The sequence below is a fragment of the Salvia hispanica genome, chromosome 5, assembly GCF_023119035.1.
Source record: "Salvia hispanica cultivar TCC Black 2014 chromosome 5, UniMelb_Shisp_WGS_1.0, whole genome shotgun sequence".
Taxonomy (NCBI): domain Eukaryota; kingdom Viridiplantae; phylum Streptophyta; class Magnoliopsida; order Lamiales; family Lamiaceae; genus Salvia; species Salvia hispanica.
This window is the reverse complement of record NC_062969.1, coordinates 17,452,999-17,524,887: the sequence shown is the minus strand read 5'-3', so window position 1 is coordinate 17,524,887 and position 71,889 is coordinate 17,452,999. Positions and strand designations below refer to the sequence as shown.

Here is a 71,889-nt window from a genome sequence, read left to right as displayed (position 1 = left end):
AATGGTCCTTTTTCACTGTTTTCGATCGAAAATACCCTTTTGAGGGGTCTGGGCAATTTTATCTTTTTACACTTTTAACATTTTAAATCTGATATTATTTTAGTGATGTACTAAATCTGATATTATTTAAAAATTATCATTCTTCTTCCTTTTGTCATCCTTCACTTTGTTTCTTTTAGATTTAATTTTATAAAATTAAATTTTAAATTTTAGATTTTTGAATATCAATAAATTTTTCTAATTAAAACTAAATTCATGGGCACTATAAATATTGATTAAAACTATTAAATTTTGTTATTTAATATAATATTCAACTGAATTGAAGAAGTACAGAAAAATAATATTAATCATGATGGAAAAATAAGAGTTATTCTATTTAGCCATCGTTTGGTTATTATAATTGCTTGTGATTAAATATTACTCCCTCCATCCCTTAAATTTTGGCACCATTTGACCGGCACGAGTTTTAAGAAATGTAATAAAAGTGGTTTAAAAAAGTTAGTGGCATGTGATTCCTTTTTTATATATTACTATTAAAATAAAATGTGAGTGTGAATGTGTTAGTGGAATGTGGGGTCTACTACCATATATGGTAAAAGTGAAAGGTTACAAATTTTTAGGGACGGACGAAAAAGTGAAATAAGTGACAAATTTTTAGGGACGGAGGGAGTATGAAGCTGACTAAAAATTTGATACTACTACAAATTTTATATAGGAGTATTTTTGTTGAAATTTCTAGTTAATTTTGATTGTTTTCAGATAAATAAACGAAAATTATATTAGTTTTACATTAGATATATATTTATTTCAGAATAATCGTGTTATATGATTTATTTATTATTAAAACTATTAAATATTGATTAAAACTAAATTGGCGTTGACATATCTTACTCATTAAATATTAGACACTATCAAATATCGATTAAAACTAATAGTTTTTGTTATTTAATCATTTTAATAATTAATAAAAATTTATTGATATTTAAAAATTAAAATTTAAAATATAAAAATCTAATATTGAAATAGAAAAACAAAGTGAAGGATGACAAAAGGGAAGAAGAATGATAATTTTGAAATAATATCAGATTTAGTACATCACTAAAATAATATCGGATTTAAAATGTTAAAAGTGTAAAAAGATCAAATTGCCCAAACTCCCCAACCCCCCCCAAAAAAAGGGTATTTTCGACCGAAAATAATGAAAAATGACCATTTTCGAGATAAACGCTTAGTCCAGGGTTGTCTGGAGATATTTTAAAAGTCGAGGGACTAAAGGCGAGATAAACGTATAGTCTTGGGACTGTTTTTGTAGTTCACTCATATAATAATGTAATGGAGTTAGAGATGCCAAGGCTTACTGTTCGAGCAGTTAACCGTGAAACCATAACTGCGGTTAAGGTTCCGAATCAGAACCGTGAGATTTAAATGGAACTGAAACCGTCACTTTTGCAAGGCCAATTCAGGTTCCAAAATTCTAGAACCAAAACCGTGTCAAAACTGCCGGATCCAGGTAGTTCCTGGAATTGCAAAAAACCGCAGGAAAACCATGAAATGAACCATAACCGCAAAAAAACACAAGAAAGCAGGGATTCGGAACCAACCCACCGGAAAAACGCCAATTTGGAACCAAAATCGGAACCAGAGGTTTTCAAACCGGAACCGTAACCATAACCATAGCTGCGAAATACGCTCAAGGTTCGGTTCCGGTTAGAGATTTTCCGGAATCGGAACCGAAACCGCGGTGCCGGAACTTTGGTGTGTTTGTGAGTAATTTGGTACCGTAATACAAAATTAAGAAAGTAATAGTACCTCTACATCCATCGTTTAGATAAGGGTTTCCTTCAAATCCAGTATTGCAGCGACAACGATATCCGTTGTTGCTTATCGGTTTGTAGCATTGAGAATTTGCACTGACGCAAGCATAGCCGGTGGCGTTTCTCGCAGCCTCTTCGCACGTGTCATTCCCGATGACCCAATCAACCACCACAGGAAGGCTTTTAACACTTGACAAGTTAGTGAGATTATCCTTTGAAAACTTGAAGGCGGAGTCCTCAGCAACAAAGGCATAACTGCAGTTGCTGAAGTCCCAAGTAGTGGTATAATTGGTATAACTTTGAATTCCAATAGTATAACCCGACACGCTATTGGGGATGTCGGTCTGGAAACAGCCCGCGCCGTTACACGTCCCTTCACTTAAATCAGCCTCCAAACTGCACAGGGCGGCGCCGCCTGTGACAACAGTATGGTTGACGATAGTATACCCGCCAAACATGGCGATGGCGGAACAGCCAACGATAGTGAATTTATTCACGGTATTATTCACCGTGAAGTAGTTACCAAGCTGCATCCAGTCGCTGAATGTGGAAGATCTTACGCCACTGCTATAAAAACATTCACGCGCTATTGAATGCAGCAACGTGAACTGCCCGTCAGGGATATGTCTGTGATTTCGATATCGGATTCCCCCAAGAAAACCTTGGGGGGATCGAAAGATGGGCGGTTGCAAGTGAGCAGGAATTCTTGTGAGATGTAGCATTCTGGTGTGATGCCGAAAGGGAAGGGGATGCTTACGTCTCCACAAGTATCGTTGCAGTTGGGCTTGGCTATGGAGAAGCTATTATATGATGAAAATACTAGTGTTGTTGGAGAACAATATGAAGATGATCATCACAATCACATTCATATTGTTGAGTTTCTCAAACACCAAGATTATGTTTGTCAACAAACTATGGAAATAGTGATTTGTTTCCAACACAATATATAGCAACTAATGTGTGCTAAGTCAATTAGTTTAGACTTCACATATATTAATACGGCGTCTTGTACAAACCCAAGTTCAATTTTACCACCTTTATAATCAATAAATGTGTTTTCATTCATTTATGGGTACATATCCTTATCATAGTACTGATACAAAGTCACTTTTTCTCACCAATTTCATATTCCATTTCTGGTATGTATTAGTTAAAACCGTTGATGATAGTAGCTTTCAAGAAAATTCCAATATTTTGGTAGGTCCAGTGATTAATAGTGTTACGGAGCTAAAATAATTGTCATGTGTGATTAAACTGGTGTTATGCAAAAAAATTTAATTCAATAATTATAATTTATTCAAGTATTTTAGTTAATTTTCTGTAAGTGTACTGAATAATAGTGTTACTGGGCTTATATTGTGACACAATGCAACGCCGCACCAAAGCACCAATATTTTCAATTTTTCATGGGGTAATTATATTATTAGTAGTACAAATGCCCTGTTTCATATTACTATAAATTTTGAAGTTTGTACAAATGATACAAAAAAATTTATACACTCTTAATTTAATACATTCTGTTATCTTTGTTTAGACGTAGTAGTGAATTCTTTAATTATATGGAGTACAAAATATACAACAAAGATAAAAAAATTTACATCGATATGAAACGAAGATAAAACTTTTTGTAAAAACATTAAACGGTGTTGAAATCTTTTTGTAAAAACATGAAACGATTATGAAATTTTGTGTACTCCGTGTATATAAAGAGTTGATGTCGTTTTAAATATAGATAACAGAATCCATTAAAATGAAATGCAAATAAAAGAAATTTAATCCATGAAACAATAGGTAATCATTTTGCATGTTTAATGTAATTCTCCCCATATTTTCACACTATTTCAAATCCATCTCAACACCTAATCGTATGAATAGTCCCATCGCCGTATTAAATTTTGGAATGTAAACGATTCTTTTTCAAAATTGTTGAATATTGTTGACCATATAAATAGAGAATTAATCTTTCAAAATAAAAGTGTCTTATGAAGTGATTACTTTTTTAAATAGATGATATGAAAATTCGCGTAATTATTTGTAGCAGATCGTGTGACAAATAAAAACGTAGATTATCCTTTTCAAAAGAGAATGTGTTCAATATTACGAAGTCAATAACATAATTAATTTATAACTGGCGGATAAAAAAAATAAAGCTAAAATTATACCTAAGAAAATGAAAAAATAACAACAAAACCAAGGTTAACCTGTCAGTGTGATAATAGATTAATCAATAATATAATTTAGCTAATCTTCTTGCTAATATAAGAATAGTACTGAATCATCGGCACAAATTTTAACCACAAAATTAATCAGAGATTTAAAGCAAAAACGAAGCAGTAAATAATATCAACCGTGTCTTAGACGCTTTAAGCCTTAAACTGATGTTTTATGCAGCGGAGGATATCTCTCGAAGCCTGTTGTTTTATATTCGTAAGACTTCAAATTTTATATTCGTACTACCTCCGTCTCATAAAATTTGTCCTAATTTGATTTGGCATGAGTTTGTAAAAATTGTTTTTGACTTTGTATCAAATGGAGGTATGTAGTGGAATAAGGGTCTCACATTGAAGAAATTGAAGTTATATTTAATGTCTATTTTCGGAAAGATTTTAACTAGAGCAAACTTTATGGGACAAATAAAAAATAGTAAAATGAAACAAATTTTGTAGAAGGAGTATAAAATATTTTCTTCTTCCACAAATTTTTTTTTTTTTCATTACCATAAAAAACTTTAGCAGTTTCATTTTAAAAATAGAAAATTTTCCATATACATCATATACCTACCATCTATCCACCTTTTTTCATAGCTTTCATACTCTATCCATTTTTTCTCTATCTCTCCTACTTATTCACTCTTTCTCTTACTTTTCCAATTTATCATTAAAATTTGTATCATCCACAAATAAAACTAATTTTCATAGACTAAGAGCATCCCCATCCGTGCTCTTAGCTAAGAGCACAGAAGTGGGCTCGGACCCACTTTTACTCCTTGTCCTTAGGCAAGAGCACAACACTCACATCCGTGCTCTTCCGCAAGGAGAAATTCAAGGGTCTCACCATTCTATTATTAAATTTAAATACTTCAATTACTAAAAACATTTCTACATTATAAAAATACATTAAAAAATAAAAATTACATAATTAAAATCCTAAAAAATAAAAATACATAATTAAAATCCTAGAAAATAAAAAAATACATAATTAAAATCCTACAAATTAAAAATTACATAATTAAAGACTAAAAATTACCCCCTGGAAGACTAGTCCTCTATCCTCAATGTTCTCTTGAGACCCCGTATCATTCCCACATGTGTTGCAAGTTGGTCGGGACTCATGTTAGACGTATCGGTCGTATTGAGTTCACCCAAGAGGGCCCACAACGAGTTGATCGGGGGTTGAGGTGGCACAAAGGGAGCGGGAGCGGGGGCGGATGGAGTCGGGGCGCGAAGGCGGTTGGTCGGCGCCTTCTTCCTTCCTTGCGGCCAGCGGGAACTGCTCGGGCCAGCGTCGGAGCTACCCAAGTTAGTTCCGGCAAGCTAGGTAGCCACATCATCGCAGGCGCCGTCGGATAGGGTACCGACCTCGACCGTTTGCTAGAAGAGCTGGAGGAGGATGTTACTACGCCGCCCCTATACTTCGGATAAAGGCTCCCCTCCTGCCAACAAGCGAGGTACTTGAACGCTTTGAACTCCAAGCTTTGGTAGGTCACTAAGGCGGCACTGATGATGTCGAGCTCGCTCTTGCCGCTCCCCACCGCCCGCTCTTCCTGTTGGTAATACCCCTGGAACTTACCGATTGCCTCGCTGGCTCTGTAGATGCAATTGCACACCATACTATCATAGCGATGGATGGTTCCCCCCGACCGGATTTCATTGTAAAGACGAGTGATGCGCCACCAATACGTTTCCCCGGTTTGCTTCGTGCCAACATCCGGGTCTTCGGAGACTGCCAAGTAGGCTTTGAACATCTGCATCATCTCATCCAAAGTGTACGGCGTGCGGGTACCACGAGTAGGAGGAGTAGGAGTAGGAGTACGAGTACGAGCAGAGCTGCCGCTCCCTCCCGATCCGGGTTCGGGTGCCCACCCGAACCCGGGGGCATCTTGGTCGTCCACCGGGTAAAGCCGGTAGCCACCCGGTACTTGAGAACCTTGGGTTTGAGGAGGGGCCAAAAATTGCGTTTCCGGAATAGAGAATGGCTTGGAGCCGAACCATTCGTAGTTCCAACCGCGGGAGCCGGAGGGGTGATCCCCGGAGTCGGACGTTGTGTAGTGTGGTGGGAATTCAGATGAGAGAATATGAGAAAAAAGATAAGTGAATAGATGAGAATTGATGAGAGAATTTAGATGATAGAAGATGAGAATTGTGTAGTGTTATGAGAATTTTTTTGTGTTGAAGTGAGGGTATTTATAGATGAAAATGTGAATTTTGGGGAAAAAAATTGAAAAATAAATTAAAATTGTGTATAAAACAGTTATAATTTATTGGGAAGTGAAAAAATATTTTTTTTATTTTAATTTTTTTTTAATTAATTTGGAATTTTTTTTTAAAAAAAATAAAATAAATCAAATTTGGCAACGGCTATGCCATTGGCCAACCAGGAGCTGCCACGTATGGCTGCTCAGCGGCACGAACGAACGACAGGCATCGGCGGGGACTCCGCTGGTACAGACGGACGGGGCACCGCTGCGGATGCTCTAAGGAAGTAATTAGCTAATAGCAGTAAATTTTAAGTTAAAATTACCTTAATTTAATGTACTTTTATAAAAGTTAATTAAAAAATTCATATGATATTAAAAATTTTGAATTATGTAGGAGAGCTAAATTAATTTGTACTCCCCCCGTCCTATTAAGATGACATGTTTTCCTTTTTAGTTTGTCCCATTAAGATGACACATTTCCTTTTTTGGTAACTTTCTCTCTCCAATTAATACACTCTCACCACTTTTTCTCACTCCTATTAAAATATTCATCTTTCTTTCTCTCTCTACTTTAATACTTACACCCACATTCTCTGTCTCCAAACACTTTAACCAATAACTCCTAAAATCTTGTGCCGGCTAAGCAATGTGTCATCTTAGCCGGGACGGAGGGAGTATATATCCGTCCCTGAAATTTTTTATTTTCATTCGTCCCAAAAAATTTGTCACATTTCACTTTTTATCAATTTTGGTTGTAGACCCCATATTCCATTAACTTATTCTCACTTAAAACTAGTACTTTAAAAGTAGGACCCACATCCTACTAATTTTTTCAACTCACTTTTTATTATATTTCTTTCTATTACAAAAGTTGAGGGATGGTTCAATCCACTTTTCATTATATTTCTTTCTATTACAAAATTTGAGGTACGGAAGGAGTATTTATGAAAAATACTTATAACCGTACGAAATCTAATGTTAAAATAATACTAGTAAAATTATCGTTCTTTAAGAAAAACCCGGGAAAGTTGAATGTAAAATCAAAAAGTTATGGCGCCACTTTTGTTGCTAATGCCAATGCATAAACTCATGGTGATGCAATTGAGTTCATCTCTGGAAAGGAAAAACGATGTCAAAATCTTCGCGTTTAGACCTCCATGACACCGATTCTGAGGTAAATTCAAGCAATGTATAATTTCTTGCATTAGATCCTAAATATTCTCACATACCGAATCTCTTCTTCTTTGGCAGGCTCTGGGTCTACTTGATTCAGATTCATTTCCTTCAGGTTCCTAAAATTTACACTTCTAGGCTCTAGCCCTCAATATGTTTGATGAAATTACTCATTGACGGTTTCTACCTTGTATTTAATTTATTTGATATGTTGTTCTGGGTCTTAATTATGTTAATTTCTTTGTTTATAGAACCACCTAATATCAGAAACTGGTTCTCGAGCTACGTGTATGAGTCCCCGGAGTTGGACAGCATGAGTTGTTTTCAAGATTGTGACGGGGCTGGAGACACTTGTGGCAAGGAAGAAATCACTGGGAAATTTGGGGATAATCACCCTACAGTTAGTTCCAAACAGGTGAAACCTTGTGATGGGATTGAGTCGAATGGATTTGATGATTCGGGATGTTGTGAATCCGGTGCCGTGGTGAGTGAAAGTTTGTTTTGCCACAAAGATGAAAACTTTGTCTACTGTTCTTATTCTTGCCAGGTTTAAGTTGCCATTTTTTGTTTATACACATCAAAATGGGGTAAACAGAATTGGAATGGTTTAGCAGCTGCTGCTTCTTTTCTTGTGTCTTACGTATTGTAATGAACTCTTTATATAGGTTTCAGGATCGTCAGAGTCTCTTTCATTTCCTTCAGGTATGAAAGGCTTTAGGCATTTATGCAAGACTCAATCTTGACAAAGAAGGGATCATTAAGGATATTCCTATTTCCTCAAACAATGAATTACGAAAAATATTACCAACTTCACTAAATCCATGTTTGTGTTGTCTTTGGTTCCATCAGAGCCTCCTTGCATCGGGAATTGGTTCTCAAGTTATGTCTACGAGTCACCTCCTCTGGATACTGCTCTTGATTTTGCAATTTCAGATTGTGAAGAGAGGGAATATGATAAGTTAGATGTGGTAGAAAAGAGCGCCAGTCGAAATATAAAGGATTCAATGGCCTCTACAGATGTTAAAAAACCAGAGTTGTGTGCACTAAACAATACCTCGGATGCAGTGGTGAAAGGCCCCAACATAGGTAAAGGTACCGAACTGGACTATAAATCTATGTGCAAGGTATGTTCCTTCTTCCCTATATCCTTACTATGTCTATTGGTGGTTTATATGTATTCTTCCAGCAAAATCAAATTATGTTTTCTTTTGCAAGGCACTGGCCAATATTATGGTTTTATGACCCTCTAGGTAGAATTGATTCTTAAGATCTAACTTTAAGGGATAGACCCAAGTGGTTTTCAAAGCCCATATATGGAGCCATGTTTAGAAATCCTGAGACTCCCACCCCTTATAATCACATGTCATTTTGATGTAGGCCATCAACATTATTCTATTTTCCATGCCTCTGAAAATCAAGCAGTTATGGTTACTGCATTCATACTAGGATTCCACAGGATGTAGTGTTCTTGTGTGCTGAGATCCGGATGTAACGCCAAGTTCTATAATTGATAATATTTCCCACCCAAATTCTACAAACTTGATTGATTAATCTTTTGTATACTAGATATGCATTTTTGCGGGTGTGTTTTCACACATTTTCCTTGCTACCAACATATACTGATCAGTATTTCTTATTTCTGACTTATGTTCGGATCATAATATTAGATTTGAATGGACTCTTTCTGCACCATTCTCTTCTAGATAAGGACATGCGCAATTGAAAGGGTTAGGCTTCACAATTTCATGAGGACTGTGAGCTTTTTGAGGCCATAAAGCTTCTTTTCTTCTGTTCCAATATGATTTCCATAGCATCTCTGTCATCCATGAGTATTGCTGACTAATTAGTTTCCCAATGGTAATCAGTCTATACAGTGGTTTCAGTTCACTCTATGACAAGGGAAAACTAGAAACTCAGACATTAGAAAATAGAAACAAGATACTAGAGAATAGAGAATAGAGATTAGACACTAGAAGCTAGAAACTTGAAAGTGATTTTGACTAGCTACTTTACTCTTTGGCATGGAAATAGTACATCAACTGCGCAACAACCTTGACAATCTAGAAATTGGGTAACCAATAAGCAGAGTGACATTTTGTTGCACTTCTGTGATTGTTTTTCTTTTCAATTTGCATTTAGGTTTCAATTTTATCATATGTCGTCATGTTATTCACTATGTATCTGAGTATTTACTTGGGTTGAAATGCGAGCTGAACATTGCTTCCATGTACATCTCAATATGTTTTTAGTTCAATAAGTTGTACTGTGAAATACAAAATAAAATTGAGAAAGCATAACTGTTGCTACTAGGCATAAGCTATTGCCAGGAAATTATATGTGCTTTAATATATTTAATGGCGTAATATGTCTCGGTGGATTTCATGACTGTTGATACTGAGTTTCTCAAGCCCAACTTCGTGTTATTTGTGATTTGTTTGTAGGCAGACGATGATGATGTTATGCTTCAGGCATTGCCATCTATACCAAGTATATCTAGATCGGATAAGGTTTCCAAACCAATGCCGTTTGGACAAAACGTAGGATATAGTTACTACCAGTCTCTTGAAAAGATAGGAAGTACAAATGCACATGATAACGATTATGATGCAGAGTTGCATTGCAAATTTTCTAGCAGAAATCCAAAATCATTCAGTATGGAGAAAAATATGGGCAGTCAGGAAGAAATCACTGGGAAATTTGGGAATAATCACCCTACAGCTAATTCCAAACAAGTGAAACCTTCTCTTGGGATTGAGTCAAATGGATCTGATGATTCTGGATGTTGTAACTCTGCTGCCATGGTGAGTGAATGTTTGTCCTGCCACAAAGATGCGAACTTTGTCTTAAGTTGTCATTTTTTATTCATCCACATATAAAATGAGGATAAACTGAATTAGAATGTTTGAACAGCTGCTGCTTCTTGTCTTGTGTCTTACATATTGTAATGAACTCTTTTTATAGGTTTCAGGATCGTCAGAGTCCCTCTCATTTCCTTCAGGTATAAAAGGCTTTAGGCATTTATGTAAGACTCGATCTTGACAAAGAAGGGATTGTTATGGACATTCCCATTTCCTCATACAATGAATTACGAAAAATATTATCTTCACTAAATCCATGTTTATATTGTCTTTGGTGCCATCAGAGCCTCCTTGCATCGGGAATTGGTTCTCAAGTTATGCCTACGAGTCACCACCCCTGGATACTGCTCTTGATTTTGCAATTTCAGATTGTGAAGAGAGGGAATATGACAAGATAGATGTGGTAGAAAAGAGCGCCAGTCAGAATATAAAGGATCCAATGGCCTCTACAGATGTTAAAAAACAAGAGTTGTGTGCACTAAAGAATACCTCAAATGCAGTGATGAAAGGCCCCAACATAGGAAAAGGAACCGAACTGGACTATCAATCTATGTGCAAGGTATGTTTCTCCCTCTATATATCCTTACTATGTCTGTTGGTGGTTTGTGTATTCTTCCAGCGAAATCAAATTATGTTTTCTTCTGCAAGGAATCTGCCAATAATATGATTTTATGACCCTCTAGGTAGAATTTATTCTTAAGATCTAACTTGTACAGACACAAGTGCTTTTAAAAGCCCACATACTGTGCCATGCTTTAGAAATCCACACAAGTGGTAACAAGTCTGTAGAGTGGTTTCAGTTCACTCTTTGACAAGAGAAAACTGGAAACTAGACATTACAAACTAGAAACACAAAACTAGAAAGTGATTTTAGCTTAGCTACTTGACCTACAAAGTGGTTATTACGCTTTGACATGGAAAACTACATTAACTGCGCAACAACCTTGACAAACTAGAAATTGGGTAAGCAATAAGCACAATGGCATTATGTTGCAATTCTGTAATCATTTTTATTTTCAATTAGCATTTAGGTTTCAATTTTATCATATGCCATCGTATCGATCACTAAGTATGTGCTTTAATATATATATTCCGGCATAATATGTCTCTTGGGTTTCATGGCTGTTGATACTGAGTTTCTCAACCCCAACGTTGTGTTATTTGTGATTTGTTTGTAGGAAGACGACGATGATGTTATGCTTCAGGCATTTCCTTCTATACCAAGTCTATCTAGATCAGATAACGTTTCCAAACCAATGCTGTTTGGACAAAAAGTAGGATATAGTAACCACCAGTCTTTTGAAAAGATAGGAAGCACAAATGCGCATGATAACAATTATGATGCAGAGTTGCATTGCAAATTTTCTAGCGGAAATCCAATATCATTCAGTATGGAGAAAAATATCGGCAGTCAGGATGAAAGATCTGTTCGTTGGCAAAGTAAAGGAACTGTTCACGTTAACGATAGCCAGGGAAACAAAGATATCAATAAAATTGTATCACCTCGAACAATTGATAGGATTGTACCAGGAGATTGTAGGGGAAGTCAAGCTGGCAGAAGAAGCACCGGGAAAGAAAATAAGGTGACTGAACTGCAGGAACGTGGCTTCATTTCTGTAAGGAAAAGGAATCGTCAAGAAAATGCGGAGAATGTGGCAAGGCTCAGAGTTAAAGTGGAACCTTCGATAAATGTCGAGAAGGATGACAGCATAGTGAGGAAGGTGTTATCTGAGATTTCTAACTTCCATTCTGGGAATGCAGTTGCAACTACAGGAAAATGGTGTTGCCCGAAGAGGAATAAACCGGACCTCGGTCCTCCTTTGAAGCAGCTTCGGCTAAATCAATGGTTTCGTCGCGTATAAGTTAATGTTTTCGAGTGGTACATCTGTTCGTTTCCGATAGTTCATCTCATAATTATGTGTATGACAGTTTTTCTTCAATTAAGCCATGTGTTTAAGACAATCTTGCAAAATGCATAACATGATGAAAACCTTAAATTGTGTTCTGTATATGTCGTGTGGAAACTCATTTGTGCAGATTGCCTGAACTAAAAACTATGCGAATTGAGAAAAAATGTTAAGGTCGAAACTGTTGCTATTTTTATGTTAACGAATTTCGCGATATTCAAAACGTTTAAAAATTAAAATAAATATTAGTAGTAGTGAATTATCAGAAATTTTTTCGATCAAAATTTGGTAACTTTCGAACTTTACGATGTTAGTTCTTTCCAAACTTGGGAGTGTTTGGTAGTTTAGATGGAATGAGTTAGCGGAATGTGAGTGGAATGTGAGTGGAATGGGTTAGTGGAATGTGGAACTTTATTGCCATTTATAGTAAAAGTGAACCAGGACTTCTATTCGCGGACGGACTAAAATAGAAAAACGGGACTCCTATTCGTGGACGGAGGGAGTATATTTTTAGACTCTATACTTGCAAAATACCCCCTTTGTCCTCAAAAAATTGAAAAACTTGTAAATGACATGAGTTCTAATATACAATTGGTAAAATAAGAGAGAGATGAAAGTGAGAGAGAGAGGAAATACGTAGTGAAATGCGTGTTAGTGGATTGTGAGGTCCACGTTATAAATGATGTCTAGAATTATTATTATTTTTTGAAAAAATTTTCATATATAGACTTTGTCTAATTTTGGGGGTTATCTCGAAATAGTAAAACGAGTCTATTTTTTGGGAACAGATGGAGTATCATTCGCGGTCCCAAATTATACCACTTGCTTGTTCAGGTGCTTTTTCACTTTATGACCAAAGATTGGGATAAAAACCCCCCCAAAAGCATAAGGGGTATTTTTATATACCTACTCTCTTTTTACATTATCTCTACTTTAACTATTTTACATTATCTTTTTGAAACGAGTGCAAAAATGAAGCGTCTCGCTTATAGTGGAACGGAAGGTGTACATTTTTATAAAAAAAATACAGTTAACAAAATTATAATTTTAAAAAAACAGGTCGAAATTTCCCGCCACCCTGACAATGAGGTTTCATGAAAAAAAAGTCAAATGTTTCTCACGGAAAAAAAAAAAGTCCAATGTTCCCACCATCCCTATAATGAGGTTTCAAGAAATGATGACAATATTGACCATTAATTTGAATGTGATTGTTGAAATTTTATTAATTTAAATATTAGTAAAAAAAAATATTGAACTACGAATTTTATTGTTTTGAACATTATTTAAATAGTTGTGCTGTTTTAAATATCTTAGATGTAAAAGAGATTTTTTTTGATATAATCAGATATAATGATAGAGTTAGGATATAGTACCATACTATATTTTAGTACAGTAAAAGTACGATACATACACCGGAATATTAGTACAATATATACCGAAATGACTATGTCAAAAAAATTATCATACCAAATCTTTTACTTATTTTCATTTTTACCCGTCTCTAATAATTTAACAGCTTTCAATTTTATCATTTTTAGTGGTGGACCTGACATTCCACTAACTCATTCCTACTCACATTTTATTATAAAATCAAATTCATATTTTATTATAAAACTAATATATAAAAATATAACTCACATGGCACCAACTTTTTCAACCCATTTTCTATTACATTTCCTAAAATTCATACCGGGTCAAATGATGACTAGTTATGATGACTAAATTTACATTTTATTGTAAAACTAATATATAAAAATAAGACTCACATGCCACCAAGTTTCAACTCATTTTCTATTCAATTCTTAAAATTCGTGCCGGAATCAAATGAGAACTAATTATGGGGACGAAGGTAAAATGATGACTAATTATGAAGACGAGGGAGTAAAATCAAACTCACGTTTTATTATAAAACTAATATATAAAAATATTACTCACATGGCACCAACTTTTTCAACCCATTTTCTATTACATTTCTTAAAACTCATGCCGGATCAAATGGTGACTAATTATGATGACTAAATTTACATTTTATTGTAAAACTAATATATAAAAATAAGACTCACATGCCACCAAGTTTCAACTCATTTTCTATTCAATTCTTAAAATTCGTGCCGAAATCAAATGGGGACTAATGGGGACTAATTATGGGGACAAAGGTAAAATGATGACTAATTATGGAGACGAGGGAGTAACATAGTACTATTGGGCTCTCGGTATATACATATACCGTACCGACACGCCACTGCTTCTACCTCATAATTGGAGTCCTTAGCATTCATAGTACTCCTGTTTCTTCATAGTTGAGGCAGAATTTTACGATACACAGTTTTAGAAATGAATGTTGGATGTGTTAATAAATAGATAAAAAAGTAAGAGAGGGGAAAAGGATAGTACTCCTTCTGTTTCTTCATAGTTGAGGCAGAATTTTACGATACACAGTTTTAGAAATGAATGTTGGATGTGTTAATAAATAGATAAAAAAGTAAGAGAAGGGAAAAGGAAGAGAGAATAAAGTATAAAGTGAATAAAGTAAGAGAGAGAAAAAAATTACAATATATGAAAATGGCTCAACTATGAAGAAACTTTCCAAAATAGAAAAATGATTCAACTATGAGGAAACAGATTCATAGTTGAGGCAGAATTTTACGATACACAGTTTTAGAAATGAATGTTGGATGTGTTAATAAATAGATAAAAAAGTAAGAGATAGGAAAAGGAAGAGAGAATAAAGTATAAAGTGAATAAAGTAAGAGAGAGAAAAAAATTACAATATATGAAAATGACTCAACTATGAAGAAACTTTCCAAAATAGAAAAATGATTCAACTATGAGGAAACGGAAGAAGTAAACTCAACTAGAAGAAGTTACTTATCATGTATCCTCATCCAAAATTTTGCTCAATGGGTGTCAACTGATGGAAATACTAATAATTAGGATAGTGTGGACTGATTACTTAGGTTACTAAAGTGCACCGATTGAAGTAAAAAAGTTAAATTAAATATTGAAATATGAACAATTATGAAAAAAGGATGCCTCGCTTATACTCGTGTCACTAACAGAAGTAAAATTAAATTGGATGGTGTGAAAAAAATGATAACTTGTCACTTCGGCGGTGAAAGGAGAAAACCATAGGAATCATAGGAACAGAAAATTATTAATGATATGATCACAAATTGTGAATTATGAGGAAGGGTACGCAAACACACAAAAACATCAAGACGTTACACGTAATTAACAGCAAATTAAAACATCACAAAACTAATAACAACGAAAATTAGGTTATAATTAAAGGCTTTTAAGTGCCCTTAACGTGCTGCTGCTGCTGCTGCCCGTAGTGCTCGGCCTTCTCCTTGACATCGTACGCAGCGTGGGCAATCTTGTCCCTGGCGCGGTCGATCTGATCGGCCCCGACAGGGTGTTTTCCCGTGGCGTATCGATACATCCAGTAGAAGACGAAGCTGGCGACGGCCCCGAAGCCGCCGGAAGTGACGAAGCCGGCGAGGATGAGGAAGGCGGCGATGGCTGCGGGGACGAGGACGGGGCTGAAAATGACGAGCAGCGGGGTGGCGAGGACGAGGCCGATGACAGTGGCGGCGAGGGTGAGGCCGGAGAGGACGACGAGGGAGCCGCCGAGGGTGACGGCGGTGGTGGTCTTGGCCACCTGGTGAGAGAGCTGCGGCTGCTGCTGCTGCTTCCGGTAGGGGAGATCGTAGCGGGGCTGGATTTGAGCCATTTTGAGGATTGCGATTGAGTTGGTGTGTGTGTGTTTGTAATTATAATGGAAAGGGAAATTGCATGGCGGTGGCACGTGAGGGAATGGGATTGTCACGTGTTCACCGCTCTACATTTGTGTGACACGAATCGCGTTTGGAGAAGACACGTATTCGCTTTGATAGGGATTGTGTTTTCCTTCGATATGGGTTTTTTTCTTTTTCCGGAAGCGGCAGATGGACCTCGTGTTCACTTCACATGTTCTTTTCTGACCGTGTTCGCCGCAAAATATACTCCCTCCATTCCATAAAAATAAATCTTTAGAGTTAATACGGATTTTAATTCGTCATTGATAAAGTAAGATTGAAATTGTACAGTAAATAGTGTTTAGTTAATTTGTTACGCGATGAAATATTGTGTTAGAAGATATCACAACTAATTAAATAGCTATAAAGCTTATACTAAATTCGTTATAATATGTAGACATTGCTAAGAAAGCGGAAACAATCATAATTTTTATTTAAAAGATATTGAATGCCTCCATATAACGTACTTAAAGTATTATTAATCATTCCATTTAATTTATTTTTCGCCAAGTTAATAATGTGCGTAAATGTTGATATTCCTTCTACACATAGTAAGAAAACGAGTGTTTGAAAAAGAACCCATTATTAACAAATAGATTCTTCATTGAGTCATTCTTGAATCTAATTAAAAAGTGCAAATTAATGCATATAAATGGTAACTGTGGCTAAATATATCGACTTTGACTTATATTGGGGTTCTGACCATTTTTCGATAGTTTTTTGTCAAAGAGCAGGAATTCCGCACTACTTTAATCTGGTTAAGTTGAATATTTGCGGTTTATTTTGTGACACTTTATCTTCATATATATTTATGCTTCCTTAGTCCAGAATCGATCGAAATATTAATTTGTCAACGAAATGCCCTAAATTTCAAACATAAGTGGGTTCGGAATAAATAATTAATTAAGCTAATGTTGTAAACATCATTTGACTATTTCTCGTCATATATACAAGAAATGACAAGTTTTTATTCTTTCATTTATTTTGGAATCAATTTAATGAGAGATTATATATAGTCTATAGGCCATCCTCTTGTTGGGTGCAAAGTGCAAACCTTTACCATATCAGATAAAGGGGGAAGTTGGAAACAGTGTAAATAAGGTCCGTTCAATTTTAATTAATTTGAGGTCTTTTGGGAGTGACTCAAAAATAAATTCGTATAGATTTAACTCAAAAAACGTACAATATAAAACTAATATGCAGTCGATGATCCTAACAAGTTCTATTAGAGTCCAGGTGGCTTTGGGTCAGGTCTAGATGAGCCTTGAAAAGGGTCGGGCCCTAAATGACTCAGGTTAGAGTCGGACCCAGGATAACCCCAAGGGTCAGGGCTGGAACGACCCATGTTCGAGTTAGGCTCAAGATGACTTAGGGTTTGAGTCGTGCTTGGAAAGATTCAATGTGTCAGTTGTGTTCTCGATCTGGTCTCGATTTGAAGGGAGGTTTGTTGGACGCAACCCGTCACATATCGGAAATAGTGGAAAATTGGAAGTTGTATATAATAATTGCTGTCCAATCGCAATTAGTTTTAGGCTTGTTAAGAATTACTCAAAAACTAATTCGCGTAGAACTTGATTTAAAATGGACAATATCAGTATAATATAATGCCATGGTCTGAGATAAGGAAGTTTCGGCGAAACTGATTTCATTATTTATAAAACAATTTTTAGCTTTATTTTAATATAATTTTACTAAATGGAACGGCATGATCGTGATAAGAGTTGACATATAAACCGCAAATGCGTCAGCGGGTCAACAAAATCATTTTAATTATCTCCAAAAGACTAGCTCAATTTTTTCGCAAAGAATTGACCAAAGACCATCTCCAAATATCACAAGAAACTTCATCTATAAATACCAAACACACACTCTCCTCAAGAATCAACCAAAGCTTCCTCTCTAAATTAAATAAAGTCGCTATTTAATTACCTAAGTAAACTTTGTTTGACACATAATTTGGTTTCCATGGCGCTCCCCGACGAAGTTTCCGCCATCGAAAGAATTCGAATGCATCTCTTGGGAGAATCCGAGATTGATGGCAATGGTGCCATCAATTCGGGATCGCGAATCAGTCCAAAGATGGAGTGGATCGAGTTCGGGATCGGGAGTGCTCCTGATGATCATCATCATCATCAGGAGCACTACAGGGGGGTGAGGCGTCGGCCGTGGGGGAAGTACGCGGCAGAGATTCGCGACCCTAAGAGGCGCGGGTCGAGGGTGTGGCTGGGGACGTACGACACGGCAGCGGAGGCAGCTAGGGCTTATGATAGGGCGGCGTTCAGGATGAGGGGCAGAAAGGCGATCCTCAACTTCCCACTCGAGATTGAGGAGGCGATGCGGAGGACTGAGCCTTTGTATTGCCACCCACATCTCCTAGTGTAGGCTACACTCATCATTTACTACTACTTCGTTTATCTTAATCTCTTTTTGTTAAGAAATATACAAACTTCATATTCAGACTACGATCAATACTAAACCAGTGTTAAACTTTAAATGGCAAACAAAATCATAATCTAAAGTTCATTATAATGAACTAATAACACATTTATAATGAACTTTAAATTTTTAAATCAAGTTATTATTTTAAAATCTATGAATTCACTATAAAGAATTATAAATAAAATTATAGTGAATTCCGTATTATTTTATAATGATTTGTTTGGTGTTTAGCATCTAAAACTAGTTTGGTATATATAATACTACCCCTTTATATTCAACGTATGTTCACGGATATCTTTACGCGGATTAAATAGGAACATCCGAACATGGTTTAATTTCTTATTATTGAAGAAATATTACAAAAGTTTGGGATATCATTAGGCTTTTTATAATTTCAACTAATTTTCTTAATGAATATGAATAGGTTTTAGTTTGAAATCAACAATTTAGCCAGGTCAAAAATAATAAAAATTGAAAAAAGTCAAAATCTTGTGAGCGACAAATTCATATGCTATTGTAACACGTCGTGTCATGACTTCGAATAGGGAGGGAAAGGTCTTGCAACTAAAAAGCTGTTTAAAAAGGAAATACTACTAGCTAGTTATTATTTTAGTATTAATGAATTACTCGTTACGTTCCTAGTTAATTGACAACGGTTGATTTGACACGAATTTTAAGAATTGTAGTTGAAAATGTGTGGAAAAAGTTAGTGGAATATGAGAAAATATCAACTTTATACTTCCTTCGTCCTAATCGATGTCACATTCTATTTTTTAGAAAAAATTCTCTCTTACAATAATATAAATATACTACTACTATTTTCTCTTTCCACTCAACAAACAAATCAACATTTCTTAAATTAATGCGTTGAGATGGACAAAAAGAAAACAGGTAGCAATTTATTGGGAATATGGTTGATAAGTGGAAGGTTGCAGGTAAGAAGTTATGATGGAAATTATTTTGGGAAATACTTAGTCACACTGGGTTTGATGTTATTATTGGTTTTCTAGAAATAAAAGTGCATTTGACTTTAATTATGAACTACGGTATATTTACTTGATAACTTACGCGTTCATCTGTTCAATTTGGTTTCATACAGTTTTTGTATTAATATCTGGAAGCGAATATTTTATGTTTTACACTGATCTATATTTGTTAATTGTGTTTGAATTTTGATCATGCAGCCTCTTATTACTCTGAGTCCTAAGCGAAATAAAAAAAATACTGCTCCTGCTATTCTACAATAGGAGTCATATTTGGTGTGGACAAAAGTTTTAAGAAATGTAAAAAATAGTGAGTTGAAAAAGTTAGTGGAATATGAGGTCCATTTTTTATATTAATTTTATAATAGAATGAGAGTAAAGTGAGTTAGTGGAATGTAAGACTTACTTATCATTTATAGTAAAAGTGAAATGTGACTTATTGTGGGACAGACCAAAATGGAAAAATGTGACTCTTATTATGTGACCGGGGCGTACATTTTTTATGGTCCGTGAACTTTGTCAAACTATTATTTTAGATCCGTAAATTTTGAAAAATATTATTTGAGGTCCATCAACTACCACTTATTATCAATTGAAGTACTTTTTTTACTATTTTCAAATTTTTCAGGACAAAAATACCCTGATATAAAAGACAATTTGGAAACTTATACATTCAATCCAATTGTATTATACACTTTATTTAAAAAAAGACAAATCTATATAGTGATACCTCAAATTATACATTCACTATAAATGTACTAAACTTATCATATATTCATATCTTTTATAAATATCTTTACTATATATTTTTGACAAATTTCTAAATATATTATAACCTTCAATTATGAGTAATACTTAATTTTGTGATATGCAAAAAAAAGTTCCATCTTCAACTTTTTATAATAAAAAAAATTTCAAATATCTTGACATATGGATACTCGTAGTCATACTCATAGTCAATAGTCACTATTGATATTTGAACATGACATAATGAGAGATATTAGATGAGAATATTCAATAGTTTAAATTGGTGTTATATTTTACATATATTTATGTTATGAATATGAATACATCCCTATAGCATAAAAAAATGTAAACTACTATAATTATCAATCACTGCGTAAAATGATTTCTTTGTTGGTTTTGATAGGTTTCACGCTAGTACTTAGGGCATCCACAGTAGTGGACTAGCGCCAGCCCTAGCCGCCGGCTAGCGGCTAGGAATCTAGGACGGGCAGCTAGTCCACTATTTTGACCGGCTAGCGGCGTGAACGAGCGGGAGGTGGACTAGAGGTCGGGCGCGGACGATAGCCGTTAGCTGCGGTGAGCGATCGGCTAATGCCTATATTTGATTTTTCTTTTATAATTCAACTCTATATATACGGCTCGTTGCACTTCATTTCATTCGCACGACTTGTTTTAACAATTATCTTTTCCTCCTCTCTCATTATCTGTAGATAAAAATGACTCATGATGGTGATGATGATCCAATGCAGCGAATCGATGACTAGTTGTGGGACCAGACATCCGCGGAGATAGATCGGTTGGTGCAACAGCACGTGCAGCAACAGGTGCAGCCAGTGGTCCCTCACCCCATCCAACATCGACGTACAGCAAGAAGCCTATATTCGACTCTAGTATGATATAATTGAAGAATTATGGGCACATAGAGTTGCACGTTAATATCGTTTGTATTTTGTTTAAATGGTTGTTTAATCTTTGTATTTTTTTCCAAATTTTAATATAACGAAAGTTTTTGAATTAGTTAGTTCCATATTTTTTTTCTCCAATTTATTTTTTTGTTGTTTTTGGTGTTTTTTTATCAAATGAATTTGGCTAGGATATTGTTAGGCTGTTGCTTGGCTAGGGCAGTGGCTAGATTGTGGGAAAGACATGATGATGTGGCAAAAGGAGGTTTTTGGCTAGACTATTGCTAGGCTATTACTAGGGCGTTCCTACTGTGGATGCTCTTAGTATAACTTACGTTAAGTGACTATTTAATTACTAGTTAATTATGCTTTTTACTACTCCCTTCGTCCACGATTAATTGGCACTAATTTTTTTTACCTGTTCACAATTAATTGACGTCCTTACTTTTTATAGCTACTTTTGGTAATTGACCCACATTTCACTAGGAGTATCTCCAATGAGAGAGGTAAATGGAAAATAAAGTCTTATAACTACCATATTTATCTTTTTTACATGAAATGTCATTATTCAAGGGGAATGTATTTGAGAATGTAGTATACATTTTTTTCTATTTTAAAAAGGTATCTTTACATCTCCATCAATGCGCAGATAAAATCTTATAACTACCACATTTGTCTTTTTTTTATGAAAAAACAATCTCGTATTTGAGAAGGTATTATACATTTGTGTTTTAAAATGCATCTTGTATAATTTTTTTATTTTAGAAAATAAAATTTACCTTTCTATATACCTTTTTGAAATTGGTTTTTCGGGAAGGTTATATTTCCCTTTTTGAGAAGGTTTTCTTTATATCTTACTCCCTTAGAGATGCTCTAACTCACACACATTTTATTATAAAACTAATATATATCGAATTAGTACCCATATTCTAATCACTTTTTTAACTCACTTTCCACAATATTTCTTAAAATCATAGACGAATCAAATAGACTCAATTAATCATAGACTAAGAAACCACTAGTAGTATTAATTTAGGGAGATTATTATAAGTATAAAATGGAGTACTACTCAATTAACGGCATCTTTGAAATTTGGATATGAAAACACAAAGTTGGACAGATAATCGATAAAATTCACGTTTTGTTCGTATGTCGTATATTAAATAAGTTAGATCAGAAATGCCAATCTTGAGTGTTGTCGTACATAGTGTTCAGTATATTCGAGGAGCCGTTCTTGATATATTTGAAGAAAACAAAAATATATAAGTATCTAACACTGCAGCATTGTATACATAAAACTGATCACAGTATCACAACTTGGTATGATTCTTGTTGATAAAATAAAATAAAATAAAATAGGCATTTATGCATGCTTTGTTGGCGGAAGTTCAGAGGGGAGGCGCCGCTCCTCTCCTCGTCCACTCCTCCTTTGGCTCTTACTGTTTGCTGCCAACCCCGACTCTTCTGTCTTCGCATTCACTCTCTTGTTTACACCAACTATGCTATATATATATATACATTCTTTCATTCTTTCTCTTCTCCAACTACAAAAGAAGCCTACTGCCGTCTCTAGCTTGTTGCAATGGAGATGGACAAAACCACTGCAGCTTTAGAGGCCATCAACAATGAAACTATTGATCTGGTAGTTATAAATTTATATTTCTGGATTATTTACATATGATTGTTACATGTATATGATTCGTAAGTATGTGTCGTCTCTCAGGAGAATATCCCTATCGAAGAAGTTCTTGATAAACTGAAATGCACAGAAGAGGGTCTCAGCTCGGATGAGGTGGAGAGGCGGCTTCAAGTGTTCGGTCACAATAAACTCGAAGAGAAAAAGGTATTAACATATGTTATTCGATGTATGGATAGTAGAATTCGATATTTTGGCTTACTACTAGCTAGCTAATCTCTTGTGTTTGGTGTGATAAATGAAGGAGAACAAAATACTGAAGTTTTTGGGGTTCATGTGGAATCCTCTTTCTTGGGTGATGGAAGCAGCAGCTATTATTGCTATTGCTGTTCCTCATGGAAAGGTAAAGTGAAGAACATGATATTTAATTTAAAAGGAAATGAAATTAATTACTCCTATGTTCATATATGTGCCTAATGAAAGTGTTTGTGTTGCAGAAAAATAACGTTGATTATAGCGATTTCGTTGGGATTATGGGTCTTCTTATAGTGAATTCAACGATAAGTTTTATCGAGGAGAATAACGCTGGAAATGCAGCTGCAGCTCTTATGGCGCGGTTGGCTCCAAAAGCAAAGGTGACTTAAAAGCTTGTGTTTTGTAATTTTCAGTATTTGGTTTTCAATTTTCATCTCTCTCTGTGAAGGTTTTACGCGACGGGAAATGGAATGAGGAAGATGCAGCAGTTTTAGTTCCGGGAGATATTATTAGCATAAAACTCGGGGATATAATTCCTGCGGATGCAAGATTACTCCAAGGAGATCCTTTAAAGATTGATCAGGCTAGTCTCTTTTATGTTCTTGCAAGTTACACTTTCAAAATCTTAATTCTTTTAATTCTATGATCCAAATTTGATGAGTTGTGTTATGAAGTGGAGAAATGAAGGAAGCAATGTTGTGTATGTTTCAGTCGGCTTTAACAGGAGAGTCACTGCCGGTGACGAAGCATCCCGGTGATGGGGTGTACTCGGGCTCGACCTGCAAGCAAGGTGAGATTGAAGCAGTTGTGATTGCCACCGGAGTCCATACTTTCTTCGGAAAGGCGGCTCATCTTGTCGAAAACACCACACATGTTGGACATTTTCAGCAGGTTTTCTACTTTACATCATGTCTCATTATGTCTCTTTTTAGTCCGTTCGCCAATAAATGTTTTCCAATGTCCATCAGGTGTTGACATCAATCGGAAACTTCTGCATCTGCTCTATCGCGACCGGCATGGTGTTTGAAGTGATCGTGCTCGCATGCCAGCATAGGAAATTCCGGGACGCGGTAGAGAACCTTCTTGTGCTGTTGATCGGTGGAATCCCCATCGCGATGCCCACAGTTCTGTCTGTCACCATGGCTATTGGCTCCCACCGCCTTTCGCAGCAGGGCGCCATCACCAAGAGAATGACAGCGATTGAGGAAATGGCCGGGATGGATGTCCTCTGCAGTGACAAAACCGGCACTCTAACTCTCAACAAACTTAGCGTCGACAAAAGCATCGTTGAGGTTTTTGCCAAAGACGTTGACAAAGATATGGTCGTCTTGATGGCTGCAAGAGCTTCCCGGTTGGAGAATCAAGACGCGATTGACTGTGCCATTGTTTCCATGTTAGATGATCCCAAAGAGGTAACCTTATATAATGTACTATACTTTATCCGTCCCAATCCGATAAATGTGGCTTCGACTCATGCCTGTTTCTTCAACCGAAGGCGAGGGCTGGGATAACGGAAATTCACTTCCTCCCCTTCAACCCAACCGACAAGAGGACTGCACTCACCTACTTAGACAGTGATGGAAAAATGCACAGAGTCAGCAAAGGTGCTCCAGAGCAGGTAATAAGTCCAATTCAGCCATTTATTTACGTACGATATTACTAACCCGAAAACATTCATGCGTGCAGATTCTTAACCTCGCGTATAACAGATCAGAAATTGCAAACAAAGTGCACTCTATCATTGATAAATTTGCTGAGAGAGGTCTCCGATCGCTTGCTGTTGCTCGCCAGGTTACTTTTCTATACATTACAAGTATAAAATAGTAGTACTACCTCATTTACGAACGTAAAATCATACGTTTCAGGAAGTCCCAGAAGGAACGAAAGAAAGCACGGGCGGTCCGTGGGAATTCCTTGGTCTTCTTCCTCTATTTGATCCGCCTCGTCACGACAGTGCAGAGACTATCAGAAAAGCTCTTGATCTTGGAGTTAGTGTTAAAATGATAACCGGTTCGTTATTGAAAATACTACTTTATTTGAACATTCAGGATATGATACATTAGAAGAAGTTTAAATGTTGATCTGGATTAGGTGATCAGCTAGCAATTGCAAAGGAGACCGGACGGAGGCTTGGAATGGGCACCAACATGTATCCTTCCTCGTCGTTGCTTGGAGACCACAAGGACTCATCGGCTGCTGCTCTGCCCGTGGAGGAGCTTATCGAGAAAGCTGATGGCTTCGCTGGCGTCTTTCCAGGTAATCATACTATTACTTGAGAAAGATCAACTAGCGTCTTACCAACTGAACAACGCTTTGCCAGTATGATTTTAGCAAACATTCATGGCTGCAGAACACAAGTACGAGATTGTGAAGATCTTGCAAACCAGGAAGCACATATGTGGGATGACAGGGGATGGAGTGAACGACGCGCCAGCGCTGAAGATTGCAGACATAGGAATCGCGGTTGCAGATTCCACTGATGCTGCCATCTGCTGTGTATCTTCAAGTGAGCACCATCAGCCAGGCTTTGATATTTGTGACTCGGTCGAGAGGGTGGTCCTACACAGAGAGGCCCGGTCTCCTCCTTGTGGCGGCGTTCATCATTGCACAACTGGTCGCAACCTTATTATCCGCAGAGGTGACGTGTGGCATGTTCGGGATAAAGAGAATAGGGTGGGGATGGTGTGGTGTGATCTGGTTGTATAACATCCTGTCATACTTGCTGCTTGATCCTATCAAATTTGGAGTCAGATATGCTCTCAGTGGGAGAGCATGGAATCTTCTGCTTAACCAAAGGGTTTGTTCTACTTATATCGACATACTAACTGCTAACTATGTCAACACGAAGCCGTACAAATGGCTTCGTGTTGACATCTATAATATATATAGATGAATTCAAAATATTAGTTAGCAGTTAGCAACTGAACACATCCCTAGCTAGTAGTGAGTTCAAAAATGAAAAATATTTATATTTATGGTTTCAGACTGCCTTCAACTCCCAAAGGGATTTCGGAAAGGAAGCACGAGAAGCAGCGTGGGCAGCAGAACAGAGAACCATACACGGTCTGCAATCCGCAGAAACCAAAATGTTCAGCGAGAAAAACGCCTCGAGGGAGATGAACATCATGGCCGAGGAAGCGAAGAGACGCGCTGAAGTTGCAAGGTCAGTCTAAATGTACACAAAATGTTTCCCAAAACTGAAATACTTACATGATTACTTATATATAGGTTGAGGGAGCTGCACACATTGAAAGGGAAGGTAGAGTCCTTTGCCAAATTGAGGGGGTTAGACATTGATGTCAATCCGCACTACACTGTCTGATCATATATATCTCCCCTTAAAGCATTGTTAGTGTAATACATTCATCCATCCACAGAAAGGGTCAAATTAATAAGACTGTATGCATATGTATTTTTATCCATTTATAAACTTTTCATTGTATTTTGCTTGAAGTTAAGTATTGGAACACCAAATTGGCCAAGAGTAGAAGAGATATTGACTCTGGATATGAATTAACAGTGCTAGCTAGTTACTTTGGTCACATGTTGTTGCAATCTCCCCTTCATTGTTTGTGCAAATAATTTTGTGGACGATATTTATGTTACTTGCAATTTGATACCCACAAAATTGCCATATATTTTGAAAATCAATATGATTGGCCAGCATAAATCACAAATTTCTCTAAAATCATAAATAAAAATTTTTAGACATTTATATGTCACGTGAAGATAGATAGGCCATCAAAACATTTGTAATAACACTGTTGCGGAAATTTGCTCTTTCATTCGAAGCAAACATAATTATTATCTGGTAACTCTATTATACTACATGAATCTCATATATTGAAAAATTACATTATAATATAATGAAACAAAATTAATTATTCGAAAATCCAATAAAGTGTTTAATCTTTTTAATTGAACAATGCACTAATGCACTATGAGATAAAGATTATGACTTAATAAAAGTAAAAAAAATGGGCATCGAAAATCGAACTTAAAAAACCGAACCAAACCGACAAAAACCAAAATTTTAAAAAAATAGAAAAATGAAAAAGAAATAGTATATATTAATATATACTCCATAATTTATTTTATTTTATATATACTAATAGAATATAAATATATACTCCCTCCGTCTCGGATAATTCGGGTCACTTTGACCGGGCACAGGTTTTAAGAATTGTAATGAAAAATGGGTTGAAAAAGTTAGTGGAATGTGGGTCCTACCTTTATATATTAGTTTTATAATAAAATGTGAAGTAGGGAATGAGTTAGTGGAATATGAGGTCCACTACCAAAAATGGTAAAAGTGAAATGAGACAAATTATGTGGGACGGACCGAAATGGAAAACTGAGACGAATTATCCTAGACGGAGGAAGTATAATATAAAATTAATAGAATATACATATAATATGTATTATATAAAAATATATTAAAAGAATATATATTATATATATGATAATATACTAAATTGATAGAATAAAAATATATAATAATATATTTAAAATTCAATACGGTTTTTCGGTGTTTTTTTTGCCTAAACCGAACCGAACCGAAAAAACGAAATTTTTTTATTTTTAAATCGAACCAAAAAACCGAAAAAATCGTACCGAATTTCAAAATTTCGGTTTAGTTCGGTTCGGATATTCGGTTTTCGATTTTTTTGCTCACCCCTAGTTCCATAGTAATGGATGCATTTCTTTTCGGCACGGAGATTAAGAAAAATTGTGTTAGGTGAGTTAAGTAAATGGAGAATAAAGTGAAAAATGAAAAAGGTGGAGAGATGAAGAGAAAAAAAAGTAGGCGTGGAAAAATGCGTTGAGTTTTACTAAAATAGTGAATTACTCCCAAAAATTTGAATTACCATATTTTAGTCAGGCATATATGTTGGTATGTGATTTGGCGTGAAAAGTGGAGAAGCTTTTGGATTCAGTAATCAACTTTGGTGATATTGGATAATTTGCTATGATGTTATCTATCTTAATTCTTAGTATCAGATGTTATTTTGACCTTTGTGAATTCTGTAATCAACTTGGTGCACTTTTAATTTTGAGCTTTTTAAATTCAGTAATCTACACTGATTTTTTTTACTTTAAGATATTGTGTTATCTTACAAGTATTATATTGCAATTTTTTGTCTATCAGCCACACGCACCCATTCCCTTGATTTGAATAATTTGTAGACACAAGAGCATCCGCAATGGTCGCAATGGTCGGCTAGCGACTGGGCCGTTTGCGAATTTGTACGCCAATACTCCGTCCCATTCCCAGTAGTGGGCGGGGGCGGGGCAAGCGCCGGAGGATGGCGCGAGTCGGTTCACATGGAGGAAAGTATAGGAGTTATTATGCAGGAGTGTAGCATTCTTTGAAGGATTAGAAGTTCGGGGCGGGAGTGCGATCTTTAGGTGGCAGCGGCTTGGGCGAACTACCTGCGCGGCCTACTCTGGCCCGGCCAGCCCAAGCGGATCCCCACCCGGCGTCCCCGGATCTTTGAGGAGTTTCCATCCCCTCCTTCATTCGGTCGCCCCCGCCGGTGGACGAGAAGCGGGCGCAGCGGTGCCAGTGGCGGATCCCATCGCCGCGAGGTCCGGTCTCCGCCTCCACCACCTTTTCGAGTACACTCTCCATTCGCGTAACCATGCGCGGGATCAGATGTACAAGGTCGAAGCATAAATGAAATGCAAGTACATGTTCTTGAGATCTTAGAAGCGTGCGTGTTGATTTATGCGGATGCTCTAATAGAAGACATAGGATTTATAGGAATATGAGAGTGGGAAGTTTATAAAGAAGAAGAGAGAAAAATTAGGAAAAAGAAAAGAAGAAATATAATACTCCATATTTATAAAGAGGAAGAAAGATGGAGGATAAAGGAAATAGAGGAAGCAGGTATTTGAAATGACATACACACATTTCACTGTGAGAAAATGGCGCCTACTTTTGTAGTATAATGTACAAAAATGCCCTTTAGGCCTTTAGGGGTGATTTTGTCCGAAAATTTGGTCAAAAAGTGAAAAAACACCTGAAATGAGAAAGTGGTATAGTCTTGGTACCGCAAATGATATTTTGCAAGTATAGGTACCGCAAATGTTCGTCGCTGAAAGTATAGAACCTAAAAATGTAATTCACTCTTACTAAAAAGGAAAATGACTCTATTACTATGGAACATACCAAAATAGCAAAATGACTCTATTACTATAATACGGAGGGAGTATTATTTTTATTATTTAAAAAAGTGTTACACTTTAATTTTATTATTAAAATTTATATTGTGATTAAGTTTTAATCATGTTATGACAAATTATAGTTGTGTAATACTCTATCCCCACTCTCCATTAATCAAATTCCAATTATTTTTTTTCATCTCTCTCTTATTTTACCAATTATGCATTAAAACTCATATCGCTCTAAATATCTTTATTTTTATGGGACGAAAACAGTACCAAATTTATCGTGTAATAATAGGTTTTAATAATGTATATTTTTTTTATATTCCATAATCCATATGAAATGGTTGATGATACTTTTACAAACAGTCAAACAATGAAAACCACTCGTGAGATCAATACAAGTAGTGTTTGATCATTGAGAAATATGTACACATCACATAAGTATGCACATTAATTGTGAAAGATTCAAATAATTTGAAAAACAAGTTTTCTGGCGTCTACAGAGTTAAGCTGAGGTTGAGTTAATCCTTCCTAAAACACACTTATTATGACAACCTAACAGAAAATTATAACTTAACAAAACCCACTCTAAACACTATCATCTTCTATTAACAACGACACAACCAACATGTTCTTTCCTGCATTCTAGACGGCATGAATCGGATTGTGACTCATGTCTGAAGTGCCGGAAGCCGGGTTAGCCTGAAACGCAGAAGGTCTCGCAGAGCCCTCGACGAGTTTTAGGGAGAGGGCTGACGGCCCGCCATCCCCGATGGATTCCCCTAAGCTTAGATTTGACATACCAACGAGCTCGTCCACATTAATAGGGCTCTTCGAATGCACAGCAGTTGGCTTCACCACTTCATGGGTTTCTGCTATGGCGGGCTCTGTATTGTATCCAGGCCAAAACTGGACGGGCAACGGGAAGAGAGGAGCGACATAAGCAGGATACATGACAGGGTAAGGATATTGAGAGCCCTCCGGGTTTGTCAGAGCAGTGTCCCCGTCGTTGGAGTTTGCAGATCCCATGGATTCACAGTCTTCATCCACAGCAGTAGGAGCTGCTGGAACGCTGCTTTGTGTCTCGGCTTGAGAATGATTCACAGGGAAAAAATCTCTCGACATAACAGTAGTATCGGCGGACTGCAGAAGAAGAAATTCAACATTTGAATAATATGGATGGCGTTTTACAGAGCTTAACATGGTCTATATCTATCATCTGCCTATAATCAGATCGATAACCTTTTTCCAAGAAAAAAGTGGATAACTGGAGCCGTCTGTTCCATAAGCATACATCATGTTTTGCATATAGCTAAGAGTCATTAAGGGCCTACTAAATGTGTAAAGATATACGTAGCGTTGAGAAATAAGGAGGCTTACTTCGTCGGCAACAATATCGAATAGGCTTGAGCGTCTCTTCCTCCTTGACACATTACTCTGTCTGATGAAGTACTTTTGGGCATGGCTAGCAACCTGAGTGGGTGTTCTAGAGACCACATAATTCCGTGCAATGCCACGCCAATCACCTTTACCAAGCTTTTGCAAGCCAATCAGAAATAACCTATGTTCCTCTTCTGTCCAAGGCACTCCTAGGAAATAAAAGTGCAAAGTTAAGGAAAAGACCAGATATAATAACAACGAGAGGAAAAAAAAATAGAATCTTGGAATCATTGAAAGGAACCAACTTCTTGAATGGCTATGACAAGTATTAATGGTATTCTAAACTGAAATTTGATCAAGGACAAAAGATATCGTATGAGCCAATCATAGTATCAGCACATCTTTGAAACCTTAACCTGACCCCACCCCAAAAACTTCAGCCTACATCTTCGACTCCCCCTTTAGAGTATAAGCATTGAATATTGCAAATATATTCCACATGGCTCGGTTATTTCGCTCAAATTTTGCATATAATCATTTTCAGGATCCATGTTTAGTTCTTATATCATTTTCCCTGTGTATTAGCATTCAAGCCGCCATCATGGACACCCAAAGTAGAGACAGATTTTTAGGAATGGTTTAGACATCGAAATTTAACAAATAAGTCGGACCAGACCAGTGTATAGCAGAGACAGAGTGCTTTCCCATCCAACAATCAGACAACTCAGATATTCGTGCTATCATTCTGTTCTCTCATAAACAGAAGAAATAGAACACCACAAAAACCAAGATTTTAGATTATACTATCATTTACACAAATTTCAGTTTTTTCAAGAAGTTTCCAAGTACAATTAAATTCCATAAGAGGCAAAAATCACATATGATCATGATAAATAACAGTCACATTAGTTTCACATTCTTCCCGAATCATTCAAGCACTTGAATTCAGAAACCAAAATAAGCCTAAAAATCACACAGAGAATCAGAATAGCACACAAATTGAATAACATGCCGACCCGGAAATTCAATCTTACACCGACCCTTATCTAAAGGCTCCAACACTCTACACTAAACCCAAAAACAGTAAAAGCTCGTTCAATTCTGATTCAATTTTATCCAAAATCAACACTAGACCAAAATTAATCAGATCCAAACACATACCCCAAATTACAACCACAAAACCTAATAAGCAAATAATAAAATAAACCTTTTTTCCGCTCACGGCTGGAAGAGGAGCCAGCAACGAAGTCTTCAGAAGCGTAGCCATCGGCGGGAGAGGGGTGGTCAGGGGTGTCAGCGGGGGAGTTATGAGCAGCGCTCCCACTTCCGCCGCCGCCGCCCATGTAATGGGTCAAGTTGCCCATACTAGCGCTCTTCCGGATGGAGCCATCAGTCAATCGGACGCCGAAAAGCTTGACGCCTCGATTGGGACAGGTGCGGGAGTTGTGGCCGTTGTGGCTGCAATGCGAGCACCGCCTCGTCATTTCCGTTTGTTACAATTACGAGATCCCAGAGAACATCGGGCTTGTGTTTTTCTTTTTCTTTTTTTTTATGTTTAAACCGAAGGTCTGGTCTGGTTTGGTCTGTGCGCTGTGTGGTTACAGATATAGATATAGAGAGAGAAAGTCTGATCCAAAGGAGAGAGATGGAGTGAGATAAATGGAAATTAAAGAATACAATATTGTACTATCATGTTTACATTTCTTTTAACAAAAGTTGTTTTCTTATGGAAATGATTTGAAAAGATATTATAGCTTCTTTAATTTAGAATCTATTATTTTTTAAGGTATACTTACCTTTTGAACTCATAAGATAAGTGGTAAGAAATAGTTTTTTTTTTTTTTTTACTTTCGAATTGGTCTTAGTATCGCTATTTTGGAAATTTTGAATTTTAATTTTTTATAATTTTTATAGAATAAATCTCATATTCCACTAATTTATTTTGTTTATATATTTAATAAGTAGTAGTAGTAGTAGTATATAAAAATATAATGCTTATTTCTATTACCTATTATTTGTATCATTTAAATTCGTGCTTTATAGACGTGGCTTTATTATTCTTGTTAATATTTCACATAAAGAGCCATAATATATTGTTAAAAAGAGTCAAAATGAGACATCGAGATTATATCATCGGCCCACCGGAGAAAACCAAATCTTCAATTTTTTTATTGCTTAAAACCAAATCAATCTTCATTTTTTTTTTATTGCTTATGCAAATTAATTGAAGATTCATTTTTTTAACATTAAACAGTTTTTAGTGGTTCAGTTTAAAATTTTTGCAACTTGATGCTAGTGTGTTCTCCATTTGGTCAAATGTGAATTGATATTTGATGCGGCCTCCCCTCAATATATACTAAGAATATTCTAGAGGCAAATATTAAATGAAATGAAGATCTCCTTCTAATGATAGGAATTAAATAAAGGTAGAAATGGAATAGAGATCACATTGTATGACAATTTATTTGTATTGTTTATATATTTTCATTTTAGTTTCTCCTTAATTCTAAAGTACTACTATAATGAACAATTTTTGGCACGACACGATAACGCGAAACGAATCCGCACGAAATTAATGGGTATGTGTCAAAGCTTATTGGGTCTGTATCCTTATCGTGTCAACACGATAACGACACGTTAACTTCGTGTCGTGTTCGTGTTACACGTTAAGAAATAATACTAATATATTATAATATTATTATAGTGTCATTATTGTGTCGTGTCATATATGTTTTGTTATCGTGTCATGTTGACCCAAAATAGTTCGTAACGTTAATGGATTCGTGTCGTGTTCGTGTCTGAGGATAGCGTGCCGTGTTCGTGTTCGTGTTTGGAGTTTTCTTAATAGGTCATGTTCGTGTTTGTTGTTATCGTGTCGGGTCGTTATCGTGTCAACACGATAACGACACAACACGCACGATTTGCCACTCCTAGAATACTAGTACAATGTAAATATAAACATATAATTCGTATGAAAGAACACCAAATTTTCAGAAACAACATTGAATTTTAGAACTCTGATAATGTTATACTTAGGCCTGCTTATTCGGCCGGTTCCGGTTCTATCCGGTCCGGTTGATCGGGTACCCGGTTACAAATTTTCATAAATTTGGGAACCAGAACCGGAATCGGATCCGGCCGGTTCCGGTTCCGAACCGGTCGGGTAAGAACCGGTCGGTTCCGGTTCCGAACCGGAACCGATTTGTAGTTTTTTTTTTAAATAATTCAACATCTAGAAATATAACAATTAATACCGAAAAATTCAAACAAATACAAATCAATAAAATAACAATATTCATCATCCAATTTTCCAATACCTAAAAACTATAATTCAATAAATACCTAAAATAGTTAATACCTAAAAGTTCAAATAAACATAAAAAAAATGCAAATCAACAAGATAACAATATGCATCAACCAATATTTAAATACCTAAAACAATAATTTAATAAATTACTAAAAAATCTAACACTAAAAATTAAAATCTATGCACAACAAAATACGACTATACAACTAATATTCTAATAAGGCAATAATATTCAAAAGACCAAAATCTTAATTACTCTATTTTGATTTTAGAAAAAAATCGATATATTAATTCATTTAATCATTCACTTTAAACTTGATTATTTTAATAAAAAAATCTTAATTAATTATGAGTTATTTTTTTTAAAAATCAATTATTTTTGAGTTATCATAATAGGAGCGAATCAACAAATGGTGCGAAAGATTGAAGATTGATCACAAAAAGTAATAGTACTTTCGTTTTGCAAAGGCAGTAATCACTTTTGCTAATAGGATAATCAAAAATATTTTAAGAATAATAAAACAAATGAAATATCCTTAGTTTAATATTTTAATTTATATTTAAATTTTATAATCTCTAAAATTGATATATATTATTCGGTTCCGGGTAAGAACCGGTCGGTTCCGGGTAGAACCGGAACCGGAATTTTCGAAAGCATAAGAACCGAAACCGAAACCGGTTTTTCCGGTTCCCGGTTCCTCAATTACCCGGCCGGTTCCGGTTCCGGTACCGGGTACCCGAGAACCAGAGAACCGGTTAAGCAGGCCTAGTTATACTAGTACACGAGTATTCACCGTATAATTTATGATGTATCGAACTTCAAAAAAATTAACAAAAAAATAGGTGGAAAAAATATTTCAAAATTATTCTTAAAGTTATCAATTAATATATCATAAAACTACAACAATTCGTAATCTTGTTTTGTATTTTAAATCCATCCATAATTATAATCATATGACTAGCTAGCTGGTAGTAGTATTTAATTATACAGCCGAATCTACTAGTTCAAAGCCAAAAATATGACCTGAATTATTAATTAAATAGTATTATAAGAATTAAAAGATGTAAATAGTGGATTACTGCTCTGCATTAAAATAGCGCGTTTCTGAATTCTGACCATTCCATTTTTTAAGTTAAAATGGTAGCTAAAATATTTTACAATTTCCGTTTTATATAGTATGTGTGTTTAGATGTAAATCAAACATGATTAATAATTGATCATTTTTTTAGGGTGATTAGAAAATATGTTATCAATGAAATTATATATGGTTCGTGTGTGTTAATTGGTCGAGCGTTAGAGAGAGCTAACGTGTGAGACTAAAGGTTTCATAATACGTGTATGGTATGTGTGAACATGAAGATGATTATGAGCGCGTTGGTGAAGAGAAGACTGCTTCCTACCAAACTTTTTACACCAAAATTAGATGATCCATAAAGATAAGGATAGATGTGCCCCACCATGTTCCACCTGCTTTAATACATTCCTTATTTTCACCTCTGATTTAATTATATTTTGGTGTCATGCCAATTTTTCAGTAGAATTATTGGATCATTACTACATTTATAAAAAACAATATTTTCCCGAAAATGAATTGTTCGATGAACATTTTCATCATTCAGCGTTCAACTTTATTATTTGACTGATTCATTCAAAATACAAGGGGCCATTGTATTTTTATTTTATTTTATTTTATTTTTTAGCTGGGGTATAAAACACCACAAATTAAGTAAGTTACATTAGTAGACAACAAAGAAACAAAGATATAGTGGCCTCCCTAACCAAAACAATCGAAGAAACCTCATGCAAACATGTGATTAAGAAGGTGTATGGCTGTTTTAAGGAGCTTCTAACAACTAGGTACTTACCTACAACTTTTATCATCATAATTTTATAATAACAAGATTTATTGCATTTATAGTAAGTGCCTATCTCATGTCAAGTGAGATGTACACTGGTATCTAATTAGTTTAGTTGGGATGGAATATATAATAAATTAGTGGCAATAAAATAAATAGGAGAGATTAAAAATGTTAATAATATCACAAAAAATTCATATGACTCATTTAACTCGAAAATTTCCAATATGGAATACGATTAAATTAACTTGAGATAAACAGAGTTATAAGTTAGTATGTTAAGATTATACTACTTGACATGATGAAATTGAATAAGAGTCAATGAATAAAATTATGAATGGAATGCAGATGTTAATGGAATAACAAATGGCTAAGAAGCATGTCCTCAAGATTGGGATCGAGTCCACGAAGTGTAGTGCATCCCACCATAGTCTTTTGGCTCAAGCTTGGCCGTGGCAATGTCACTAGACAGACCATCATTCTTGGAATATTCCTCCAATACCTAAGATGACTTGCAAGATTTCTGGAGGACAATGGTAAATAAGGTTGTATCTAAGATTGCAAAAAAAACATGTTCCTGCCACCAAATGCTTCTTGTACTAGTTATGTGTGATCGTATGAATCCATTAGCGAAATTGATCCTACAAGAGTGAAGGATATCGTTGTCTGGGAATTCAAATCCACATAAGGATTGGACCAGATAAAGCAATGAATGCGAGATCCATATGAGTGACCATTGAAGAGTTTATTGGCCCTCAGGATCCAATCGAGAGCGTCCATGTCGTCGAATAAGACTGGAACCATCCGCATCCGAAGCTTGATCCCCGGACATTTATGTCACATCACACACTCGAGTGTAGTCTCCTCATAACACACTCGAGTGTAGTCTCCTCAAGTTGGAGGATCACCAAGCTTGATCCCCGGACATTTGTGTCACATCACACACTCGAGTGTAGTCTCCTCAGGTTGGAGGATCACCAAGCCACCAAGCACACAGTACATTTGAAGGGGGGTATTATTTTTCAAGGTTATCATACCAGAGGTTTGGAAATTCGTAGTAGTATTATATAAGAATGACGACTATTCATTGGTTTTTTTCTACAATTGCAATACTAAATTTTAATCATATTAATAACTTAGATATCTAACACAATAACAATTTATTCATCAATCTATTTTTCATCTGAATTGGCCCTAAAAGATCCAGCATTTTCATATATTATAGCAAGAAAGCTACTCCAGATCTCAAAATAAAACCCAAGAAACTACAAATACTATCTTAGCAAAAGAGGTTCAATCTCTAATGTTCCTCAGCATTCATGCATTTCTCCATCAGACATGAAAGAAACTACATTCACAACTCATAATGAGCTAGTGAGCTTACATTCTCCATCGCAAAACTCTTGAGAGAGACAAAGCTCGAGGAATACATGATCGTAGAGGGATCATGACCCTCTATAGACTTGATCTCGTAGTACACATTTTCTGTCATGTTGGAGTAGTAGAATATCATGCCATCATCCCATTCCATCAAAGCGTCACCATTTTCAAAAATTATAATCGGCCAGATATGACCTATACCAGCAAGTCGTTCAACATCGGGGATGACAAATATCTTTGTCCAACTGTGGTCATCTTCCTTCATCAACCAGACTATAACGCACCCTTCATTTGGAAGGTCACACACTTCGTCTTTGTCTGAAAGGTCGCACCCTTCGTCTTTGTCTGAAAGGTCGCACCGATAGTGTGAAATGTCGCTTACACAAAGGCAATCTCTCAAAACACAGAGTGACCTACCAAAGAGAATATCTCTACCACGAGGAGGAGGTGCAGCAAAGGTGCTAAAAAGTTCTGTTTCAAGATCAAAGCAAGAAATCCATCTACAAAAGCCTTTTGTTCTTTTCGCTACCATCCAATAAAGATTTCCATTTAAATGTGCCCCTCTAGTGTCGTCACAAAACCTGAGCGGCTTACCAAAGGGAACATTTCTCCAAGTTCCGGTTCCAACTGTATATACTTGGCAAGCATTTTTGAAACCCTCTTGTCGTTGTGGTGTTTCAGCGAAAACCCTAACCACCTTATATAGTCCAGTCGTTCCGCTCACTCCAAATCCAAAGTTATCCAAGGCATTCCGAACTTTTGGTGAGGTTTGTCGAGGACAAGGGAGCTTGATATAGTCACGTGTGATTGGATTCCACAGGATAAGATCATCATGATCAAATCCAAAGTCTCTTAGAAAGATCAAACCATTAGCTGAACTAATAATATATCCATCAAAAGGGAATCTGAAGTTGAAGGTAACTTCCCAACGATGCTTCTCATCAAATTTGAAGATTGCTTCCGAACTACACTTCTTATCAAAGTTGGGGTCAAGCTCATCCACAAATTCAATGATTTTGCACGAGTGTGGTGAGCATGATTCAACAGCAATGCCCGGGACTGATCTAGACACATGTGAATTCACAAACTCAGGAGTAGTGAGCAGACCGAGCCACGGCTTACAAACACACTTGCAGTCCATAACTGCTCGAGTGGGGAGTCTTGAGAGGATATTTATTATGATTGTTGACGGTAGATATTTGAAGAAATCTTCCCCCATTTTGGAATTATCACCAGTTTTCATCTTTCACCTTCATCATTAACACACAAAAAAAAAAAAAAAGTGAAATCAGAGCAGCAGCAAAATAATAATCTGGTCAAAGTAACAAAATGTAGGTCTCCAAATCCTAATATTACAAACTGAATGTTGGCCTAATCCCTAATCCATTCCACAAAAATAATTTAGGTTATAAGTGACCAAAAATCTGCTGCAAAACAATCTTAATCTTAATATTAAAACATCAAAATGCAGGATTACAAAAAAAATTAAATATAAGCCAGAGAACCCTAACGCATTACACAATACTACCGCTAAAACAATATCCACAACAAGCAAAATACATGGAAGCTATAGTTTTACAACAACGCCTAAAAAAGAGTAAAATAATCTTCAATTTGCAGCGAAATCCAAAAAACAGATAGGAAATGGGCTAAAAACATAGTGATAGAAAGTGTCGAGTGTTGAATATGAATAAGAAAGGTCATTTACCTTCTGCTGGAAATGCGGTGGAGACGGCGTATCTTGAGAGCAGCGCCGCTTCAGTCGTCTCCGTCTGCGTGCTTGAGAGAAAATGGGTCAAAATGGTAATGAGATAAATATATCCGACGATTTTCCCACCACTTTTAGAAGACGATTTTCCCGCCACTTTAGAAGATGAGCATGTACTTAATTTTTTGATACACTTTATAACTAATAATAATAATAATAATAATTCTCTCTATTTACAAAAATAGAAATTTTTTAAATGAAATGAATTTTAATATTATAAAATTAATAAAGTAAGACAGCGGAAAAACAATGAATAAATTTAAAAAAATGATGAGAAAAGATAGTGAAATTAGTGTTAATAGATTGTGGTTTCATTTCTTAAAATATTAAATTTCTATAACAGACCAAAAAGGAAAAAATAATCTATATTTAGTAAACGAAGGTAGATTTACAAGCAACTTTTAATACTATGACAAGAATTAAAATATGAAATTTGTTAAAGTATTATGAATACGTAACGCCTAGGAGTAGTCATAAAGATTATACTGGGAGTTTGAATGAAGTTGATTATTATACTATTGAAACTCATGCTGGTTTCAATCATTTTTTTGATGCATAAGCATTATTGGAAGTGATTACATATGATGAAAAAATAAAGTTTGACATTATTTTTGTACAAGTGATTAAATTCAACCTTCAATTTTTATATCACATCCTCAAACTATTGACACGCAAGAGTGTGGTTGAAGCCTCAAAGGAACGTACCAAACCAACTAATATTCCATTCGTGTCATCTCAAGTGGTTAACTGCTTTTCGGCATATATTTTAAAAAAATAATAATAAATAATTAAAGTGGAGAGAAAGTAAAGTAATGAAGAATAATATAGAAGACTCAAAGTGAAGGTGAATTAGACGACACTTTATCTTGGGGCAAAAAATTTATGTGCATCCGCCTAATTAAATCCAATCAGAATTTATTAAACTTCAATTAGGATCGATCCACGACACTTAATATTGTATGTGGGTGTGTTCTCTTGTTGAGAGAGAGATTTATATAGCAAAGAGAAGTACTATAATTCTGTGTTAAATGATCTTAAAATAGACAAAAATGAGCAAAACTTTTGTATGGTTGCGAAGAAGAATCTAGAGTTAGAATCACAATCTTGATTCTGCTATATTCACTTCACTCTATCTTTCTATGAAGAGCAGTATCGACAACATAGGCATTTAGGCGCTGACCGAATGTCTTCGTAGAGAATGTCTCCACGACATGCTGCCGTGCCTCCTCACCCATGGTTGTCGACAACAGAGGATCACAAACAAAATTAGACATGGCAACCGAGAAGTCTCGAGGGGTAGGCTCACAGAGGTATCCGGTTACTCCATTCTTTATTGACTCGACTGGACCCCCACTATTGCATGCGATTACTGGTTTGTGGGCAGCCATGGCTTCTATCGGGACAATGCCAAAATGCTCATCCTGCACAGCTAATGTCATCTTAGGAGGGTTGTAGTAAAGCTAATCAATCGATCAATTCTGCAGAGGGTTCGGTATTCTAGACCTTGGGTGTGTAGAGCACACAGAGGCATTGTGAAAGAAGAGTGTTACGTTCGGGTGTAGAACAAGACATGATGAATTGGGCACGGTCGGATATGCCTTCCTGTTCTGCCAAGGTTTTCAGTTCCTCCAAATACTCGACGTTCTCCCTCAGCCGTTTATCAAAGCCACCTGGCATACAAGTACATAAGAATCTGAGCATCCAGCACCAGCCATAGATTCAGAAACTCATTAAGAATGTATCAAGTTTTAAGACAGTCGAAACTGAAATGAGAAACTGTGTACAATCTGTTACTTGTGAGAACCAGAAATGAACAAAGTGTTCAATTAAGGAACTAAAGTATTTGTTAAAGGATCAATAAGTAAATTTCTACATGCTTAATGATTCTAAGGTTGCTGTCTAAGATACTTCCATAAACATAAACAAAGGAATATCAAATGAGACTTGAGAGATTCAAAACATATGATCTTGTTATCCATATGACCATATCAAAGACATGTCTCGGTGAACAGCTTCAGAAGTCAGCGAAGTATGAATCTTCACAAGTTGAAACACAACTAAAATTGGAACACATAAGAAAGAAGCAAGAGCTTCTTACACATGAACGAACAGGATATATATGTATGAAATAACTTGAAGTGTTATACGATGACCCCTTTGCAAGAAAATCAGTATAATAATTCAATTTACGCAAAGCAAATTCTACCAGGCTTCATATGATTTATCATATTCATGCACGTTGAAAGATACTCGCATGCGATACAGTTCTTGACTTACAAAGGAACAGGTGAAATAACAGAAAAGTCAATAGTTAAATATTTCTGATACACATACTGAAGATAAGAGATGGACCTTACCAGCAATAACCAAAGAAAGCTCCTCTCTGTTATCATGCTGTAGGCTATTGTAGAGCATAGCAAAAGCAGATATAGCTAGTTCAATGTTCTTTTTCCTCTCAAACCGATTGATAGAAAGAAATGTCAACCTGTAAAGAAATGTGTTTTCTGTCACGTTTTGTGCTTCCGGAAGTGAGGTAAATTCAAAATGTAATATGACCCTTTTTAACAATCATAATATAACTTAAAGATAACAAGAGATTAGGTAAAGTGCATTACTTAGAAGCACTAGGTTTGTCAAACTGATCCACGTTAACCGCTGGATAAAGCACGGCAGGTCTAACCCCTCGTGAGTTTAATTGCTTGAAAGTCTTCGCAAATGTAGATGCTGTGAATTTGCTGTTTACAAGAATTAAATCAGCCATACCTACAATAGACCAAACAGATGAGCCCACAAAAAAATAAAAATAGCATGAGTGCAATATAAAACAAAACAAAGATGATATAAAAAAGTTGGGCATAAAAGCAAACAAAAGCTTGACGATACCCGTTGTCATTTCTTCTAGAAAATCTATAGGTTTCCGATAGATTCTCCTAAGAATGGTTGTGTGTTGAGCCAGTAATAGGTCTGGAAAATGGCAATAAAATATTACCTATACAAAGAGAGAATGAAAGCACAGAACATGTAAATTATTGTGAACTGATTAAGGTAAAAGTAAAGCAATGAGTCATTTTAAGTGGTCCTTAACCTTGGATAGCTTTTTCAACTTCATCAGCGGGATGACAATGGAGACTTGATCCACCAGTATAATGTCAAAAGACGGATATAAAAATAATACACAAAGAGCAACAAAGATACACCTCAGATATGCACAAACTGCATGGAGACGATAAAAAATATGTCGGGGAAGAAAAGCGCCGTACACAGTAACTGGAAAGATACCTGCCCATGTTCAATTATTATTAAAAACAAAAAATCCATACAAAATGCATGCATAAATGCATTCAAGAGAATAAAGGAAAAGCTGTACAGACCAGACACCGTCTCCTCAAAACAACGCATTTTGTCGTGATGCGATGTAAATATATGAACATTGTGACTGTTAGATGAGAGCTCCACAGCAGCATCGACAATTAACCTCTCCGCTCCACCTAACATTGTGGAAAGCTTAGGCATTGTTAAATGAAAGAATTAAATGGAATAAAGCAAGGATAAGCAATATATTCAATATTGTCCCGAATCCATCTCTGGTACTGGATACAAATTGACAGGCTCTTTAGAATAAAGCTTTTGAGAAACACTAAGATAATTCTCATGACATTACATCCCATTATAAAGAAGGAAACACTCATTAACAATCACACAAACTGAAGAAGATAAATGTTTACCATAAAGCATCATACTTAACCTGAATCACAAACGGTTTTCTTGCACAAAATATGAAATACTATCATTCTAGAGGATTAATAGATGTATATACGACTAGATTGCTACATACAGGAAACAAATCTACCACACAAGTAAGATTCTCAGAAAAGTGAAGAACAGCACATAAAATCCTCTTCAATACCCCTACAGAGACAACTTCAAACTCTTAATCAGAGCAAAATTATGTGATAATGAAAAGGCACCATCACACAACTGTATCAGCGTGAAGATTTTTGCTATGATTTTAAACATTTAACCATGCCTCCAGTTAAATGCCTAAATTTGATATTAAAACCTAAAATCACGATAATTACAATTCAATTACAATTCAATCACGATAATCAAACAGGGTTTAACTATTCATCTCACAATATCCCAATTCCATGAGAGATAACCTTAAAATCGAAATTCAATGCGAAAGAACGAATATAGAAAAAAGTTAGATCAAATATAGTGAGATCTTACCTATTCCAAGATCAGGGTGGATAATCGCTATGTTTAATTTTGAGGCGTCTTTTTTATCCATGGCTGTCAGTACGTTCTTCTTCAGCGTAGAGTTCTTCTTCAGTAGGCTACTGTGGTGTTGAAATAGCTCAAGTAGTGTTTATGTAATGCGAAATGTATTGAGGTTTTGCATATTTGATGGCTGATTTTGACGGATTTGTACTTTGATATGATTTTCTATAAGCGGCGCCGGAGGATCAGAATAAGGAGTCTTTTGCCGAAATGGAAGAAGTAAAACGTACAAAATACAATGTCACATTAAAAATGAAACGTTTCTTAAAATAGAAATAACTTTATCTCTACTTTTCCTTTTTCTCTTACTTTACTCTCTCTTCCTTAATTTACAAAACAACACTACATAAAATCATGTGTCAAAAAGCAAACGTTTCATATTTATTGGGACGGAGTTACACCCTTAGGGCTGGTTTGATTGCCTATATAGAGTTTGATAGGATTTGATAGAAACACTCCATAATTTATGATTTAGATATGGAGTAGCTATCGTAGTATGTTGTTTGGTTGGTCCGATTTTTTTCATATGTTTTGTTAACTTCTGTTTGATATGGAAAGTATAATCACTGATATAGATAAATAGGGACATAACTATCCTCATTAATTTTTCGAAATGGCAGTTTTGTCCTCGTCTACCACCTTGGCGGTAAAACCCAATTTTCGTTCCCGCTCACAAATTTAACATTGTCTATTCAGCTATTGGGATTCGCTGAGGACACAAGGTGCGAACTCAAACTTATAAGAAGGAGGTTTATTCGATGGTTAATTTCTTAGAATTTTCTCAAGCAAAATCAGTGTCGTCGTCAATGCATGACATTTCTGTTCAACCTATATGGACAAGTAACAGAAAAGTGCTGAATATGTACAATTTAGAGGTAATATGCATTTATTCAGTGACCGTAGATCAACAAATCAAGGGTGGTACAAGTTATCGCAACGAAACACAAGTTATGTACACCATTTTAACCATTTCTGTAAAGTAGTGTATGAGCAATTAAAATCGTTTGTGCAGTTACAAACACCACTTCCTTCAAATTACCAAAGAAAGTGGAATGAAACCAACCATCTCATACACAATCTTCCACCCAATTTCTAAAATTGTATAAGAAAAAACTTTCTTAATTGGATTTCCATGATTCACATCCATATTAAGCAAGAAAACATAACAAATTGGGAAAACAACAAACAAAAAATTACACATAATTCAGCATATTTGCTTCATCGAAACCCAATTTCACTCGTTCATCTTCTCTGTCCATTGCGCCTTCTCCCAAAACGATGGTCCTTCCAACTGGACTAACCTGAAAACCGAAGAAATGTGAATCCCAATTAGCCCAATGTTCTAGAAACTTTACCTAGCAAGAATCGGCCAATTTCATTTGTTCTCCGAATTCTGAATGAGCGTGTTTGCCGTTCAATTGATTTTGGGAACTTTCGAATATAATTTTGTGTAGTTGTTGGTTGGTGGAGGCAATAATTGCAGGGGTAATTTAGTATGTACAATTAGAAATGTATATCGTGAATTTAGAGATATTGGACAATCGGTGGCTTTTTGGGGGTTAGTCATATGTGACTTTTTTGGGTTAAACAATGTGAACAGTTCCGGGTTTGCTTGTTTATACCGGGTCATAGTGCTAGACTCTCATGGCAAACAAACACTCAACAACTCATGGATAGGATGAGATATCTAGGATATGTAGGCAATCAAACCAGCCCTTAGTTTCACTTGATTTCTAACATTTCTTTTGGACAAAGAGAAAATTTCTAAGGAATACATATTGAAAACGAGAAAATTCAAGGGATGATACGACACTCAGTTCATTCTTAATCTAGTGCTCAGGAAATCGATATTTGTCGTCTTTGAGTATAGAGCAACTTTCAGGCAGTTATCTCATTAAAAAAGGTGCCTACAAATCGGCACCGAAAATAATCACTGGACCGCCGATGGATATCCTTAGGAGTCGTTTGCTAACTCTGAAACCCAATCACAAGTTACATAGGCCATAAAAGCATCTGACTAAACTATTGTTTTATTTTCTGGGTAGGGTGTTTGGTTTTCATGAAACGAATGTTGCATTAGAGTAACCCATGTTTGGTAAGCATGATTTAATAATTGGGCAATTGTAACAATGATGATTTTGTCCTCCGTAAATTAAGCAAATGCCCCTTATAACCTTTCAAGCCCTAGCAGTCAAAATATAAGGTAGAATTAGGGGTGGGTATTCGGTCGGTTCGGTTAATAACCGAACCGACATGTCGGTTAACCGACTCCAAAATTCCATCAAAAACTAACCGGAACCGAACCGATCTTCGGTTTGGTTACTTAATTAACCGACTCGGTTAGAATCGGTCGGTTATCGGTTATAACTAAACTAACCGAATCGGTTGAAATTTAAAATACTTTTTTTCAATAATAAGTGAAGATTTAACATACTAATTCTTAAGCACTTTATTAACTTTAAGAGATCTTATTTTTAAAAGAATGTTTAGACACTTGACTTTGAGATATTTGATAGTGACACAAATTAAAATTTGACTTTTTTTTACATTGCAATATGACTTATGAGACTTTAACAAAATTTGGAAGTAAATTACAACTTCTTCTATTGTGACAAAATTTTGAAGTAAAATACAATTTCTTCTATTGTGACAAAATTTGAAAGTAAATTACAATTTCTTCTATTGTTAATTAAAAATATAATAAAAATTAAAATTATTTATGGTTTTAACTTTTAATTTGTTATCTATTTTATTATTATTATTATTATTATTATTATTATTATTATTATTATTATTATTATTATTATTATTATTATTATTATTATTATTATTATTATACTCCTATTTACAAGTAATACATATATTGTTTAGGCTCTTTAATAGGCTTAAACTTTAAATGATCTAAAATTTTAAAATCTTTCTCTAATAATAAGTGAAAGGTTATCTTATTTTTAAAATAGTAGTATTGCTTAAGCACTTGTTAACTTTGAGAGATCTTATTTATAAAAATCTATTTAGAAAATTTATTGAATTTGAGATATTATAAGTATAAGTAAATAGAATTTTTTGACATTACAAATTTGCAATATGAGACTTTGACAAAATTTGGAAGTAAATTACGGATTCTTCTATTGTGACAAAGTTTAAAAGTAAATTACAATTTCTTTTATTACTAATTAAAAATATAATTGAAATTAAAATTGTTTATGGTTTTAACTTTTAACTTTTCATCTACTATTATTATTATTATTATTATTATTATTATTATTATTATACTCATATTTACAAGTAATACATAAATTGTTTGGGCACTTTAAAAGTCTTAAACTTTACATGATCTATAATTTAAAAACTTTTCTCCAATAATAAGTGAAGGGTTATTCTATATTTAACATAGTAATGCTTAAGCACTTTATTGACTTTGAGATATAAATTTATAAGTATAATACTATAATTGCTAGTGACACAAATTAAAATGGATTTTTTTGACATTGCAATACGAGACTTTGACAAAATTTAGATATAAATTACAATTTCTTCCAAGTAAATTATAATTTCTTCTAGTATTAAATAAACATATAATTGAAATAAAAATTGAATTTAATTCGGTTATCGGTTATAACCGACCGGTTATCGGTTACCCGTCGGTTATAACCGATAACCGACTTAGAGCAAAAACGTATAACCGGTACCGAACCGATAACCGACCGGTTTCGGTTCGGTTATTGGTTAACCGAAAACCGTTTACCCACCCCTAGGTAGAATCCTCCCATTCTAGTTCTCGCCGCCGTCAACAAACCAGAGAAATTATTTTGAAATTTTGAAGGGCTGGGAACTGATCTCGAAATTTTGAAGGGCTGAGACGAAATTTTCAAAATTTTGAAATTGTATAGATCTCGAACACAAAATTCTCATGAAGGGTGGAACTGGCCTCGAAATTGAAGCTGGAATGTATTTTTCTAGTTCAAGATCTTCAATGCCGATGATGAATTGGTTGTGAATAAAGAGTGAGGTTGAAGAAGGAAAGAAGAAGGTTTCGATGGTGAAGAAATAATTGAGGGATACAAAAGGAAATCCTACTTATTTGCAGGGTGTGGAGCTTCCTTCATTTTATTAATCGTAGCCTCTCTTTTAGTTACGTATACTGGAGCCGTACAGCCCGCTACCACGGGCCTGCTCCTAATTCTAGGGCTACTGAGTAAACAATGCTGAAAAACCAAACGCTTGATAAGGTACGATAAAATTAACTAACTGCCTTATTCAGAGTTAGCAAACGACTCCGTCCACGAATAAGAGTCTCGTTTTTCCATTTTCGGTTCATAATTACCATAAATGGTAAAGAGACCCCACATTCCACTAACTCATTCCACTTACATATCATTTAAAACTAATATATACAAGTAGGATCCCTATTCCACTAACTTTCTGCCACCCACTTTTCTTAACATTTCTTAAAACCCGCGCCATTTAGAAATGAGACTGTTAATCGTGGACGGAGGCAGTAGTAACGATCAAGACGAGATCATCGGCAGCAGTGCAGTTTTACAAATGACTATTTAGCACACCCAAAGTCGTTGTCCCATTACAACTTGAGGTGATCGAAAATGGCTCCTGACTAAATGAGGATAAAGGGAATGATCTCATCAGGGAATTGACAATCTAAGAGATCAGAGATGTCTTGTTTAATGTTGATGATGGTAAAGAGTTGGGTCCCGATGGGTATTCCTCGACCTTTTTCAAGATAAATTTAAGCAGCCATAAGAGGTGATTTTGTTGAAGTGGTCAAAGAATTTTTCCACTATGAGAAGTTGCTGAAAAGCTTAAATACTATTGTCATTGCTCTTATCCCGTGAACAAGTAGTAATCCTAAAGTGGCGGACTTTAGACCTATTGCATGTTGCAATATTTTCTACAAAGTCGTCATCAAAATCCTTTCTACGAGAATGGAATCCCTTCTCCTAAAGCTCGTCAACCAAGCTTAGTCGGCTTTTATCTCATAAAGAAGCATCATGGATAATATTTACCTTGTCACTGAGATTATGAGAGGATATGACACAAAACTAGGGCCCCCAAGATGTACAATTAAGATCGACCTTCGAAGGCGTATGATACGATCAATTGGGAATTCCTTAAAGATGTCTGATAGGATGAATTGTGCGCGTACTCCCTCGTCCTATTACATGTGACAGATTTCTGTTGGACACAAGTTATTAGGTAGTGGTGTTTAATGGTTAAAGGAAGAGAGAAACAATAAAGTAAGAGTGAGAAAAAAAGTAGAAAGAAAAAGTTGGAGAGATGATAAGGCAAGAGAGATAAAGTGTTGTTTTTTGACATAAGAGCATTCACAATGAGGTGCCCTATACTCCCTCACATCAGCATTTTATCATCCCCATCCATCTGCAGTGGGGCGCTCTATAGCCCACCCTATAGTTTTAACTACTAGTTTTCATTTATTTTTTATTTTTTATGTTTGCAAATATGTCAATTATTAGCAAAATAAATATAAAAACGCCACAAATTAAAGCAAGCCATACATTTACTTAATTAAAAAAAATGTTACATCGATAGGAAGATTGGAAGAGTGGAAATTGAGATGAAAAAGAAAGTGGAGTGAAAGGTGTGAAATGAAGTAAAAATGTGATGATATATATAGAAGAAATTAAAAAAATTATGAAAATGTGTTGCATTGTCCGGACCTATCCTCCGGACCACCGCAATGGGGCGGAAGATAGGCCAGAGGATGCAAAAAATGGTTCATCGTCCGCAGAGGATGGAGGGAGCATCCTCCGCCGGAGGATAGGGTGGAGGATGCATCGGGCGGGCTATCCTCCATCCCATTGTGGATGCTCTAAAAGGAAATATCTCACTTATAATGAGACGGCCCAAAAAGGAATACGTCTCACTTTGTTCACTTTTGCGCTAATGATGATATGTGCAGCGAGTCTCCGGCTTCGCCCACCGATGAACCTAGCGGCCCGTGGAATGGGAACAAGCGCGAGAGGATTTGGAATATTTTTTAGACTCTTCCCAATCCTTCTCTCATCTATGAATAGGGTTTTTTCTTCCTTTGTAATAGATAATCTCTCCATCCGCAAAATATTGTCCATGCTTGACTCGGCACGAGCTTTAAGAAATGTGAAGAAAAATAAGTGGAAAAAGTTAATGGAATATAGGCCCCACATTTATATACTCCCTTCGTCACATCTCAAGTGATTGGCTGATTTTCGGCACGTGTTTGGGGAAAATGATAATAAATAGTTAAAGTATAGAGAAAGTAAAGTAAGTAAGAGAATAATGTAGATACGACTATCTTCTATATTATTCTCTTTCTTAATTTACTTTCTCTCCACTTTAACTAATTTATTATCATTTGTGCAAAACAAAGGCAAAAAGAATTCAATCACTTGGGATGGGGCTAAGGGAGTATAAGTTTATAATAAAATGTGAGTGTAATGAGATAGTGGAAAGTGAGGTCCATTTACCAAAAATGAAAAAAAAAAAAGCAACAACAGCAAAGTGGAAAACATTTTCCACACAGATTGAAATTGCAAAACTAGACAACACTTCACGAATGGAGGGAGTATATTAGAAGTGAGTTTTGAGTGTCTCATTTAAGAAAGTTCGTGTAGGGTGAGATGAATGTTTGAAAAATCAATGGTCATTGGTCAGGCTATGGTTACTTTGTAGTTAGCTCGGAGTTAGCCACTTGGTAAATTCACAACTAGCACCATGTAACTAGTAGCGGAGCTTGAGTGATAGTATATCCTAGGGGAGGAGCTCTTGTGCGGAGCTTGAATGAAAGTATACCTTAGTATCGTGTAGCTAGCAAGAGAGTGGATATAAATGTTTGCTTGGATAACAGTTGTCAAGGGTTGTCATAATCTTTTTGGTGAAGGTTCTTAGGTCTCCACGAGGTCATTAGTTCACTCCTCAATTTCTTCCATTTGGATTCCCCATTCCATTCTATTTTGTTCTATTCCATTATCATTTTTAGTGTAATGTTGTTTTATGTTATTGTTGTAATATTTTAGTTTTTAATTTTAATTATATTCTTTTTTTTATCAAAACAAGTCTTGAACTAATTTTGGAGATTCTCATCATAAATTAGAAAAAAAGCTAAAATAGTTATGCATGGACCAACTTAAATAATACACATGTTGGTTTAAAAAGATAAATCACATCACATAATTGCACATTAAGAGCATCTCCGCCCGATGCATCGGGCATACTATCGTCCCTACTGTAGCTCCGCAGACGATGCCCGTTGCATCGTCTGCGGACGATGTGCCTCGGAAAACGCATCGTTCGCGGTATCGTCCTCTCCATTGCGGATCTCGCGGACGATGCAACGCTTTTTTTCTTTTTTTTAATTTCTTAAAAAATGTGTATATATACCCCACTTCACCACTTCTATTTCACTCTTCACCACTTCTATTTCACTCTTCTCTTCCTCTATTTTCAATTATGAATCTGGGTGATTTCCTAAATCCGTCCCGACGGATTGCCATGTTCGGCGGTGGTGCAGGTGGCCGGGTACAGACCCTGACGAATACCGGCCCTTCGACTCCAACACCCAGTACGATCCGGATTTCAGCATGGATTCATACGGGCTATCTGACATGGAGCCGTCCCCCACCCTCGCCTCCGCCCATGCGCCCGCAACATTCGCCCCTGCGCCCGCATCAGCCTCCTCCCCCAGGAGAGGAAGAAGAGAAACAGATACAGAGCCCAGAAGTTGCCGCCTCCGGAGAAGAACGAAGAATTCGCCTCAGAGAGGACGAACTACAACCCCGAAAAACCGTTCTTTTGCCGAAGTGTTGGGTTGATATTTTAGAGGATTCGGTGTTTGCCAACAACCAATGGCAATTCGTTTACTGGGAGCGCAACAAAAAAACCAAGCCGACAGCCTCGTACTTGCGGCGGAGGGAGCAACTCCGCAAGAACTGGGATCAGGTGAAGAAGCAGCTCAACTTGTTCTTGGTGGAGTACCAGAACTGCTTGAGGGAGCAGAGCAGCGGTGAGAGTGCGTCTGATGTACGCGATAAGGCATTGACGTCGTACTTATCATTGTACAGCGAGTTCAAGCACTACTCCTCTTGAATCATCGTGAATGACAAACATACGTTCCAATGAGGGATTATGCCCATATCGGCTGCGTCGAAGAGGACGAAGAACACCGCTGTCGGTGATTATACGAGCAGCGACAACGGCGCACCTTTGATGGACCTTAACCAGCCGATGTACGAGGATGAGAGCTCCGGAACACCGATGTCCTCCCGACGTCCCATTGGCAACAAAGCTGGCAAGAACAAGGGCAAGGCGAAGGTGACAACCTCACAGAACCCGGCCCCGGCCGCGACCCCGACCGCGTCCCCGACCCCAGCCCCGACTTCGGCTGCGGCACATGCCTACGGGGACTTGATCAGGGTCGCCACGCAGGGGATATTGTTGGACACGCACAACGCCCTCAGGCAGTGCGAGGACCCGGGTGAAGTCAATTACCTCAAGAAGGTGATCGAGATCTCCAGCGCCAGTTGGAAATGCTTTAGACCAGGCTTTTTATCTGTAGTGCACTTGTTTTTTATTTCCACTCTTGTATCTTTTTTTTTTTAATTAAGTAAATGTAGGATTTTTCTTTAAATTGTGATGCCTTTTTATTTATTTTTCTTGACATATTTGCAAACATAAAAATTAAATACAAAATAGTAGTTAAAACAATATGGCAGACTATAGGGCATCCCACTGCAGGTGGAATGATAAGAGGATAAAATACTGATGTGGCGGAGGATAGGGCGCCCTATAGGGCCACCCCAATGCGAATGCTATAACAATTAATCACATAATTATCCAAATTTCATAAATGACAAAAAAAAAATTCCCATAATTTAAATGATAAAACAAAATAGTTATATTTCCAAATTGATGTCAAATTTTGATTCAATTTTTGAAGTCATCAAACAATTGATTTAAAACTACAATATAAAAGTATTATATAAAATCTTAATGCTACCAAACAATTGATCTAGAATCAAATTTCATAAAATTTTAATTCTAACATAATTCCAATTTCATGAAACCAAATGGACCCTTATAAAATTTTCATGAGAATGGGTATGGTCATCGGAATACGTAAAAAGCGTGTTGGACAGAGTAATGTTGATGTTGATTTTAGAATAAATTACTTTATTCTGTTTTTTGTTTCTTTATGGTGTTAAGGTGTATAAACGACAATCGGGTAAGTGTACGAAAAGATAAATGCAGAAAATGTGCAGCAAAGAATTTCTCCTATTTTGTTTGGATGGTAGTAAGATAATTTGAATGTTTGAAACCATGTGTTTAAATGTCTATGGATTCTATATTTTTAAGGGTGTGTTTGGTTCATGATGTACCATTTCTTAAGAATTTCTTAAGAAATGATGTTGGGCAAGAAATGGTAAATTATTTCTCTAGTTATAAAAACTGATGTTCTTATTTGGTTTCTCATTTAACATTTCTTGATGATTTGATATATGATGTTTGGTTTCCCATTTACCAATTTTGTATTTAGGGTTTAGGTTCCAAATATTATTATTCTGGAGACAGAGGGAGTATATGACATGAAGTTGAAATATAGTATTTTTTTTTTCAAATTTGTATATTGTTCATTACAATAATTAATTTTAATGTTAAAAAATATACGATTAGGCTAAAGTATTTTTGCTATATCGAATTATACTATTTTCTTCCCAAATCAAATTTAATAAGATAAATGAAAAATATCAAAGTTGTAATATAATTTCATAATTTATGTAGTAGTAATATAGATTGATTGAGCTTAATTCGAATCCTATTATTGTTCGCCTTCTCTCTGTTCTGTACGATTGAAGTGTTAGGATACGTTTAATAATTGGGGTTAGCTAATTCAGATATCGTCACATAGTTTCCCAATATCATCAAATCCAAACCCTAATAAACCCAAGAATTATTCATTACTAATAAAAACTATCCATTTTAAAAACTTCAGTGTAAAACCTGGTGTTCACACCTCTCTTTTCCCTAGAATTTTACTGTTATTCGCTTGTTGTAAAAGGAGCTCGGGTTAAAATCACTCAGTACTTTCAGACATAATTTCTCGAAATAGGCATTAAATTCTGATCTTCATGTGTATAAAACACGTATACCAATAACTTTTGTGCTCTTCTCGCTAAAATAGCTTTTCCATTGATTTTATACAACACATTGCTTGCCCACTTTATTCTAACTTTTGATAAATGTGGCCTTTTCTCCTTTTCTTTATATAATTACTATTAATACTTAAAAGCAGGGAAATTTTTTTACTACATTTTTATTTTACCCACGAAAAAAGGAGAGCTCAATCCACTTTATATTCTCAATCCATCATTATGTTATTCATAATTAGTTAAGCTAAATAGTATCAGCGGCTTCGATTAATGTAAAATTTCTTGAAATATGTGTGCATATAGAGTGCTGAGGCTTTAGGAGTTGGATCCCCCGCTATGTATTTTGCTACATATTTTGCTACAGTAGGGGATCCAAGTCCGAGGCTTTATCTTTGAGTTAGTACTTGCACGATAGAGAAAGATTAAAAAAGTGTATTAGTGGATCTTTTATAAAATACTCCCTCCGTTCCGACTAAGATGACACATTGCTTAGCTGGCACAAAATTTTAGGAGTTATTTGTTAAAGTGTTTAATTAGAGAGAGAAGGTGAATGTAAGTATTAAAATAGAGAGATAAAGAAAAATAGATATTTTAATAGGAGTGAGAAAAAGTGGTTGAGTGTATTACTTGGGAAGAGAAAATTACCAAAAAAGGAAATGTGTCATCTTAGTTGGGACAAACTAAAAAGGAAAACGTGTCATCTTAAGCGGGACGGAGGGAGTAGTGTTTTTATCTTTAAGAAATGGTTCAAGAGGAAAAGATTTTTAATTTTTAAGAGACTGATGAAATATTGTATTTTGATCTAATCCAATTTTGAGATTATTTATACTTTTTTTATTTCGTTATATTTGTACTGTTATTGTCCTTTTATAATTTTTTCCACTTTAAACTCTTTTGTAGAACTCTCCTTATTTTACTTTGTGTTAGGTATGAGTTTTAAGAAATGTAGATAAAAGTGGGTAGAAAAAGTTTATAGAATGTGGGTCTCACTTTTAAACTCGTTTGGGTTCGGGCTAACTCACTCGGATTGTCAGGCTATTTGGGTGCGGGCTATTTGCGCTATGAATTTTTCGGGTACTAAATTTTCAATCCTAACCTTGACCCGCCAAATTCGGGTTAATCAGGCCTAAAAACTTTCAAAATTAATATTTCGTAGTCAAAATTTTCTTCTATAAAATGATTCTAAATATTCGATATTTTTTATTTCTTATATAGTTTTAGAATAATATAAAATCATCAAATTTTTATTATTTTCCTCAATAATTGTTGAAGAGAAGTAATCTTTCATCTTGATTAAATATAACATAAACAAAAATAAATTAAATTAAATCAATTAATTTGAAATAAAGCTCTTGCTTGTGTTATTATTTTAGCGTTATTCATAATTAATTCTTTATTAAAATTAAAAATGAAATATTACATGAATCATTTTAAAATATAAATATTGAGATTTGGATGGTTTAATTCTCAATATTGTCATGATTGCCTTTGGAAATAGTAAGACAATAGTGGTAGATGATGGCATGGCGGAGTAATGAGTCAAGTAGGAAATTGAAAGTTGATAGTGTGGACTAAGTGGAAAAGTGTAGAATGAAGATGGAAGAAGACTAATGATTTCGCAACATGAAATTTAAAAATACAAAAAAATCCTTAAAACTTTAATATTTTTTAATTGAAAGTTGCAACCCGTTTAACCCACATCAACCCTAACCTACTAATTTTATCAGGCTATTCGGGCTGACCCATGGGTTTTGGGTTGGTTAGCATCCCTACTCACTTTTATATATTGGTAATATATACTCCCTCCACGGGGAGTGTTATATTCCTAACTCCAAATCTAATTTCTAACTACAACTTAATTAGATACATTAGATTATTAAATATAGGGTCAAGATTTTTAGAAAAAAATATTAATGCTAAGTGTAAATAAAATGACGGAGGGGTATAATTGTCCATCCCAACAATAATGTTGTTGAAGAGTGAATAGATGGTAATTAATTCTTTTACTTCCCAAGAAAATTAACTCTCAACGTTCCATCTTCTCTCTCGCCATTCTTCAAAAAAAATATGAAATCGATTCGAAATTCTGGCGATTGAAGTTCGAAACCCTAGCGATTTAAGTTCGACTTTGCGTTGAGTTTGCAGTTCGTTTACTTGTTCAAATATGAAATCGATTCGAAATTCTGGCGATTGAAGTTCGAAACCCTAGCGATTTAAGTTCGACTTTGCGTTGAGTTTGCAGTTCGTTTACTTGTTCGAAACTGATGGAGAAAACGATGGAGAAAGGAAAGAGGAAGAGGAACTCGACGGAGGAAGAACCGACTAAAGGTAAATGCATGTTTAATTAGTCTTTGATTTTGACTAGAAAACGTTTTATAGATTAATGTTTTGAGAATGAGAAGTTTGTAATATAAATTTTTTGGTTTGATTTCTTCTATTTCAGTTTTGAGAATAATGAAGTTTGATTTCGTTGTGAATATGTTGATATTTTTGTGCTCCTAGTTTTGATTTTGTTGTGAATACGTTATAGGTTCTTTAGTTTCTGGATAAACATATATTGATAGGGGTGCGTTAGGGTTGATTTCTAGATTTGTTTATGTTCTAGCTTGATTTATGTTGTTCTAGCTTGAATCAATGTTGATACTTCTGTGCTCCTTCGATTTCTGGAAATTTTTTTAGAGTCTCAACGCTCTGCAACATGAGCTTTGTTTGTTGTCTACATTGAAATGATTTTACCTATTTTTTGTATATTTAAGGACTGATCATCACAGTTAAGTTCTATATCAACAATTGGATGTAGTTGATGCTATGCAATGAACTAAAATAGCATACTTCTTTGAGAAGAATGCATGTTGAAACCTTATAATTCTGTTTTTTAAACTAAATGGACATTATAGAAATTATACTACTCCCTCCGTCCGAAGATAAGTGACTTGTATTCCTTTTTGGGGTGTTTCACTTTAAGTGACCTATTTCCATTTTTAGCAAAAAGTCATCTCTCTTACTTTATTCTCCACCTACTTTATTCTCTCTTCTCTCCTCTACTTTTCCCTCTCTCATACTTTACTCTCTCCACTTTAACTTATTTAAATACCATTCCTTAAATCATGTGCCCAAAAGAAGTAGGTCGCTTATTTTGGGACGGAGGGAGTACTATTTTGAGTAAAGGTAAATGTGTTTGTATTGACATTATATGGGCTTATGTTTTGTATACAAAATATTGACATTTTAGTTTAACTATATTGAGCTAAAATTATGTCTGTATTGACATTGAGTTTTGATTTCTAGAAATTTTTTTAAAGTCTCAACGCTCTGCAACGTGAGCTTTATATGCTGTCTACATTGAAATGATTTTACTTATTTTTTTTTATATTTGCGGACTGATCATCACATTTAAGTTCTATATCAGCAATTGGATGTAGTTGATGCTATACAATGAACTAAAATAGTATACTTCTTTGAGAAAAATGCATGATATTTCTGTATTTTTTAAACTAAATGGACATTATAGAAATTATACTTCGATTTTGAGTAAAGGTAAATGTGTCTGTATCAACATTATATGTGTTTGTATTGACATTATATGGGCTTATGTTTTGTATACAAAAAATTGACATTTAGTGTAACTGGATTGAGCTAAAAATATGCCTGTATTGACATTATATGAGCTTATGTTTTGTATACAAAAAACTGACATTTTAGTGTAACTAGATTGAGCTAAAAATATGTCTGTATTTACATTATATGTGTCTATATTTACATTATATGAGCTTATGTTTTGTATTAAAAAATTGACATTTTAGTGTAACTTAATTGAGCAAAAAATATGTCTGTATTGACATTGAGTGAATTGTAGATAAGAATGCGAAAAAGGGTTTGTTTACAATAGAGGAGCATAATGAAATAGAGGAAGTACCAGAAGAAGCAGAAGAGATAGAAGAAAAAACAGAGTTGAACAAGTTGTTGGTCAAAAGAACACCGAAGGATTTTGTCAAAACATTTAAATTACTGAATGAGGAACAAAAGGAATGAGTAAGGAGGATAGGTTTTGGAGCTTTGTTAGATTACAGTTTGTGTTCTGTTCCTAATGCATTGGCTTATTGGATTCTTAACAACTTTAATCCATATAGCCGTGAGTTGAAGCTGCAAAGTGGGAAACGTATACGCATAGTAGATAGGGATGTGGAGTTGACAATGGGCTTTCCTAGAGGTTCGATTGGATTATGAGGGGAAAGTATTGCCGAGCTATGATGGGGGCATCCTTCAATCATAATAGTTTGGAGAACAAGCGGATGGTGCTAGAATATTTCAAGAAAAACAAGGGTAGGAGGGGTGAATTGGATGAGCTATTTGCTAATATGGTTGCCAAGTACATAATTTGTAATGCTTGTAGCTGATATGGTATTATCAAACTATGGTTACTGTATTTTGATAAGAATTTAAATGACTTTTACATAACAAGCATTTTGGATGATTTGGATTACTAGTATTTTTGCTGAAAACAACTCAATGTATGTTTTGGATATTAAAACTCCTTCCAATTTCGTATTTTGGCATTTGTTATTACGTTTACAATTATGATGGCGTGTATTGATGTTAATTAAAGTTAGATTTGATGTTATTTACAGTCCTTGCTAATATTTCAAATGCATGTTAAAAATTCTTAAATTCTAGTTGACATTTGTTACTAGATTGACAATTATAATGGTGTATGTTGATGTTATTTAAAGTCTTAGGTGATATTTCAAATGCATGCTAAAAATGGCCATTGAAAAAAAAATCACAAGCAAACTGCATATGAAATACAAGATTACGTCCATCTTGAAAGTGATTTATATTAGGATTTGTGTTGAAGTTCGTTAGACACCATATTTCTATAAAAATCATTTGAGCAGTTAATTGAACAATTAAAATATATCTCAACAATTAAAATGTACCTTATTCATTAAAAATAGAATATAATAATGAAAACATCAAAGTCACTATAAAACATAACTACTTTTGCTTCAGTTTCTCCTTAATACTATCACAATTTCTGGAATCATGATTCCCAACCTCAATGCACTTTGAACAGCGCCTAGGAGGTTTATTTGACTGCCTGATTGCCTTCTCTTTAATTGACACAAATCTGCGACCAGAACTCTTAGTTTTTACCACATTTGGAGGGTGAGCAATAATAACATCTGGTCGAGTAGTATCATATATATTATGAATACTCTGATCCTTATCCATTGAGGGCAATAAAGAATCACAATCGGCAAAAAGTTCCTCTTCAACTCTCTCAAGTGCATTTTCCAGTGCATTAAAACCATCAATATGACTATCAGCACGTTGAAATAACCGAAAGTATATCGTGTGCAACTTATTAGCTTGCTTCTGTTTGTCATTAACTGTTGAATTTGTATAGAAATATCATTAGTGAATGCTAACAATATCAACAGAATGGGCATATTATGTAAATAGAGAAGTAGATTTAAAACATGGAATTACCTTGGCAGGAGACATGCTCGTTGCTAGGATCACAATGAACAGCCTTTAATAAGGATTTCTTTAGCCATCGAGTGCTAATATATTTCTCTGGTAACAAGAAAAATGTGGCAGCACAAAATACCTTTCCTCCCATACAACTTACAGTCACATTCATATGAGTCAGTTGTTGCTTCCTGTTTAACATAACAAATATTATGTTTACTGTCAACCACTTTGAAAATCTTCGTGTTTGCCACAGTCAAAATATCAGTCCATCGGCACCTACGATCTGCCTCCAAAATCTCATTTTGTACTACTTTAAGCATCTGATCTGTGTATAACGATGTTGCATGCTTCTCAAAAGCCAAATCAATTGATAAAATTGGGATGGTTGTAGAATTGATATAATCAAACCTTTCAGTTTAATTCCTTTGAGAATCCAATGCATGGCTGTACTTCAGAGTAAAATCAACAAGGTTAAAATGAGGCTTTGTGTAACTTTTGAAAAAGCTATTTTCACACTTGGATAGTGATGTTGTCTTCATCAACGAGCTCATTGGAAAGTCCCTAAAATAAGCTGGAATCCAGAAACGGCTATTAGCATACATGGTCTTGAACCAATTTATATCTTCCAAGCCATATCGTTGCATAATACCATCCAACATTTCTTCAAACTCATCAGGCTCCAAGATTTCTGACCATACGCAATATTTCAAATCCTTTTTAAAATCTTCAATTTCCAATATAGATTTTGGGACCTTCTCAAACAATTTGTTCATTATATGCCACATACACCAACGATTTTCGCTTCGCAACCACACCTTTTTGACCCACGTCTACGTTTGTTTGAAGGCCCTTCTTGTGATTTTAATAAATCACCATCTTCATACCTATGCACACCTTGCCGATTGCATACTAAGTATTGCCATGTCGTTACATCACCACTAGATTTGTGACCTCCCTTTCGTGTGTCAAAACAAGCATCACGAACATATTCTTCATAAAATGCAATGGCATCATCAAGTGACTTAAACTTCTGGCCAACATATGGCCTCAATTCTTCTTTGCAAAAAGGAATGATCAAGCCTAGAGGAGAAACAAAATATAATAACAGTAGTGTAACTATATAAACCTTCCACTTCAATTGGATATGAATTGTAAAACGAATACTAATTTCGTGATCAATGAGAAAGGGAAGAATACAATCAATCGAACAATTTTGCGATTGAACAAATGGGAAATTATGATAATGCAATCCATTATGGAAAACGAAATGAAATCGAGCCAATTACGGTAAGGAGATTGCAGAATCGTTTGATTTTGAAAAGGGAATCGTTTGATTTTGGAATGGGAATCGTTTGATTTTGGAAAGGGAATCATTTGAATGAAATACGCAATGTTTGAGAGGTTAAATTGATTGAAGGATTAAATTGATTACAAATTGACATTACTACCCTTCCAGCATAAAAAAAAATTAAAAATTAAATTTTACATGGTATTATTTGCCCCATTAGATAGCTGCATCTTAGGCTGTTTAGGGCATCCACAATGGGGCGGAGGATGTGACGCCCTAAGCCCCGCCCTATGCGCTGCCACATCAACATTTTATCCTCCGCCCCTTCCACCTGCAATGGGGCGGACTCGCTCTAAGCCCCGCCCTAAGTATTTTAATTATTATTTGAATATTTAAACATTACAATATTTATTTTTTATGTTTGCAAACATATCAATTAGCAAGAATAAATATAAAAACACTATAAATTAAAGGCAAATCCTATTGTCAATATTTATTTTTTATTTTTTGTGCTTGCAAAAATAAAAAATTGTCGGAATTCATTATTGAATTTAGAGAGAAATTGAGATGAGGAAGAGAGTGGAGCGAAAGGTGTGAAATGAAGTAAAAAAATTGGTGATATATATAGAAGAAAATACAAAAAAAATTTAAAAAAAAATTAAAAATGTGTGCATCCTCCGCCCTATAGTCCGCACCCCCTGCAATGGCGGACTAAGGGGCGGAGGATAGGCCGGAGGATGCATCCTCCGTGTCATAGTCCGCGGACGATGCATAGGGCGTGGAGGATAAAATGTGCATAGTCCGTGGTGCTGCAGTGGTGGACTAAGGGGCGGAGGATGCATCTCTGTCGCATCCTCCGCCCCATTGTGGATGCTCTTAATGAGTTGTAGTTAGCAATTAGATGTGGAGTTAGCAATTGATCACTCCCCCTCCCTCTATTTTTTAAAAATAGAAACATTTGAAACGGCACGGATTTTAATGCACAATTTGGTAAAGTAACAGAGGGGGAGAGAAAAATTGGTAAAGTAAGAGAGGGGGAGATAAAAAAGTAATGAAATTAATGTTAGTGGATTATGGGATCCTTTTTATTAGTGGTATAAGTGGTAAATAAATTGATGTATATGGGTTTAAAGATTTCCTAAAATAGAAAGTTTGAAAGTTGTTATTTTTAAGGAACAGACTAAAATGGAAAGAGTTGCTATTTTTAAAAAACAAAGGGAGTTAAATGTGAGTTAAATAAATTAATGGAATATGAGAACTATTTAACATTTATGATAAAAAAGTGAAAGTAGACTGGAAATGGGACGAACAAAAATAGCAAAAATAGATTAAAAAAATAGGGGACTATAGAGTATTTGAGTTTGTGGCTCACTATTAATTATTTCAAAAGAATATATTATCTATATTTTCATTTTAAAAAATGATGAACCTTGGAGAGTTTATTTATGTTACTCTTGAGAATTCAGTGATATTAGGGCATCCCAACGCACCCTGTCTAGATCGCACTTAGGGTCCGACTCTAGCTTCGGCTTTGGCCTGTGGCATGATGGGGAGTTAGGCACGGGGCTAGGACGAGTTTGGGGCTGTTGGAGGGGCCTGAGGCCGCGCCCTGGTGCCGTCCAGCCCGGCATCGCGCGTTCCCGGGACGCGCCGAGTGGCAGCCCGTCCAAAAGTTGCGGGCGCACGGGCCGGACCTAAGCCGCAAATTTTTTTATTATTAAATTTGATTTTTTTTTGGTCTATTTAAATACCACATCATTTTCATTCTTCTACATTATTCCTATGAATTTTATGAAATATAATTGTTCAACTTTATTCAATTTTTTAGGAATTGTAATATTTTAGGACTTGTAATTTTTAGTTTCCAGGGTTTGTGAAAAAAACATAGTTTTAAGTGTTTATAATTTTTAATTTTCTCCTGAACATTTTCCGTGTTTTATTTGTTTAACGTTTTCTAGTTTACGAGAAAAATAGTTTGTAGTTGTGAGTAATGCAATTTAATAGTTGGGGTTTGGATAGGGCCAAGGGCCAACAAGTTTGTTGGAGTTGTGGCCTAACGCAGAAAATGAGGGGAATGATGACGTGTAGGGACTTGGAACCTAGATCCCGGACGGGGTTGAGGATGGCCTTAGAGCATCCCCATCCGTGCTCTTAGCTAAGAGCACAGAAGTGGGCCCGGACCCACTTTTACTCCTTGTCCTTAGCCAAGAGCACAACACCCACATCCGTGCTCTTAGCTAAGGACAAGCTCAAGGGTCCCACCATTCTATTATTCAACTTAAATAAAAACATTTTCACAATATTAAAATGCATTAAAAATACCCGGAATACTATTACAAATTACAAAATAATTAAAAGTTACATAATTAAAATCCTAAAAATTAAAAAGACCCACTACTCGTTGCCGAATTTCGCCCAAATGTGATTGATTAGATCTTTTTGTAGCTCAGTGTGGGCTCTTGTATTGCGCATTGTGTGTCTTCTTTCGATCCTCTCGTTCACCGTCGTATGTACACCTTGGCGTGGGGGAGACCTCGCGGTTGAGCTTCCGGCTTCATCCTCGTCGTAAAAGTTAGCCGCCCTCGGTCCTTCGTCAGCTATAATCATGTTGTGCAAGATAATAAACGTGTACATGATGTCGGAGATATTCTTAACGTACCAAATCCGAGAAGGGGACTTCACAATGTTGAATCGGCCTTGAAGGACCCCAAAAGTTCTTTCGACGTCTTTCTGAGCAGACTCTTGATGCTGCGCAAAAAGAATCCGTCTCGGCTCTTGTGGATTGCCGAACGACTTCACGAAAGTCGACCACCTTGGGTAGATAACATCGGCAAGATAGTAACCCATGTGGTATGCATTTCCGTTGACGGTGAAGTCGATCGTCGGTGCTACACTATTCAAAACATCATCGAAGAGTGGTGAAGAATATAGCACATTCAAGTCGTTGTTGGATCGCAATGAGATCGGTGAAATCCATTTTTGAATTTTTTAGAGAGGGTTTGAGTGAGAGAGGAAGATGTAGATGATTTAGTATGAAAAAGTATGAATGAGAGATAATTTGATGTGAAAGGTGGATGATGAATGTGTGTATTTATAGATGATTTTGGGATTAAAAAAAATTCACAAAAATCCAAAAAATAACGTCCATAAACGGCTCTATTTTTTGGCAATTCAAAAATATATATATTTTTATTTTTGGTATTATTTCGAATTATTTCTGATTTTTTTTTTTTAAAAAAGAAAAATTGATTTTGCCAACGGCTAAGCCGTTGACTAATCAAATAGTGCCACGTAGGGCTGCTCAGCGGAACGAGACGGACAGCTCGCAGCGGCGGACGAGCTCGTCCTTGCCGCTGGCACGGACGGACGGACGCCAAAATTCCTACCGCTGTGGATGCTCTTATGAACTCTTATTCTTTAAGTTAGAACGGAAAGGTGAGTGGCGAGATAGATAGTTCTTTCCCTTAAAATTGTGACGTCTGACATGCTATGCCCCTTGCAATGTAGTCCTTGCGTGTTTGTCCCTTGAATGAGCCATGATATTTGTATTCGATATTTTAAAAACCCGACCAAATTGGTCATTCGATCGGTTCGGTAGCAAACCGATGTGTTTCATATTGAGTGAGACAAAGAGAATATATATTTAACTAAATCTCGTGAACGTTTCCATCTTACTAGAATTTATGTTTTCATTTCACTTGCAGAGAAATTGGAGGGTGATTATTCATTTATAAAGAGTGAAAGTAAGAAAAAGATATAATCACTTTGTCCTATTTTTAAGATGACATTTTTTTTAGTTTGTCCCACTTAAGATGATACGTTTTTCTTTTTAGTTTGTCCCAACTAAAATGTCACATTTTCATTTTCACACTTCTATTAAAGTATTCATCTTTAGTTCTTTTCTCTATTTTAGTACTCCCTTCGTCCCAAGGAAGATACACGTCAGCTGAGACGGAGGAAGTACTCCCAGCCTATTTTAGTTTTTTCATCTTTAGAGCATGATTAACGCGGTGGGTTGGGCCAAAGTTCCGGCCCGTCACGCGTCCCGCGGCGTTGGAGGCGACGTTTTTCCAGCCTGGGCCGGTTCCAGGAACACAGTCGCGGCCTAGGGACGCGCCCGGGGTCTGGCCCGGCTAAGCGTTAGCGGCGGCGGACGTGCCGCGTCAGGGTCCTGCCCGACGTTAAATGGTTTCCGGCCGGGACGGGCCGTAATTTCAAACTTTTTTTTAATAAATTTGAAATTTAATCTATAAAATACCACTCCATCCATTTTCATATCTATTCAACTTCATTACTCTCCATAAATTCGAAAAAATGCCTCCTCGTCAAAGACCAATCGACGCTCAAATGGCCCGAATGTTAGAGGCGGCGATACCGGGAATCCAAGAAGAAATCAACAACGAAGTTGAACACTACCAAGCTGCTATTCAAGCTTGGAACGAACAACAAGTCCGGGTACCACGTCCTCGGATCTATATTCACCGAGACCGTGAACAAGCTGGTTTGCGGCTTTTCACATATTATTTCTTTAGAGATCCGCGATGGAGTGATCAGATGTTCCGTCGCCGGTTCCGGATGCGAAGGCCTTTGTTCCTGCGCATTGTCAACGCAGTTGTAGCTCACGACTCGTATTTCTCCCAAACCACTGATGCTGTGGGCCGGCAAAGTATATCGATTTTGCAGACATGCACATCTTCCATATGTCAACTCGCTTACGGAACTACATCAGATATGTTAGATGAGTATCTCCATGTAAGCGAGCATACTGGACGGGATTGCCTAGCTAAATTCTGTCGGGCATGTTAGGTTTGGTATACTGAAAAGCATGTTTTCGAGCAGTTTCGCGCGAATAGAATCTTGCTTGTAAACGAAAAACTCTACAACCCACTTTTAACCCAATTCAGTATTATTCGAGCAGTTTCGCACGAATAGAATCAGTATATTATTACATTGTGTGTAGCATCCCGGAATTTAGAACCCTAAATTAAAGCCCTAGAATTAATTATTTGATGACGTGGAGTCGTGAATGCATTTATTTCATGGGATGCCTTGGCCAAGTCGAGCCTAGGGTTTTTGTTGAAAGTTTGAAAAGTCAAACTATTTGATTTAATGATGTGGCATGTGATATATTAAGTTATGAGATTATGTGGTAATTTAATTGTTTATGGGTGAGTGAGAATATTAGAGGAAAATTTCCATAAATATTTGTCACCCTAATTCTTGTAATTTTCGAACCCTAGCCCCTTGGAGAAGGAATTTCTATTTTTCCGGAATTTATTTAATCATTGGGATATTTATCCAAATTAATTCCAAGTGCCAATTATTTCCTTGTTTAGAGATGGAAAAATCGAGCCCCCTTATTTTTCTAGTGATTTTCGAAAATCACTATTTTTGGGAAGGAAGAAATTATTTTATTTTATTTGACTCCCTACTTGATTTCCTTCCATACCTAGAATTTAAATATTCTACCAAATCTTTCCATACTTCAAGAGATCTTGCCTTACCTTATTTTAGTCAATATTCAAAAATCCATGCCTTATTTAAATGGGCATAGGGGACGCCTATTTCTACTCCAAATTGGGAGAATTCTTATTTTTATTTTACTCCATGATATTTTATTCTATATGGAAAAATACCAAAAACAAAGTCTTGGCTATTTTGAGATCCTAAATTTCGAAAACTAGAGGGATTTACCCTAGGATCTATTTTTGTTAATTCTTCTTCCCTACTTCACAATATTATTTTATTTTTATTTAATTGGGAGAATGAGATCTTACCAAATATTCTATTCTAATTACCTAAAGATCTTGTTGAGCACTATAAATAAGAGAAACATCAACCCTAGCCCCCATAATTTTCGGCCCCCACCCTCCCACACACTCTCTCAATTTTTCTTCTACATTACGCCATTAATCCTTCATCCTTTAAGAAGAAATTGAAGTTTAATCCAAGAACTCTGAAGAATCAAGGCTAATACTTGTTTTCTACCGATTGTTTTTCGCTAAAAAGGTATTTTTGTTTAAGAGTTATGTTTGTTCTTCTTCTACCTCTTCTTTTTCTTCTTCTAACCGATTAATCGGTCTTCTTGAACCCTCATGCATCTTGGTTGAGTGAAAGAGGGATAAAAAGGGATGTGGGGACATGTGTATGTGTGTGTGCCGTGTGTGTGTGTGTGCCGTGTGTGTGTGTGTTGATGTGTTGTGTAGTGTGTGTTTAATGGTTAAGTCTTCGTGTGCGATAAACATGATCTTGATTAATTAGTAGTGATAAGATAAATCGTTGGGAAGAGGGAAAAGTAATGAGACATGCATGAGTAAGAGTAGTATTGAACCTAATTTGTGATATGTGCCTATGTGATTAAAAGGTGAAACTTTGGTTGCGAAGCCGGATAACGGAAAAGCGAATCTACTTGAAAACTAAGCAGTCGAGGTGGGCTTTACTCTAAAAACTCTCTTTTATTTTATCAAAATGTTGTTCGGGGTTATAAGGGTGGTTTAACTGCTATGCCATGCCTATGTTTGTTTAAATGTGATTGTTGGATATGCTTATACGAATTCGGGTCTGAGTATGGGCCGCAAGCCCTACCAGGCTGTGTACACAATGGGATCGAGAGCCGTCCTTGCTAGTCGGCCGGTCTCGTGGGCGAAAAGTGTGGCCACACTTTCGTCGCACCATGGAATGATGGTTAATTGATGAGAAAATGGGAGGTTATTTTGACTGGCCAGTCTATGAAAATATATTTTGTGATACTCGTGATATTCCTTTTATAACTGCTTAAAACTCGAGTTCACTTGGTAAGGGTGGCATAACTTATAAAATGTTTTGGCAACGAGCTCACTGAGTATTTCAAAATACTCAGCCCTGCATGTGTTTTCCTTATGTGCAGGTTGAATGACGACGAGTGGTGGCGGGTGTTGAGCAGATTAATGAATTAAAAAGGATATGTTGAACTTCAAGCGTAGTTGTGTCTTCATACATAGCTATACTTTCTCTTGGTCGTTTTCCGCTGAATTTTTGATACACTCTAGAATTTCTTTTTTGGAATATTTGCATCTTGCCTTTGGTTTGAAGCCTTAGTCTTTCCTTGTGATTTTTGACTTGGAGATGATGTCGTACTCTCGAGATTTTTTATCGTGATTTATGATACTTTTCTTTCCTCTAATCATCTAGGTTAAGTTGTTGCATTTAATACTCTGATATCTCTTTCAATTCTTTTGGTCAATACTCTTTAAATGAAACCCTAGTCTATGTTTACTTCTTTAGAGTTGGTTTTGGGTAGCAGCCGCCGCATTTATTGTACCCTAGGAGGGCGGGCTGTTACATTGTGTTTGCTTGTGCATTTATAAGATGTTTTATAAACATTTAAATGTATAAGAAGCAAACAAAGTCTAAGTCTTTTACTTAGTAGACCGGTTGTGGGCGTCGTCCACTTTAAGGTAACACGGTCAGATCTATGCAATGCTTTGCAAAAGAAAAAGAAGAATTTCACAACCTAGATAGGCTTTGGCTACCTATCTTGAAAGGTTGCAATGTCAGTCCGCATATTTCTAAGCCTTATTTCGATGACATTGGTGTGGTATAGCACTGAACGGATCTAACAGCAAGACGTGTCTTTATGCTATCTACTGAAAGACTAGGTCTTGATAAATACTACTCCCTCCGTCCCGGGTTAGTCGCACGTTTACTGTTGGGCACGGAGGTTAAGAAATTATATTAAATAAATAGGAGAGATGAAAAAAGTAGGAAAGATAAGAGAGAGTAAAGTAAATGATAGAATAAAAAAAGAGTGATTAGATGTTTTGTCTTTTGTTAAAAAAGGAAAGAGTGCAAATAACTTGGGACGCCCAAAAAGGAAACTAGTGCAAGTAACGCGGGACGGAGGGAGTATTTCTTAATCTACATATGTTAGCATTAAGCATACGGTATTGATTATGCACTACTTTGACTTATCAAATGGTGCGGGTTTTTCGCAACCCAATAATCCTGATATATTGGGTAGTGGTGATCAATATCTAGCGGTGCTAGGATTGCTATTATGTTGAATCGTGCGCGAGGTGAGTCTCGTTTGATAATGTCCTCAAGAGGAGCTCGAACAAGGTTTTATTATTCATAAAACTGGCCAGTTGGAGTTTTATTACTCTATAAATAATAAATAAGTGTTTCTTGCTAAGTCCACTCTTGGAATTGATAAGATATTAATTAATTAAGTCCATAGCAGACATTAATTAATTAATGGATATTTATATCTTAAGCGCGGGAAATAAATAATAAACAAAGTGGAAACCCGGATTACTTGTAATTTCGGATTTGGATAGGGAGAGTTCAATATTACTTCTGTAGTGGCTGCTCGTAATATTCCAATATAAGCTTATATTAAATTGTGTAATTAGTAAAAAGCTAATTGGCGGAGCCCATATCCAAAACCTTCCATAGATCCCGGTATGGGCCCAAAAGGAACTTAATATAAATAGGAGAATAAATAAGACAGAATTAAGATTGAGTAATTATGAAAATCACGTCTACTCCTTAAAAGAGTAAGGGACGATTTTTTTCATCATTATTCTCCTCCGTGAGTTTTTCAGCTCCTCCTCCGTGAAAAAGTTCTGTCTCCTTTATTCGAGTCCTAGTATTTTGATAAGATCATTCCACCCTGGTATCGAGATACAGTTCGGGAACCAGAGAGAAGCTCCGTGGTCTAGTATTGAAGATCATCATGTGGAGAAGGCGTGAGCAATCGACGATTCTTTGGAGAATCAAAATCGGTAACCCTAAACCATAGAATTCATGTTTTAGGATTTACTTTCTTTGAGCATGAATTATTTGTGTTCTAGCATGGAATTATCTGTCTAACATGTGAATTGATTAATCGCATAATCGGTCAAATAGATCCTTATCTGATTTATTTGTTTTGTACAAGTCTTCCGCTGTGCAAGGGGCACCAAACCCCAGCAGGGCAGTCATCAAAGCATTCAAGGATACATACTTGAGAAAGCCATCGACCGACGACATTAGGAAGTTGGTGAACATGTACGAGCGGACCCATGGCTTCCCGGGGATGCATGACAGCATCGATTGTATGCACTGGTAGTGGAAGAATTGCCCAACGGCTTGGAGAGGACAATACACAAGCGGGCACAAGGGCACACATCTCACGATTGTGTTGGAGGCCGTTGCCATCCAATGATTGTGGATCTGGCATGCCTACTTTGGTGTCGCGGGGTCGAACAACGACCTCAATGTGTTGAACGAGTCTCCATTGTTCAACGACTTGTGTGTCGGGCGAGCGCCGAACGTTGAGTTCACGGCTAACCACCATCGGTATAGTGTGGGGTACTATCTGGCAGACGGGATCTACCCTCGATGGTCCGTGTTCGTGAAGACCATCACATGTCCGATGACGGATAGGAGGAAGTTGTTTGCTGAAAAGTAAGAGGCGGCTCGGAAAGATGTGGAGCGTGCATTCGGAGTCCTCCAAGCACGGTGGGCTATTGTGAAGGGAGCGGCCCGTGGTTGGCAGCGTCCACTAATCGCCAACATCATGTATGCATGTATCATAATGCATAACATGATTGTTGAGGACGAGGAAGAAAATGTCATTTTGTGGAGCGACGATCCGCTCGCCAGCACCAGGAGTAACTACACTGTCACCGCCCCGCCCGTGCAGGGCGTTCCTCCCGACCTCAGAGATGTCATGGCCCGTTCAGTTGCGATGTGCCAAGACGAAGTACACACTCTCCTCCAAGGCGATCTAATTGAAGAGATTTGGACACGCACCAACGTTTTCCAGCAATTGACGTTATGTTTAGGATTTTTTTTTTCTATTTTTAAATTTCTATGTTGTAATTTTCAATTTCCGAATGAAGAACAACTTTTCCATGTTTTAAATTTTCGGCATTTTTTATTTTACGAGTAAAATAGGTTGAAGTGGTGAATAGTGCAATTTAATAGTTGTGGCCCGGGTTGGGGGCCTGCATGGTTAGAGGAGTTTTGGGCCGGGACTCAAATTTAAGGGAATGATGACGTGGAGGGGACTTGGGCCTGAATCCGGGCCAGGGTTAATGATGCTCTTAGTTTGACATGCTCTGCCCCTTGCAATATAATACACTCCACCGAGACGGGGGAAGTACTCCCATCGTCCCAAGAAAGATGGCCCCTTCCTTGGACGGCACAAGATTTTATGTAGTTTTATTTTGTGTGTTAGGTGGAGAGAATATTATAAAAGATAAGGAATAAAATAGATAAATATATTTCTATTTTTGATAATAAATCATCTTGATTGAAACAAATAAAAAAAAATAGATATCTTTAATGTTTAATGAGACCGAGGAAAGAAAATAATTCTAGCTAATTTCGTTTTGAATAAATTAGAGTTATTAGAGATAAGAAAGGACAAAAGATTGTTGGGCTGTGTCTATATATTAGTATATGCATACAGCCATACTCACTGACTCAACTCACTTTCCCATCTGCACACCAAAAAATGGCAGCCAACATCTCTCTCATCACTACCACCCTCCTCCTTATCCTGTGCACCCTCACCAAAGCTACGCCCCCAGGCCTCATCCTAACCCTAGTCAACAACTGCCCCTACACCATCTGGCCCGCCATCCAGCCCAACTCCGGCCACCCCGTCCTCGAGCGCGGCGGCTTCTCCCTCTCCACCCTCACCCACCGCTCCTTCCCCGCCCCCTCCGCCCACTGGTCCGGCCGCATCTGGGCCCGCACCTCCTGCTCCCACAACGGCCACCACTTCTCCTGCGCCACCGGCGACTGCGGCGGCCGCCTCGAGTGCAACGGCCTCGGCGGCGCCGCCCCCGCCACCCTCGCCCAGTTCGTCCTCCACCACGGCCACGCCGACTTCTCCACCTACGGCGTCAGCCTCGTCGACGGCTTCAACGTCCCCATGACCGTCACGCCGCACGAGGGCAAGGGCACGTGCCCCGTCGTCGGCTGCCGCGCGGATCTCCTCCGCACGTGCCCGCACGCGCTGCAGAAGAAGAATCCGCACGGTGCGGTCGTGGGGTGCAAGAGCGGGTGCGAGGCGTTCGCTACGGACGAGCTGTGCTGCAGGAACCACTACAACAGTCCGCAGACGTGCAGGCCGTCGAGCTACTCGGAGTTCTTCAAGCACGCGTGCCCGGCGACCTTCACCTACGCGCACGATAGCCCCTCGCTTATGCACGAGTGCTCTGCTCCCAAAGAGCTCAAAGTTATCTTCTGTCACTGAGATTTTTTAGATCTCTGCTGCTTTCTATGTCTTTGAATCTGTGTTTCTTATTTCTCTCTGTGGAGAATTTGATGCTTATGGACTTATGGAAGTTTTGTTTTGGAAATAAATTCTGGGAAATGTATGTTTCTTGCTTGGTCTCCACTAAATATCGTTTCTTTTTCTCCTTTAGTTATACTCAACACAGTTTAGTTTAAATGTAACGGCAAATATGATTTTACTTTGTTCATTAAAATTAAACTCAAATTTAAGATAATATTTTTATATGAAATATATTTTTTTATTTACAAATTTGAAAAAAAAAATTAGTTTTGGTTTACTGTAAACCAAAATATAAGTACCTTTTCATAAAAAATCAAAAATAAAATTAATTTCAAAGTATTGTTAGACAAATTATATAATACTCCCTTCGTCTCGGCTAAGATGATACATTTCTTGGCCGACATTGGATTTTAGGAGTTATTGGATAGATAAAAAGTAAGTGTAAGTATTAAAATAAAGAGAAAAAGAAAGATAATATTTTAATAGGAGTGAGAAAAAAGTGGTTGGATGTATTAATTGAAGAGAGAAAGTTTTCAAAAAAAAATGTGCCACTTTTAGTTGGGACAAACGGAAAATATGTCATCTTAAGCGGGACAAAAGGAGTAGTATATTTCCTCCGTCCCAT

General features: G+C 36.2%; 7 protein-coding genes and 2 pseudogenes across 8 annotated transcripts; 4 read left to right on the top strand and 5 right to left on the bottom strand.

Moving 5' to 3' along the window:
• Positions 1–5,787, bottom strand: part of LOC125189536 — a 14,347-nt pseudogene extending 8,560 nt beyond the window's left edge.
• Positions 5,788–7,273: 1,486 nt separating this feature from the next.
• Positions 7,274–12,263, top strand: LOC125187674. Its single transcript, XM_048084299.1, has 9 exons — positions 7,274–7,405; positions 7,483–7,519; positions 7,656–7,888; positions 8,070–8,106; positions 8,254–8,528; positions 9,846–10,205; positions 10,366–10,402; positions 10,547–10,821; positions 11,441–12,263. Exons 1-9 carry the CDS (start codon positions 7,361–7,363, stop codon positions 12,122–12,124), a joined length of 1,983 nt encoding a protein of 660 aa, XP_047940256.1. The 5' UTR covers positions 7,274–7,360; the 3' UTR covers positions 12,125–12,263.
• A 3,041-nt stretch (positions 12,264–15,304) lies between these two features.
• On the bottom strand, positions 15,305–15,926 carry LOC125186926 (oleosin 1-like). The gene has a single exon (XM_048083414.1). It carries the CDS (start codon positions 15,900–15,902, stop codon positions 15,465–15,467), a length of 438 nt encoding a protein of 145 aa, XP_047939371.1. The 5' UTR covers positions 15,903–15,926; the 3' UTR covers positions 15,305–15,464.
• A 1,938-nt stretch (positions 15,927–17,864) lies between these two features.
• LOC125186553 (ethylene-responsive transcription factor 5-like) lies at positions 17,865–18,428 on the top strand. Its single transcript, XM_048082933.1, has one exon. The coding sequence runs from the start codon at positions 17,932–17,934 to the stop codon at positions 18,346–18,348; it is 417 nt and encodes a 138-aa protein (XP_047938890.1). The 5' UTR covers positions 17,865–17,931; the 3' UTR covers positions 18,349–18,428.
• Positions 18,429–22,619: 4,191 nt separating this feature from the next.
• Positions 22,620–26,250, top strand: LOC125186554 (annotated as a pseudogene).
• Positions 26,251–29,553: 3,303 nt separating this feature from the next.
• LOC125186552 (transcription factor KUA1-like) lies at positions 29,554–32,137 on the bottom strand. Its single transcript, XM_048082932.1, has 3 exons — positions 31,687–32,137; positions 30,480–30,688; positions 29,554–30,242 (listed from the first exon to the last, which is right to left on the bottom strand). Exons 1-3 carry the CDS (start codon positions 31,961–31,963, stop codon positions 29,745–29,747), a joined length of 984 nt encoding a protein of 327 aa, XP_047938889.1. The 5' UTR covers positions 31,964–32,137; the 3' UTR covers positions 29,554–29,744.
• Positions 32,138–36,837: 4,700 nt separating this feature from the next.
• LOC125191083 (putative F-box protein At3g10240) lies at positions 36,838–38,796 on the bottom strand. Its single transcript, XM_048088544.1, has 2 exons — positions 38,732–38,796; positions 36,838–38,273 (listed from the first exon to the last, which is right to left on the bottom strand). Exon 2 carries the CDS (start codon positions 38,264–38,266, stop codon positions 36,998–37,000), a length of 1,269 nt encoding a protein of 422 aa, XP_047944501.1. The 5' UTR covers positions 38,267–38,273; positions 38,732–38,796; the 3' UTR covers positions 36,838–36,997.
• Positions 38,797–39,787: 991 nt separating this feature from the next.
• On the bottom strand, positions 39,788–43,287 carry LOC125186878 (alpha-1,3/1,6-mannosyltransferase ALG2-like). 2 transcript variants are annotated; one of them, XM_048083356.1, is made up of 9 exons: positions 43,022–43,287; positions 42,163–42,279; positions 41,989–42,070; positions 41,877–41,920; positions 41,675–41,755; positions 41,407–41,554; positions 41,149–41,276; positions 40,295–40,461; positions 39,788–40,212 (listed from the first exon to the last, which is right to left on the bottom strand). In XM_048083356.1, the coding sequence occupies exons 1-9, from the start codon at positions 43,080–43,082 to the stop codon at positions 39,916–39,918; spliced, it is 1,125 nt and encodes a 374-aa protein (XP_047939313.1). In that variant the 5' UTR covers positions 43,083–43,287; the 3' UTR covers positions 39,788–39,915. The 2 variants fall into 2 exon arrangements, with proteins under 2 accessions (XP_047939313.1, XP_047939312.1); XM_048083355.1 differs by having other exon boundaries at positions 41,675–41,780; positions 41,877–42,070.
• Positions 43,288–70,441: 27,154 nt separating this feature from the next.
• LOC125187194 (osmotin-like protein) lies at positions 70,442–71,393 on the top strand. Its single transcript, XM_048083734.1, has one exon. The coding sequence runs from the start codon at positions 70,476–70,478 to the stop codon at positions 71,220–71,222; it is 747 nt and encodes a 248-aa protein (XP_047939691.1). The 5' UTR covers positions 70,442–70,475; the 3' UTR covers positions 71,223–71,393.
• Positions 71,394–71,889: the final 496 nt, after the last annotated feature.

Coding starts and splice junctions, on each gene's coding strand:
- LOC125187674 (XM_048084299.1), top strand. CDS start 7,361: ATGTCAAAATCTTCGCGTTTAGACCTCCATGACACCGATTCTGAG. Junction 7,406..7,482: donor TCCATGACACCGATTCTGAG/GTAAATTCAAGC, acceptor CTTCTTTGGCAG/GCTCTGGGTCTACTTGATTC. Junction 7,520..7,655: donor TTCAGATTCATTTCCTTCAG/GTTCCTAAAATT, acceptor CTTTGTTTATAG/AACCACCTAATATCAGAAAC.
- LOC125186926 (XM_048083414.1), bottom strand. CDS start 15,902: ATGGCTCAAATCCAGCCCCGCTACGATCTCCCCTACCGGAAGCAGCAG.
- LOC125186553 (XM_048082933.1), top strand. CDS start 17,932: ATGGCGCTCCCCGACGAAGTTTCCGCCATCGAAAGAATTCGAATGCAT.
- LOC125186552 (XM_048082932.1), bottom strand. CDS start 31,963: ATGACGAGGCGGTGCTCGCATTGCAGCCACAACGGCCACAACTCCCGC. Junction 30,689..31,686: donor CAGCCGTGAGCGGAAAAAAG/GTTTATTTTATT, acceptor TTTATTTCCTAG/GAGTGCCTTGGACAGAAGAG. Junction 30,243..30,479: donor TCGATATTGTTGCCGACGAA/GTAAGCCTCCTT, acceptor CTTCTTCTGCAG/TCCGCCGATACTACTGTTAT.
- LOC125191083 (XM_048088544.1), bottom strand. CDS start 38,266: ATGAAAACTGGTGATAATTCCAAAATGGGGGAAGATTTCTTCAAATAT.
- LOC125186878 (XM_048083355.1), bottom strand. CDS start 43,082: ATGGATAAAAAAGACGCCTCAAAATTAAACATAGCGATTATCCACCCT. Junction 41,277..41,406: donor GACAAACCTAGTGCTTCTAA/GTAATGCACTTT, acceptor ATTTCTTTACAG/GTTGACATTTCTTTCTATCA. Junction 40,213..40,294: donor GTGTGCTCTACACACCCAAG/GTCTAGAATACC, acceptor TTAGCTGTGCAG/GATGAGCATTTTGGCATTGT.
- LOC125187194 (XM_048083734.1), top strand. CDS start 70,476: ATGGCAGCCAACATCTCTCTCATCACTACCACCCTCCTCCTTATCCTG.